General features: G+C 43.8%; 1 protein-coding gene across 1 annotated transcript; it reads left to right on the plus strand.

The window, feature by feature from the left end:
- The first annotated feature begins 9,743 nt into the window (after positions 1–9,743).
- MFSD2A (major facilitator superfamily domain containing 2A) lies at positions 9,744–41,097 on the plus strand. Its single transcript, XM_044286377.1, has 14 exons — positions 9,744–9,978; positions 13,142–13,270; positions 13,355–13,479; positions 21,986–22,109; positions 22,437–22,515; positions 22,601–22,755; positions 24,904–24,994; positions 25,086–25,207; positions 29,911–29,994; positions 30,332–30,415; positions 30,617–30,729; positions 32,180–32,323; positions 36,546–36,722; positions 38,384–41,097. Exons 1-14 carry the CDS (start codon positions 9,907–9,909, stop codon positions 38,436–38,438), a joined length of 1,554 nt encoding a protein of 517 aa, XP_044142312.1. The 5' UTR covers positions 9,744–9,906; the 3' UTR covers positions 38,439–41,097.
- The last annotated feature ends 30,992 nt before the right edge of the window (positions 41,098–72,089 follow it).

A 72,089-nucleotide genomic window follows, 5' to 3' on the forward strand; every position in this document is an offset into this window, starting at 1 on the left:
TAGGACATGTTCTATCTTTTCACGGCACGGAAATACTGAAATACTGAAACGGAATGCACACGGAGACACCAACTTTTTTTGCTAATCCATTGAAATGAATGGTTCAGTATATGTTCCGCATACTGAACTAAAAAATCGGCCAGTATACTGAACGCAAAATACTGTCGTGTGCATGAGCCCTTATAGCTCATTCAGACGGCCGTATGCTCTCCCTGCAAAAATGCGGATCTGTTTTTTTGCGGAATAGATGCGAACCAATTCACTTGTGGGGATCTTTTCTTCAGTTCTATGGCTCTGCAAAACAAATAAAACATGTCCTATACTTGTCAGTGAAAATCAGGACGTGGCCCTATTAAAGTCTATGGGTCCACAAAAATGCAGAATGCAATCCATTTTTTGCGGACATGCTGAACTGTCTGCAAAAAAAGGGATCCGCATTTCTGCAGACAGTATACGGCCATCTGAATGAGCTCTTAGAATTACCCATTCCCTTTCGTCCTAACCAGCAGCACAAGTGGGGTATTTGCCCCTGTGAAGCTGGTCAGGACAGGCGGAATTTTAATGAACAAAAATTTCTGCCTAAGTATCCTAATTAGCAATTAGCTAATTAAGCCCCTACCCCATATAACCCGGCCCCAACTGGACGGGGTTGCTTTTTTAGTGTCCTGTGGACTCCAGGACAGGCTAGACTCCTTACTGGAGTCTCCCAGTATTAACCATAAAGTTATAAAGTGGTTATTATATTCTTTAACTCTGCCTTTTTTTCTTTTCCTAGGTATCCTGAACCTGTCTCCGCCTACCTTGGGTGCCTCCGGTGGATCTCCATCTGTGTTAGATGTCCTGGCTGCCGCAGGGATCTGAAGGCTGTGCCAGTTGCAGGGGGGAGATGGCGCCGGTTTTGGCTCCCTGCCTCCCTCCTCGTGTGCCGCTGAAGCAGTCGCTTCGCTCCGCCGGCATCGCGCGTGTACCGGAAGTGCGTCACTGTCATCACTTCCGGTCCGCGGCTCCGGCTCCAGCGCTGTGTTCAGCGCTTTCAGCAAAACAATGTCTACTTTAAGTTCGTGCCCCGGTTGCTGGGGCACCAAAAGGAGGAAAGATTGGGGAGATTAGTGTATAATTATTAAAATTTATACCTTTTAACCGGGATTCCACCCCCTGGGTGGGGGAGTGACGGTAAGCTCCTCCCCCTTGTTCTATTTAAGGCACCTGTGTGAGGCAGGTCAATGTTGCTCTCAGTTCTCTGAGCTCAACTGACTTCTGCTGTTGATTACTCCTGCGTCCAGGAAGTTTTCCTTGTAGTCACCTTGCTTGCTTCTAAGATGGCATCGCCACCTCACGGTAAGGTACTGCTTCCCTTTTTTGTACCAATTTGGGTCCAAATTCTTATTCTGTGCTCTGTGTCCTAGGCAAATCTACCCAGAAGCAGAAACATCTCGCCTGCTCCACCTGCAGCACCCCATTGCCGGATTCATACGAATTCCATCGATGTCCAGGCTGCCGTCCCAGAGCGGACCCAGAACCAACGATGGTGGATATGTTTTCATGGATGAAACAGTTCATGGATACGTCTATTGACGAAATTAAGGGAGCAGTCTCCAACAAGAGGCCCAGACAGGCTTCTCCTGGTCCTGTTCCCATGTCTGAAGACGTCGTCTCCACTGAAGACAATTCTTCCTCTGAGGAAGAGAGTTCGGCCTTCCTCTTTCCGGCCGAAAAAACTCAAAGACTATTGCGCTCCATCAGGTCGAGGGACCATGATGTTGAGCAAGGGGAAGCTCCACAGTCCACCTCTAGGGGGCCAAGGGCCTTTAAAGTGGACGAGTCTTTAAAGAAGTTAATGGCAACCGAGTGGAAACACCCGGAGAAGGGGCCAGTGTTAACAAAAAGATTTAAACTAATGTTCCCTCTACAGGATGCGGACTCCTTAGTTTGGGTTCCACCTCAAAAAGTGGATATGACCATATCAAAGCTCTCCAAGAGAACCCTAGTGCCTTCAGACGACGGCAGCAACCTAAAGGACCCCTTAGATAGACGAGCAGAGTGCACGCTTAGACGCAACTACTCGGCTGCCTCCGCTTCTGCCTCGGTTGCTATAGCGTGCTCTGAGGTATCGGAATTCATCCGTGCACGCACTCTCAGGATCCAATCAGACTTGGATTCTGGGGTTGCCCGGGACGACATCTTGGACCAATTCAAGACCCTCTTACTGGGGATCGATTTCTTAACAGACTCCTCCCAACAACAGTTAAAATTAGTGGCCAAGTCGATGGCGCTTTCCTCAGCCAGTAGGCGCACACTCTGGTTAAAACCATGGGCGGCGGACAACACGTCCAAATTTAACCTTTGCTCCCTTCCCTACGAACCTGGTAGATTGTTCGGTTCCGAGTTAGATGCTCTCATGGAGAACCTAGCGGACAAGAAGGGTAAATCCCTTCCCCAGCAGTCCTTTCGGGGTCGAGGAAGGGGTAGAGGAGGAGGAAGATTTCAGGGGGGAGACAGAACCCAGAGGCGTTCTGAAAATAATAAGAGAGGTAGGGGTCGCGGTCGTGGAAACCGCAAGCCTGATCTATGACTCTCCACAGGCCGTCAACCCCCCTCCCCTCCCCCCTGTTGTCCCAGTGGAAGGAACAGTTTTCAGTCCCCCAGTCGGTGGACGTTTGAGTCTATTCAAAAAATTTTGGGTGCAAAAAATTCCAGACCCTTGGGTGCTACAGGTGATAGCGTCAGGGTACATAATAGATTTTATTTCCCCTCCTCGGGACAAATTCGTCCTAACAAGGACCTTAGCACCCGACAAACAGTTAATCCTGGAAGACTCGGTCCTCCAGTATATACAGAAAGGAGCATTAGAGGAGGTTCCTCCTCGCGAATGGCGGCAGGGGGTTTATTCCCCCATCTTTCTGGTGCCAAAACCGTCAGGAGACTGGCGGATGATCATCGATTTACGTTATTTAAATCGCTTCATCAGGAAGAAGCGTTTCCGGATGGAAACCATTCGCTCTGTATTAAACATCCTGAACCCAGGAGATATGATGGTAACCATAGACCTGAAGGATGCTTACCTTCATGTTCCCATCTGCCCAGCACACAGGAAATATCTCAGAGTTGCTGTGGCCTTGCAAGGGGTAGTGAAGCACTACCAGTTTGCTGTATTGCCCTTCGGCATATCCTCAGCTCCGCACACCTTTACAAAGGTAGTGGCTCCTGTGGTCGCCCATTTAAGGCTCCTTGGGCTAGAGGTCGTACCGTACCTGGACGATTGGCTTTTAAAAGCCGCAAACGCAGACGTCCTGCAGAGTCAGCTTCAACAAGCTCTCCAGATTCTCCAGGGTCTGGGTTGGTTGATAAATTGGGACAAGTCGCACTTAGTCCCGTCAACCACGAGAACGTTCTTGGGCTTTGTGATCAATTCACAACTGATGACCCTATACCTGTCCCCTCAAAGGAGGGACAAAGTAATAAAAGCCGCACAGTCTCTTATACCACCCAGACGGGTCTCCATAAGGGTTCTTATGAGGATGTTAGGCCACATGTCAGCATCTGCAGAGGCAGTTCCGTGGGCCTTATGGCACTTACGCCCTCTTCAGGAGGAGGTCTTAGCAGCTTGGACTCGCAAGCCCAAGGACCTAGACAGAATGCACTCCCTGTCGGTAGAAGTCCGTTCTTCGCTCAAGTGGTGGAAGAACCTAAAGGATGGGAGGTCTCTGATCCAACCTCGTTGGATCACCTTGACCACGGACGCTTCTCTGCTGGGCTGGGGGGCCCATCTGGAGGACAATCCAGTACAAGGTACTTGGAATCCCCAGGAGAAAATCCTCTCATCCAACTGGAGAGAGCTGAGAGCGGTCAAACTAGCCCTCCTTCATTTTGCTCCTCTCATCCGCGGTCAGGCGGTGAGAGTCTGAACAGACAACACTACTGTGGTCGCTTACCTAAACAGACAGGGAGGGACGAAGTCCCTAACCCTCCTGAGGGAGGCGGGTTCTATTCTCTCTTGGGCAGAGATCAATCTATCCCACCTAATGGCAGTCCATATCAGAGGGGATCTCAATGTACTGGCAGATCGCCTGAGTCGGGGTCTACCAGTTCCAGGGGAGTGGTCCCTGAACGAGAACATCTTCTCTATGATTGTCCAGCGGTGGGGCATGCCGGAAATCGACCTGATGGCTACCCGATTGAACGCCAAGGTGAGCAGGTTCTGTTCCCTTTTACAGGGAGGACAACCCGGTAGCGATAGACGCTCTGTCCATAACATGGAGGTTCAGGCTGGCATATATCTTCCCTCCAATTTCCATGATACCGAGGGTATTGATGAAGATCAAGCAAGACCAGACCTCGGTGATTGCCATCATGCCATTCTGGCCAAAGAGGTCTTGGTTCACCCAGCTCATGAAGATGAGTCAGGGCAATTATTGGAGACTTCCCCTAATACAGGACCTTGTGTATCAGGACACAGGTCCCTGTCTAGATCTGAGGAGACTCAATCTGACAGCCTGGAGATTGACAGGTCCCTTCTAGAAGCTAGAAGGTTATCTGTGGAGGTCCTGAGAACAATCTCTCACTCCAGAGCGGAATCTACAAGCAAGAAGTATTTTAGAATCTACAGAATATTCATGCATTGGTGTAATAACAGAGAGGTAGTTGCCTCAGACCCTCCTCTCTCCGCTATTCTACAATTCCTCCAGGATGGTCTAGACAAGGGTCTAAGCCCATCTACTCTCAGAGCTCACGTCTCTGCCTTATCGGCATGCCTTAGCAGACCGATTTCTCAGGACCCCCTAATCAAGAGGTTCCTGAAGGGAGCCGAAAGACTTAAACCCAGAGTCCTGAGACCAATCCCACAGTGGGACTTATCGGTGGTTCTAAAAGGGTTATGTGTTCCCCCTTTTGAGCCTTTGAATGAAGTGGACTTGAGGTTCCTATCCCTAAAGATCACATTCTTACTAGCTATCACATCAGCTAAGAGAGTTGGGGAACTTCAGGCTCTGGGGGCTTCTGAGCCCTATTTAAAAATCCTTCAGGACAAGGTCCTGTTATGGTTTTTACAAACCTTTTTACCAAAGGTTCCTACTTTTTCTAATATGTCTGCCCACCTTTTCACCGGCTGCAACTTCTCCCGAGGAGGAAAGGCTCCGTACATTGGACATTTCAAGAGGTCTTAGAATATATTTGGACAGAACAAGCGAATTTAGAAGATCGGAAAACCTCCTTCTGACCTATGCAGGGAAAAACAGGGGTCTGAAGGCCTCAAAACCCACTCTGAGCAGGTGGATTAAAGAGGCAATCCGTCTGGCCTTTCTGTCCCAAGATTTGACGCCTCCTTCTTTCGTCTCCGCCCATTCTACCAGGGCTGTATCCACCTCTTATGCGGAGAAGAAACTGATCCCCCTGGATCAGATTTGTGCAGCCGCCTCTTGGAGTTCTCTGAACACCTTCATTTCGCATTACCGTCTAGAGTCTAGACAGACGGAGGGAATGGCCTTTGGACAATCCGTTTTAAGTGCCCCCCTCTCCTGAGAGGGGAGTAGGGAGCCCTCCCAATTTGGGTGAGGTTCTTGCTACTTCCCCACTTGTGCTGCTGGTTAGGACGAAAGGGAAGCGTCAATTTTGACGTAAATTTGTTTTCCCTTAGTCCTAACAGCAGCACACAAATTTCCCTCCCCTTGTATGATTTATTGTCATTTACTTGTTATAAAGCAACCCCGTCCAGTTGGGGCCGGGTTATATGGGGTAGGGGCTTAATTAGCTAATTGCTAATTAGGATACTTAGGCAGAAATTTTTGTTCATTAAAATTCCGCCTGTCCTGACCAGCTTCACAGGGGCAAATACCCCACTTGTGCTGCTGTTAGGACTAAGGGAAAACAAATTTACGTCAAAATTGACGCTTCTTTCCAAATGTTTATGAAGGCAGACTACTGGGCAAGGTGCTGGATTTTATACACCTGTGGTAATAGGGCTGTGGCTGAAACATCTAGATTCAAGGATTAAAGGTACTGTCTCACTTCAGCAAATGGCATTTATCATGTAGAGGAAGTTAATATGAGGCACTTAAAGCTTTACATGGTCCTTCCCGACAGTCGGCTGCTTGTTCACTGTAGGAGACCACTACAGAATCATGGTTTCTGAACAGAAGATCGCTGTTTAGACCACACAATCTGCTGCCCTGAAGCCATGATCGGTGGTACCTGTATGAACAACAGGATCACCCAATGAATGAGCGGTCGCTTGTTCATGCGGCGATCAGCGGAACATTTACATGGCTAGATTGTCAGGAATGACCGTGCCCGTGCTCTGGTCCGCAATGCACGGGCACTGTCCGTGGGCCAGGTGCATGGGGATCGCAGACCCATTCGCTTGAATGGGTCAGCTATCCTTCCGTTCCGCAAAAAGATAGAGCAAGTTCTATCTTTTTGCGGTGCGGAATCACGGTACGGAACCCCAGAAAGCACTCTGTAGTGCTTCCGCAGTGTTCAGTTCCGTTCCGCATCTCCGGATTTGCGGACCCATTGAAATGAATGGGTCCGCATTCGTGATGCGGAATGGCCACGGAATAGTGCCTGTGTATTGCGGATCCACAAATGCGGTCCGCAATACGGCAACGGGCATCACATGTTCGTGTGAATGAGCCCTAAGCCTGTATTAGACAGCCAGATCAGGCAAGCGATTGTCAGGAGGGAAGCGTTCCTTCCTGGAAATCGCCTGCTCGCTAGAGGAGGAGAACGCAGCAATCACATGCAGCGATCTCCTCTACAACATTGGTAGGAGCGATCATTATGCCACCCGTCCCCATGCTGTTCAGTTGTTTGCCGTCAGCAGATTGTGATTACACAGCCGGCAAATGATGATTTTTATGCAAGTTTAAAGGGAACCTGTCATCACCTTTATGCTGCCCATACTAACGGTAATATAAAGTAGAGACAGGTGAGTGGATTTCAGCGGTCTTTCATTTATAAGTTAAAGGGAGTCTGTCACCTCCATATGGCCATATCCAGTGCTTCCATGGCTCTGTAGCACACCTATACAGGATTGTAACGGTACCTTTGTCTTATCTTTACCCTAAGTTCAGACCTGAGCGTTTTACAGCGCGTTCCTACGCGCTGTAAAACGCTCAACACGGAGAAACCAATGATTCCCTATGGGAATGGTTCTCACCTGGGCATTTTACAGCGCGTATGATCGCACTGTAAAACGCCCGACGCTCAAACAAGTTCTTGAGCTTTTTTTTGGGCGTTTGTCGCGCGTTCCCGCACATAGATATTTGGGAACGCGCGACAATGTGTGCACGCCTGTCTCTGTATGCGCGATTGTAAACACCCGTACAATCGCGCATACAGAGCGCTCGTTTCAGAACGCTCAGGTCTGAACCCCCTGTTAGACTTGTACAAGCAGGAAAAACAAAGTTTAATTCATATGCAAATGAGCGCTCTCAAGTGCCCAGGGGAGGAGTTCAGTGTGTAGGTGCCCAGGCTGCGCTGCCTTCTTTTCACTTTACTCCTCCCCAGCCTCTTCCTTTGCCCGCCCTCCAAGTCCGGACCTATCGATGAGCCAAGAGACTTGAAGGGCGGGCAAAGGCAGAGACTGGGGAGGAGTAAAGTGAAAAGAAGGCAGAGCAGCCTGGGCTCCTACACACTGAACGTTGCCCCTGGGCACCTACACACTGAACGCCGCCCCTGGGCACTTGCGAGTGCTAATTTGCATATGAATTAAACTTAGTTTTTCCTGCTTGTACAAGTCTAAAGAAAAGAACAAAGGTACTGTTGCAATCCTGTATAGGTGTGCTACAGAGCCATGTAAGCACTGGATATGGCCATATGGAGGTGACAGACTCCCTTTAAAGAGGACCTTTCACTACAATAAAAAATGTAAACTAAGCATACAGACATGGAGAGCGGCGCCCAGGGATCTCCCTGCACTTACTGTTATACCTGGGCGCCGCTCCGTTCTCCCGGTATAGGCTCCGGTATCTTCATATGTTCGGCTCAACTAGGAGGAGCCTGCTCTTGTTCTCCTGGGCGTCTCCTTCTCCCAGGCTGAAGCACTGGCCAATCGCAGCGCTCAGCTCATAACCTGAGAGGTTTTTTTTTCTCTCAGGCTATGAGCTGAGCGCTGCGATTGGCCAGTGCTACAGCCTGGGAGAAGGAGACGCCGGCAGGCTCCACCCAGTCGAGCTGAACATATGAAGATACCGGAGCCTATCCCGGGAGAACGGAGCGGCGTCCAGGTATAATAGTGCAGGGAGATCCCTGGGCGCCGCTCTCCATGTCTGTATGCTTAGTTTACATTTTTTATTGTAGTGAAAGGTCCTCTTTAAAAATAACCGGTTGCAGAGAACCAACATCACAATCATTGCAGACTGGGCCTGGAAAAAAGTCCCGGCCACTTGAGAAGAGTCACGGTTAGACCTCTTTCACACGACCGTATAGCTTTTTCAGTGTTTTGTGGTCCGTTTTTCATGGATCCGTTGTTCCATTTTTTGTTTCCGTTGTTTTCCGTTCCGTTTTTCCGTATGGCATATACAGTATACAGTAATTACATGGAAAAAATTGGGTTGAGCATAACATTTTCAATAGATGGTTCCGCAAAAACGGAACGGATACGGAAGACATGCGGACTCGTTGACTTTAATGGAGCCACGTGATTTGCGGGCAATAATAGGACATGTTCTATCTTTCAACATAACGGAAAAACGGAAACGGAATGCATACGGAGTACATTCAGTTTTCTTTTGCGGAACCATTAAATGGTTGTCTGACGCTGCGTTCACACCTGAGCGTACGGGATGGAGCGCTCTGTATGCGCGATTGTATATGTGTTTACAATCGCGGCTGCCTTATACATGACTTCCTGCTCTCCTGCCACCTGCTGATGACTGACAGTCTTCTACCTAGTTTTCTCTCTTTCTCTAGGAGAGAACTGCCAATCATCAGCAGATGGTGAGAGGGCAGGAGATGATGTATATCCAGGACTCTTCTCAGGTAGATTTGACTCTTCTCAAGGCATGGGCTGCAATGATTATGATGCTGGTTCTCGGCAACCACTTACTTTTAGCTCATGAGTGACACACCGCTGACATCAGCATTTCTGTCACTAGTTTATGTTGCCCTCAGTGAGATTAGCATAACGTTGATGACAGGTTCCCTTTAAAAATGTGGATTGTCCTGCGAATGCTCGTTAACGATGAACCATTGGCCAGTGTAATACAGGCTTTACTAATATATTGTGTTTGTCCATGTTGCCTCCTTTGCTGGCTGGGTTCATTTTTCCATCACGTTATGCACTGATCGTTTCCATGGTTACAACCCCCTGCAATCCAGCAGCGGTGGCCGTGCTTGCACACTATAGGAAGGGGCACACTGCCGTGGTCCTGGCCACTAGAGACGTTTTTTTCCTATAGTGAGGTGTTTTTTTCCTATAGTGTGCAAGCACGACCACCGCTGCTGGATTGCAGGGTGGTATGTAACCATGGAAATGGGCAGTGTATAATGTGATGGAAAAATGAATCCAGCCAGCACAGGAGGCAATATGGACAATCACAATACATTAGTAAGTGGCTTGTATTAACTTTCTCTATAGTACTGAAGTGAGACAGCCCCTATGAGTGCTGTGTCTAGTCCATATGGCCTATGTTCCTTTCTCCTCTGTATAAATCAGTGTAATGTCTCGCGATAGAAGCACTGTAGGCTGCGGCTGACATATACAGTAGGGGTGTGGTATCAGGGGAGGGTTGGTAGGGGGGGGGGCGTGCCTCCTCAGCTGCCGGTGTGCAGTTCATTCATCTGCCAGAATCAGTTAGTGAGGACTGCGGGCGGGAGCGTGCACCGAGCCCCGAGCCGAGGAGCCGCAGACACCGTCCAGCTACACCGGAGTATCATCTGCATACGTCGCCGGTGCGCGCCTCTCTGGGGATGGACAAGCAGTCCGAAAACGCCTCATGTGCCGGCTTATTGGGGCAGGAGGAGCCCAAGTCCCTGGAGAAGGTGCTTTCCATGTGATTATTATTACTAGTATTAATGGCTATGTGGTTATTACTATTAATGGCTGTGTGTGTTGGGGGGGGGGGGGGGGGGGGTCATGACGTGCCGCATAGCCCGCACTACATGTGACTGGTCCTCTCTTGTCATTGAGGCAGGTCAAGTTCTTTCCTACGGCTCCCTGCCTGAGTCATGGACACTGTGTACTTTCCGAGGATGCACGAAGTTTCCTCCGTGGCTGGCACCATGTGTCTGACGTGGACAGCAGGGCATGGAATGGGCACAGCATTCCTGTCTATTGTTCATCATAACAGCCTGGCAGAACGATAATGCCCTATTATTTAGAGCGTAGCCTGGGCAGTCACTATAGGAACCCGCTCAGGAATTGTTCACAGGAGGCTATTCCAGTACCCTTCAAAATCATATATAGATAGAACGTGGACCTATATCGCTAGCGTCTCGTAAAATGTGGTGGCTATGGGCAACTGCTGCGCTGCTCTATGAGACTGATGTATAAAGCTAGCCAGATATGTTCTAACCTCAGACCGCATTTTCGAAATACTCAGTAATTTCCATTATTGGAAGCAACCCAGACACAGAATCCAGAATTAGTCCGTATTCCCGTCCCCTCATTTTCTCCCATAGCCCCGCTACAAATCTAGATTAAATCCAGAAGCGGATGATGGACAGACTAGAGAGCTAATGTAGATGTGAATGAGCCCTATTCCTATATATGAACCGGATGAAGAACGGTGAACTGTATTACGGGTGAATTTCCTAGTAAATGATCCCTCCCTTAAAGGTTACTACAGTGCACAGCCATCCTTCTGTATACTGTACAGTGTGGTATAAGGATGACTCATGTGAGTAGTCTTGACACCTCAAGGGCCGCCCCGCCAAATCTTTCAATGAAAATGGCTGAAATTGTGTTCAGATTGTAGGCCTCTTTCACGCGTCCATATGTGACAAGATGATCAGTGGTTCATCCGTGATGCGTCCGTTGGCCCATGTGTCCGTTTCTTACCCTGCGTGTCATCCGTATTCTACGTACACTGGTAGGCTGAAAACTAACTTCTTCCAATGGTCCGTAAAAAGCACTGACCAAATACGGACACCATGGTTTTCACGGACCCATGGGCATGTTTGAGCTGCGTGTCTCTGTGGTTTTCCTCCTGATCCATGGTCAGTGGAAAATCACTGATGTATGATTAAACACATTAAAATCAGTGGGTACATGGCGAACACAGACAGCATGCGTCCACGATTTACTGTAGTGTGAACGAGGCCTGAGAGTAACGATCATTCCTGGGGGGTCAGCTTTGACTGCTGCTGGGATGTCTGCATTTTTTTTCCTTGTTGAGTTGCACTAAAGTGAATTGGTAAATAAATGCCACACAATACTTACCTTTTCCACAGTTGCACATAAGTGTATCGCCCTCAGTCTTTATGTGACCTGGGGTAGTAACCGCATACAGGTAGTCAGCTACCGCCCTCTTTCTAGTGGCGGCTCCTTTGACAGCTGATTACCAGGTCTTAAAGAGTTAAAGACCCCCTGAGTGATCACGTTCATGTATGGCAATGCGGAGGGGGTCTGTGACAACCATGGAAAATATGGTTCCCCAAGGTGACAGACTCTTTGTAGCGGCCCCCTACTTTGATTAGGCTACGTTCACACTTGAGGCAGTGTGATCCGGCGGGCAGTTCCGTCGTCGGAACCGTCCGCCGGATCCGCTGATCTGGATGTGACTGAAAGCATTTGTGAGACTCATCCGGATGCGGGTCCGTCTTACAAATGCATTGTGAGAACGGATCCGTCTCTCCGCTTGTCATGCAGACAGACAGATCCAGCTTGTATCTTTTTTTTTACCACATTTACCGGTCTGCGCATGCGCAGACCCGAAGGACGGATCCGGCATTCCGGTATTTTGAATGCCAGATCCGGCACTAATACATTCCTATGGGGAAAAATGCTGGATCCGGCATTCGGGCAAGTCTTCATTTTTTTCGCCGGAGATAAAACCGTAGTATGCTACGGTTTTCTCTTTTGCCTGATCAGTCAAAACGACTGAACTGATGCATCCTGAACGGATTACTCTCCATTCAGACTGCATGGGGATAAAACTGATCAGTTATTTTCCGGTATAGAGCCGCTAGGACGGAACTCAGTGCTGGAAAAGAAAAACGCTAGTGTGAACGTACCCTAAATTGGGGGTCCCGAGCAGACAAACGGTCTGTATTAGACGATGTCCACACGTGACTGAAATGTCACAGATTTTTGGGGTCACATCTGCCGTGTTGTACAGTACCGAAAAAGTGGATGAGAATTTTAAGAAATCTCATCTACACGAAGTGTACAAAAAAAGCGCAGTGTGCGATTTTAATTTCACCCTTTCCAATGGGCTGTTAGTACGGCGGCAGGCAGACTAGAATTCGCAGCGCTATAAATCATGATGATGCCGTGAGTTCATGCTCAGCCCGGATAACACAGATTATGTTTTCCGGACTGATTAAACCGCTCTCACAGATCCAATTCTGGTTCTCCTTGTAGAACCACAGAGGTCCGGATGTTGTGTCCGTAACTTGGATGCTCAATTGCGGCCTGCCCTTGTGAGGTATTTGAAATGCACCTAGGTGGTCGTTTCTGGAGGAAATATAACAAGAAACGATTTGGGTTGGACTTTCCGGATTGTTGTCCGCACAGCGGGGGACTGCCATAGTCTGCAGGTTCCTTTATGACTCTGACATCAGTAAGACGTGTAGACCTTCATTGTCTGTCGTCTGGGTTTTCCGCCGTGGTACATCTGCTACCTGCACCGTAACGGAAGTTTTCACCACAGGCTATGTAACTTCCTTTGGTACATGTCTGCACGCCAGGCACTACCTATGCCAAGCCTGCATTTACGAAAATGTAAATTTGTATCTAGTAATACAGTGGATCCATCTCCTTGCGTTCAGTGCAGTTTTCTCTGTATACAGTATTTTCTGTCCCATGCAGGCCGGTATGTGACTTTTCTAATCTGTTCTTGGCATGTGCTGTTGGCGTCGCCGGAGAGGAGAGTATTAACATTCCTGCGAGCTGAGGGCTCATTCTTCCCTCTTTGATTTGTAGGTTCTATATTTTACAGTAAGTTGTGCGCAGAAAATCCATGACTCCCTTTCTGTATTACAGGGTCGACAAGGGAAGCACAAGCTGTCCGTCTGCAATAAAATATGTTATGCCATTGGTGGGGCGCCATACCAAATCACTGGTTGTGCCCTGGGATTCTTCCTGCAAATCTACCTCTTGGATGTAGTACAGGTAACTATGATGTGGCATAAAAGTGAAGTCCTACATTTAGGACCCTTGCAGTCATTTCAAGCCCACTTTTTCCTTTCATTCTAGATGAGCCCTTTCCATGCCTCCATCATTCTTTTTACTGGAAGGATTTGGGATGCCATCACAGATCCTCTGGTTGGATTCTTCGTCAGTAAAAGCTCTTGGACATGGTTTGGCCGACTGATGCCTTGGTAAGTGAAATAACCTCTACGGACAGAGTTTCAGAGGTATCTACAGCAGCTTTGCTGGTTGCCAATGGAATTAGATTGTGGACCTCAGCTCCTGCAATGTTCTCCGCATTGGGAGGTGACTACAGATTAACCTCACAATCAAGATAAGGGAAGCAAACTGTTTGCAATCTACTCTACTGTATGTAGATTTCAAGTGTCCACTGAAGTTTTTCCCACAGGGTAGGTTCACATATATGCATTGAGAACTCTGGTAGTATGCCCTCGGCAGAGGAAGAGACTACCAGAGTTCACCGTATCCGGCATAACTGGCCGGTAGCGCGCACCACCGCTGACTATCCGACAGGGATGTGGCTGGTTTGATGTCTTTCAGACAGAGAAAAGATACTGGGCCAGATTTATCATGACTCTGACAGCTCACTCCACTTTAACATATGGCTAAAGTCAGTTTTAGCCAAGTCAGATTTATGATCGGCCCTCTAAGACTGTAATAAATGTGGTTTGGCGGTAGCAGTTTATCCGTCAGTAAGCAGCTTTACAAAAGTCGCACGTTTTTATGAAAAAGTCGCATGTTCTATTAAAAAGTCTCATAAGATAAGCATGGTCCTCACTGGAGTGAAATTGCAACTTTTTTGCGACTTTTTAAATAGTCACAATAGTAAATCTGTCTAGAGATTCATTTACATAAGAAAACACGCCTACTTTCAGAAAACTGGCGAGCATAGTGCAAGGCAGAAAAAATTCGCAAATTTTTGCGCAGTTTAAGCAATTGCGCAAAAATTTGCGACTTTTTCACTCCATTATTCTGACTTGAGCTAATGATAAATCTGGCCCACAGAATTCAGCTTTATTTGTCTGGCCGAAAACTGGCATTTATAGTAGAAGGCAGCTGGATCCCTATAGGATACCATTATATGTGGCTCTAGCGGTGAGTGGTAGCTTCACGTGGATCTGCGGTCCGTTTTTTGCGTTCCGTATACGGAACCAATCATTTCAATGGTTACGCAAAAAAAAACTGAATGTGTTCCGTATGCATTCCGTCTCCGTATTTCCGTTTTTCCATTCCGTTGAAAGATAGAACATGTCCTATTATTGCCCGCAAATCACGGTCCGTGGCTCCATTCAAGTCAATGAGTCCGCCAAAAAAACGGAACACATACGGAAATGCATCCGTATGTCTTCCGTTTCCGTTCCGTTTTTTCTGACCCATCTATTGAAAATGTTATGCCCAGCCCAATTTTTTCTATGTAATTACTGTATACTGTATATGCCATACGGAAAAACGGAACGGAAACGGAACCACAACGGATCCGTGAAAAACGGACCGCAAAACACTGAAATGGACATACTGTAGTGTGAAAGAGGCCTTAGTCTGTTCACAACGCTAGCTTGTCAAGGGTAAAACAATTAAGGGCCCTATTACGCTGCCCGATTTTCAGATAGGATGAGCGGCAATGGATGATAAACACGTGCCTTGGCACTTGTTTGTACCGGCCTATAAAAAAGTGAATGTGGGGGGAGTTAACGCTACCACGGTCGTTCCTACCCCATTCAGTTGTAATGACTGCCAGCAGCATAGGGCGATGTGCCGCCGACAGCTGACTAACAAGCCTTTGCTAATCCTTTACAACAGCTGGAGGGCCGCAGTTTGAGGATGCCTGAGCTAAATGATTGTATGAGCCAATTATTGGGAGCAAGGTACCTTCTGAGACCGTCTCTTATTATGGGGGTCTCCCGACTGTACTCGGGCAGCAGATCAAATAAAAAGCTACTATCTACACTTCATTATGTATAGGATTTTTGCGAGTGTGGCATGTGTCCTTTTTAAATGGCAGATTTGTACTGGAGACATTGATAGGTGACCTGCCAACTGCTCGACCTACAAATATCCATGTGTTTATTTGAGCCATAGCTGCTGGTAGTGTACTGATAACAGGAAGGTATTCAGGCGGGGCAGTACGAGGTGGTGTAGTAGTAAAGGCACAGGAGCCGACTGCTCGTTATTGGTTAACTGTGTTTTGGCTCTTTATCTGCAGAAGGATATTATGGGAGGACGGGTCATACACTATATTTACACCGCCACTATACCATTACACTACAGTTCATTCACCGCTTGTTTAATAATAACAGCTCTATAGGGGTTCTGCACACATCAGCAGTGACTCTCTGTGTTCTCCTCTCAAATACTAAATGTATGTATAGATTAAATTATGTATAAATGTGAAGAACCCCCTCTTCCGCCTCATGAACTTGTGTAACTTATTATTATACAGACACACGGGAGCGGAGCATTGAATGAGCTCCGTACGGGTTCTGTATGCCTTTTTAGACACCACAGAGCATGTACTTTCAATGGAATGTCAGGCACTCCCCAGCACACCGCGCACATGTCTATGGATCTGTATATACCCATCCAAACCAAATCTCTATTGACTTGTATGGGGAAAAAAAACTATTGCTTGCTTACAGTATCCAACATTGTGATATAGCTTTTATTTCACATGTACTGACCCATAAGCATTAGCTGATCATTAGGCAGACGTACAGATCTTTCACTTTTTCGTTTTCTGGTACGGACCAATATGTGCCGTTCTTAATTGTTTTCCATCTGAAAAGAATTCATTCAAATGAATGAATCGGGAGAAAGGAAAAATAAAAAAAGGACACACCCGGATGCTATACAGACATCCAGATACGTCAGGCGTTTTGACATCTCTTCTATAAAGGCCTCATGCACACGACCGTTGATTTGGTCCGCATCTGAGCCGCAGTTTTGGCGGCTTGGATGCGGACCCATTCCCTTCAATGGGGCTGCAAAAGATGCGGACAGCATCCGTTGTTCCTTTACTGTGGCCCTGCAAAAAAAATATAACCTGTCCTATTCTTGTCCGTTTTGCGGACAAGAATAGGCAGTTATATTAATGGCTGTCCGTGCCGTTACGCAAATTGCGGAACGCCCATGGACGCCATCAATGTTTTGCGGGCCGCAAAACACACAGCGGTGGTGTGCATGAAGCCAAATAGCAAACGCTAGTAGTAAGACACACTGGGGGTCACTTATCTTTGATGGAGTCTGCACTGCCGGACGAAAACGGGCATAAAGACTAAGGCTAGTTTCACATCTCTGGCATTGTCGTCTGGCAGAGAATGCTGGGAATTGGCTGGACACAAACCGCAGTATGCAGCAGTTTCTGTCTGACTGATTCTTGGCATATTTACCAGATTATTGCGTTATAGTTAACGGGGCCGGCGGCCATTCCATTTGCATTCAGCAGTTCCGGATCCAGAGAATTGTTGCCGGAGAGGTGAAACTAGCCTTAGTAAATGACCCCCACTGTGTGGCAATAGACACAGGTGGCCAAAAAAAAGCATGCATTTTATCTGGCCGTTTTTAGCAGTAGAAAAAAACTGCCACTTAAAATTCATGTGCTTAAGGACCCTAAAGGAAGTATTTTATATCCATTTCAAAATGCTGAAATCTACTGATTGTGTCTTTCTTGGTTTATGCAGTTAAAAATGCTAAAGTCAAAAGAATTTGGTCATTTCCCTGCTGAGGAGAAGGGAGAGCGGGCAGACAAAGGGTTAAGCTTAGAACAGACGTGGTGCTGTGTGACTCCTCCAGCAGAACAGGCGGTTTTTGCCTGTGACGTGGCCCTCGCCTGATCAGATAGAAAGGCATGGCTGAGGAATGAGTTAACGTATAAAAATGGAAGGGGCGGTAACTTTATTAAAAGCACAACACACCACCTGTTTTGGCCAATGGAAAACTTGGGTGTGTGCAGCCGGGGCTCAGGCCACCCAATCAGAGGCCGGGAAGTGTTTAAGCTATTCACTGACAGCTGAGGTTACTACAGGGCACAGGATATACTAGCTGCTCCATACAGCAGATGTAGGCTGATCACATTTACTGCTGGAGCACACTAATTACCCGGTGTCTCCTATTAGGCACTTCATTAGTGTTACAGTATATAAGCTTGATTCCTGCCTTCAGACATGGTAGATTTGTTCCAAATTTTCAGTTTTAACTTCACACCAAAAATCTGCACTTCATGTTACAATACAGGTTGGTGAGGTTTTCAAAACCTCATACACGAAGAGGATAAAATATGTGCGGGATGCCACACCAAATCTACACGCGTTAGAGAATATTTACACATAGCAGATGAGGCGGGGTTAAAACTGCACCAGAGGGAAAAAAAAATCAATATGTGTAAAATATATAATATATTTAAAAACTAAAGGTGTTTAGGATACGTCGATGTGTCTGAAAACTCAGCGGAAAATTTTGCTGTGATACCACGGCAACAACCGCACATATTAGTGATCATGCACATGGACGTATTTTCTTTTTTAGTATCCGTTCTCTGTGTGCATTCTGTTTCGGTATTCGGACAATGATAGTGCTGTTCTATAAGAGGCCAGCTCTTCCGTTCTGCAAAATACGGAATGCACACGGACTTCATCCGTATTATTTGCGGATCCGTGTTTTGCGGACCGTAAACTACATACGGTCGTGTGCAGGAGTCCTAACTTGCAGTTTTTGTAGCGGAATTTTGTAGCAGTGGATTGGACAGACTCCATTCCAAAAGCTGAAATCTGCGGCATAAATTTACATGCTGCAGATTTCGAATCCGCACCATGTGGATGCGATTTTTTTATATTATTTTTTTATTATTATTATTATAATTATTATTATAATCATTATATTTTTTTTTTTTTTTGTAGGTACTGTACAACACTGCGGATTAGCCGCATAAAAATGACGCATTGGCCTTAGGGTGCGTTCACACAACTGTAATTTAATGTAGATTGCGGGTGACATCCGTGTGCCGTCGGCATTTTTAGTGGCCCCGTAGAAATGAATGGGTCCACGTGCGATCCACAATAAGGGTCCATTCACACGTCCGTAATTTGGGTCCGTATTCGTTGGGCAATTTGTGGACCCATTCACTTTCAATTGGGGTTGGAACAGATGCAAATCCACATTTTCAGGATCCGTTTTTTCGGGATCCGCAATTTCGTTCCTGAAAAAAAATAGAACATGTCCTATTCTTGTCCGCAATTGTGGACCAGAAAAGGCATTTTCTATTATAGTGTCTGTGATGTGCGGTCCGCAAATTGCGGATCGCACATTGCAGGTGTCCGTGTTCGGATCCGCAAAACACTTACGGACGTGTGAATGGACCCTTATACAGACATGTGAATGCCCCCTTAACCTGTAAAAACCTCAACCACATGCATCCACTCTGTATGATTATATTGTTACAGATATGTGGAGAATTAAACATTTCCATTATGTGTGAACTCATCCTTATGATATCATGTTGTGTACATTGCTGGAAAACAAACTATATATACCTGTAAATGTATATCGGGGGAGAAAATGAACTATGTGAGCCATTGAAAAGTGAAAAGACGTACATTAATATGACAAGGCGTGTGCGCGGAGCCTTACAGCACAAAGCAGTGACGTTCTTAGGGCTTCCTTTCAATATATACATTTGACTTTCTTTTTGTTCTATAAGTCTAGACTATTAGGGTATGTTCACACAGTGCAGCACAAAATAGGATTTCTCCGCATCATGTGAATGCTGTCTTGGAGCTACCCCTCCCAAGTAAAACTGTATTTACTAGGTGTGGTTGATGGTATAGGGATTTTCATGGCTTTGTACTGTAAGACAAACAATTATGTATCAGCCCTTACCACTTACGTACGGTACTTGAGGCCAAATTAAAAAGATTTATGAAAGCTGTTTCTGTTTTCTTAGGAACGGTCTTTGTTGGCCTGCTGCCATCATGGAAATCCTGTATGATCTCACTGTGTGACTGTGACATAACAGGATTTCCTGTCTATAACGGGAACAGCACAACAGCGGGTAATGCCAAGAGCCGGATGGTCCCAGCACGCTGTCTGAAGCCTCAACTGTCACTCTCAGTTGGGTCTAATCATATCTGAACTTTAAGAGTACGAGAGTGTCCAGTGCGGAAGACGAGCTCGTTGTGGGAGCGTGATTTCCCGTTAAGGAAACGTTTCCTTTCATAGTATTGCATAACGTTATAATGATTTATAATGCTGTGTCCCTCTGCATGATCTTGCATGTACTGAATTATCATAAGTGCATTATGTCAGTATGATTCTGTAGAAGCAAGGTCAGGCAGAGACACACAGCATTATAAATCATTATAATGCCATGCAGTCCTGTGAAAGGAGCGGTGTCCAAAACGGTAAGTCACCCTCCCACATGGAGCATGTATTCTGCACTGGACACGCTCATCTGAAATTACTCTATTGGGGTTTTCCCTGCTATTGATGAATTATCCTCAGGAAGGGTCATCAATATCTGATCAGTGAGGGTGCAACACCCCACAGTCCCACCAATCAGCTGTTCCCTGCACCCTCTGATGCTGGAACTAGCACTCTCAATGGAACAGAAAGCAGACGGCTCCATTCAAAGTGTAGTGGCCATGCAGAGTTGCTGCAGATTAGCGCTCATTCACTTCAATTGAAGCTGAGCGGCAGTAATCCAGCATCGCCACTACACTTGTGAATGGAGCAGGAAGCATAGCTCCATTCAAATGCTAGTTCCAGCACCAAAGGCTGCAAGGAACACCTGATTGGTGAAGGGTGCAGGGTATTGGACCCTCAATAGGATATTAAAGGGGTTGTTTCACTTCAGCAAATAGAATTTATCATGTAGAAAAAGTTAATACAAGGCACTTACTAATGTATTGTGATTGTCCCTATTGCCTCCTTTGCTGACTTGATTCATTTTTTTCCATTACATTATACATTGTTTGTTCCCATGGTTACAACCATCCTGCAATCCAGCAGCGGTAGCCGTGCTTGAATACAGTAGTAAAAAGCCTATGTGCACTCCCAAGGCTCTGGCCACCAGAGAGCCGATGCTTTTTTTTCTGTAGTGTGAGTGCAAGCACGACCACTGCTGCTGGACAGCAGGGTGGTATACTGGGATGGAAAAATGAATCCAGCCAGCAAAGGAGGCTATATGGATAATAACAATACATTAGTGGCTTGTAATAACTTTCTCTACATGATAAATGCCATTTGCTGAAATGAGACAACCCCTTTTAATGAATGAATTCCTAGCAGTCTGCAGTAAGGGTACAGAGGGGCAGTAACCAGTTGGGGGTGTGTACCTGCACAGACTCACTCTATCCAATCAGTGCTGCAATTTTTAGTCTGTGCAGGTACACCCCCCCCCCCCCCCCAACTGGTTACCGCCCCTCTGTACCCTTACTGCAGACTGCTAGGAATTCATTCATAACTTCTAGTACAAATAATAAAGGAATGGCACAACATGGAGCCATAAGAATGGATGTTCCAGAGTTATTACATGGGGAATAAAGGTAGCTATTAAAACAGGCGTGTCAGGAGTGGTGACAGGTCCTCTTTAATTGTGCTTTTTAGCGCATCAAAAATGCATTGTGTGAAACCAGCCTCAGGACTGTTGGGTGAGCACACAGCTTGCTTCATTGGTGTCAATCACTTGTATCTGGTGCTACTAGGCTCTTTCACATCTGCGTTCTTTTCTTCCGGCATAGAGTTCCGTCATCGGGGCTCTATGCCGGAAGAATCCTGATCAGGATTATCCCCATGCATTCTGAATGGAGTGAAATCCGTTCAGGATGTCTTCAGTTCCGGACCGGAACGTTTTTTGGCCGGAGAAAATACCGCAGCATGCTGCGCTCTTTGCTCCGGCCAAAAATCCTGAAGACTTGCCGCAAGGCCGGATCCGGAATTAATGCCCATTGAAAGGCATTGATCCGGATCCGGCCTTAAGCTAAACGGCGCTTTGCCGGATCCGACGTTTAGCTTTTTCTGAATAGCGTCCCGGCAGCCATGGTAAAGTGTAGTGGGGAGCGGGGGAGCAGCATACTTACCGTCCGTGCGGCTCCCGGGGCGCTCCAGAGTGACGTCAGGGCGCCCCAGGCGCATGGATGACGTGTTCGCATGGCACGTCATCCATGCGCATGGGACGCTCTGACGTCACTCTGGAGCGCCCCGGGAGCCGCACGGACTGTAAGTATGCCGCTCCCCCGCTCCTACTATGGCAACCAGGACTTTAATAGCGTCCTGGCTGCCATAGTAACACTGAAAGCATTTTGAAGACGGATCCGTCTTCAAATGCTTTCAGTACACTTGCGTTTTTCCGGATCCGGCGTGTAATTCCGGCAAGTGGAGTACACGCCGGATCCGGACAACGCAAGTGTAAAAGAGGCCTAAACTCTGTGGCTCCAATTCTGCTAGAGTGATTACTGATGGTTCAGTATCTAGAAAAATAATACAGTTAAATATAATAGCCAAAGATTGTTATGTGCAGTGATTCCAGAGGCAGAAGGACATGCGAACCTCCTCCAGTTAGTCTCCTGTAGTTTGTGGAGACACACATGGGTGGTGGTTCAGTCTACTACACTGTGTAATCATGTGAATATTATTGTAGGTATAAAATATCATCCCTTTCTCATGTTCCTCTTTCTCCACAAACAGGATTATATTGTCCACACCTTTTGCGGTGACATCTTACTTCCTCATCTGGTTTGTGCCTGGATTCACCAATGGTCAGCTCCTGTGGTACCTAACCTTCTACTGCCTCTTCCAGACGCTTGTAACGGTGAGGATCATGGTGGAATTCAAAATGTCCGTTCTCTGAATATCTGTGCCAAAGAATATTGGAAAAGTGGCAGAGTGGTGCTTATGGGCTCAATGCATTCCCGTGGTAGTATGCTTCTACTCTGGTACAAACACCCCAGAAACAAAACTAGACCCCACTCCTCTAGCAGAACGTGCGAAAATCTTCCCTCTTACGGGATGCTATGCATTTAACAGAAAATCTACCAATAGTATATGGCTTTTACTCTTCAACAAGATACCTCAGCTGATTATCACTGTCGCAGAGCATAGTTTTTGTCTCTTCACACCGATAATTTTTGTTTTTCAGTGTTTCCATGTGCCTTATTCAGCTCTTACAATGTTTATCAGTAAAGAACAGAGTGACCGGGACTCCGCTACCGGATACCGTACGTAACGGCAACTGATGTTCTTACAAATCTGCTCCTGGAAAGGCCTGCATTCTCTTTAATATTACTATTCCGTTTCTTTCAGGTATGACGGTTGAGGTATTGGGTACTGTCCTTGGTACAGCAATTCAAGGACAGATTGTGGGTAAGGTGGAGGAATCATGTGTGCCGAACTCCTTCCAAAACCAGTCACTGGAAAGTATTAATGGTTCTCAGGATCCAGAACCTCTTACCAACATGGTGAGTCTCATCAATCTCCATGAATCCAAAACACTCATTGCTCCTCAAGCTTCTGCAAATATGTTTCTTGTGCTCCTTTATGTGTAGAGATTATTTTCTCGTGGCACTTTGCATTGTGTTTAGATTTTATTAGTAGGTTCCTTGTAACTGGTTGTATGTATTAATATAATTTGCATTATTTATATGGTAAAAAACATATATGAAGAGAAGACATATGCCAGTAAGATGCACTTGTCACAACCCCCATTCATCAACATGATATACTTGAATAGACTACTAACCAGTGCATATATACAGTGATCACAATCTTTTTAAAACTAGAAATCTAGGAGTAAATTTATCAATATTGTCATAAAATACACAATTCGGTAATGATTTCACTTGTTAGACATGCTGGACACTTTTTTACACTATTTCATCGCTGCTGTAATTTACACTAGCACAGAATATTCTTTGCAATTTAAAGGTAATTTTATTTAGTGATTTTCACAATAAGAGGTTCATGATCCAGGTTACAGAAAATTAAAGAGAACCTTTCATGGTTTTGTATTAATTGCGATAAATACCTTTTTTACTTGCGGGGTACCAGCCAGGGAGGGAAAAAAAAGCTCACCTTCTCCCTGGCTGTGACGCTCTCCCCTGTGATTGGATCGCGGCACAGCCAGGGAGAAGGAGACGCCCGTTGAGGAACCCTGGCGTCTCCTCCTCCCTGTACCGATCCATACTGGGCGGGAAAACTGCAGGGGGCACAGCGGGGCGTTCGAGCGATATTTTCAAAAATCTGGCAGGGTGGCAGCATCAGCGGGGGAGGGGGAGGAGCACCCCCAAGTAAAGGTATTTATCGCAATTAATACAAAACCATGAACGGTTCTCTTTAAATGCTGCTTAACCACTATCCATATGCTGTATGAGCCAGACGTTTCGGTCCATAGGGACCACCTTCAGCGGCTTGGCGTTTCTGTGGTCAGAGAGAAAGAGATATCTGGATTGGCGATCCAGATATCCCTTTATCTCTGAAACTCCAAGCCGCTGAAGAAGGCCCCTATGGACCGAAACGTCTGGCTCATACAGTATATGGATAGTGGTTAAGCAGCATTTAATTTCCTATAAACTGGATTTTCACAATAAGAAGATCATGAACTTCTTATTGTGAAAATCACTAAATTAAAATTACAATCACAGAAAATAATGCACTATAATAATAGATGCAAGCATAACCTATGGACTAAGCCCTCACTCTATTGATAATATCTGAGACACTTGGTCAATACATTTTGATCAAAACACATCTAAGCCCCCCTACCAAGTGACAAGGTGGTCTCAGTTCAGGCGGGTCCTACGCTAAACCTGCCTATGCTGTTATGCATCTATGTTCAGGAGCGCAGGCCCCCCCCACATATAGTGTGTTGCTCCTAGTTACCTCCATGTGCAGCAGCAACCGGTGGGAGGAGGAGCACACACACCTATATGATGGGTACCACCTTAATCAGCGCTCCTGAACATAGATGCATAATGGCATAGGCAGGTTTAGCGTAGGACCCGCCTGAACTGAGACCACCTTGTCGCTTGGTAGGTGGGCTTAGATGTGTTTTGATCAAAATGTATTGACCAAGTGTCTCAGAGTTTATCAATAGAGTGAGGGCTTAGTCCTTATGTTATGCTTGCATCTATTATTATAGTGTATTTTCTGTGACTGTATAAATGTAGCCATGCACATCTGCAACATTCATTATCATATCGTGCAGGATTGTTTTATATATTTTTTTTTCCGTGATTTGTTTCACAAAATAAAATTACCTTATAATTGCAAAGAATATTGTGTGCCGCATATTTATACTATTACAGCATCCCATTTGATATGCGTATAAGTGGGCAAGGATAAAATATTCAGTATAACATAACCAGCAATCTTAGCATCAGGAGAACAGAACAATGTGTAGATTCTGATGGGGGCACTGCCAGTTCTTTTGTGGGTCTGCATGTTACCGGAGCAGTGTCATGATGTAGGGTTGAAGATTAAGAAAACATTCACAGACTGGGTGTTGGATTTTGAAAACCTCATGATTGCCAAATATTAGTTTGACTAAAGCTTCTAAACTGTATTACCGTGTATGAGATTGCCAATTTACCATGTGTCTGTATTCGCAGAGACAAGCCTACATGATTGCTGCAGGGGTCATCTGTGCCATTTACGTCTTATGCGCTATAGTCCTTTCATTGGGAGTGCATGAGAAGAGAGGTGAGTACACGTTAGTCACATATCCTACATGAGTATATATGTATGTATTTCCACTTCTTGTATCACATTGGCCTCTTTGCTTCTCCTGCAGATTCCTGTGAGCTCTTGTCTGACCAACCCATATCCTTCTGGCAGGGCCTGAAACTAGTAATGAGTCATGGGCCCTACATTAAACTCATCACCGGCTTTCTTTTCACTTCATTGGCCTTTATGGTAAGTCTATTCATAGTCATGTTCTTGTATACATTACATTGTATTTCCAGGCTTGTTTCATCTTGATGTCAGTCATTCTGTCTCGCTCCTTTCCCAGTAAAAAACAAACAAACCTTGGTTTATTAGATCATAAATTAAAATGGTTTCCCGGGAGTATAATATTGGTGACCTGTCTGCAGGATAGGTCATCAGTATCTGATCGGTTGGGGTCCTTCTCCTGGCACCCCCGCCGATCAGCTGTTTGAAACGACCCCGGCGATGTGCTTTATAAACTGAAGAGGCAACAGCGCATGGCGGCCTCTCTAAATGGCTGACTGGCAGCATGTCGGTCCCCAGCGATCAGATATGGATGACCTATCCTGAGGAAAATCCATAAAATAGAACCCATGCAGTTGGTGGTTTCAGGCTGGTATCCTTATAGCTGTAGTTACTCATGTATGCTTTTTAAACGCGTTTTACAGGAAACGTGGTTTTAAAAAGTTTTGGATGGCTTCCCTCTGCCCGTCTTGGCTTGAATGACAGGTCTCTCCCTATAGGAATAGGGAGAGACCTGGAAAGACCAGGAGATAAGTGGTGTCTGGCAGTTGCTTATCTCCAGTTGGGGCAGAAAGCTGATGGCAGAACTAGATAAAAGACCACCTGGAAGACCAAAGTGGTGGTGCTGGAATGGAGTAGGATTGAGCAGGCGAGTAATTGCTTTAGTATATTAAATTGCATTATGGCTTTCTATACTATACTTCTTTTCCCTTCACTTTCAAATGACCTAACAGGAGCCCCAGTTACAAGGGAAATAGCTGTGTTCTAGCATTGTGTCCCGTCTAGAACATTTTTTTTTTTCATGCTGTGTGGGTAAAATGTATCAGCCTCGAGTCCTTGCTGTATCGCTTACAGAAAATTGCCTAGACTGGATACAATTTCTTCAGCAGATCAGTCACATGTGAACAATACCCATCTGTCTGTCAAGGTTTTCACTGTGCAAAGAAGGTTAACAACAATTCACAGCAAGTTGAGATAAGCAATTGAAACACAAAGTACAGGTCCTTCTCAAAAAATTAGCATATTGTGATAAAGTTCATTATTTTCTGTAATGTACTGATAAACATTAGACTTTCATATATTTTAGATTCATTACACACCAACTGAAGTAGTTCAAGCCTTTTATTGTTTTAATATTGATGATTTTGGCATACAGCTCATGAAAACCCAAATTTCCTATCTCAAAAAATTAGCATATTTCATCCGACCAATAAAAGAAAAGTGTTTTTAATACAAAAAAAAGTCAACCTTCAAATAATTATGTTCAGTTCTGCACTCAATACTTGGTGGGGAATCCTTTTGCAGAAATGACTGCTTCAATGCGGCGTGGCATGGAGGCAATCAGCCTGTGGCACTGCTGAGGTGTTATGGAGGCCCAGGATGCTTCGATAGCGGCCTTAAGCTCATCCAGAGTGTTGGGTCTTGCGTCTCTCAACTTTCTCTTCCCAATATCCTACAGATTCTCTATGGGGTTCAGGTCAGGAGAGTTGGCAGACCAATTGAGCACAGTAATACCATGGTCAGTAAACCATTTACCAGTGGTTTTGGCACTGTGAGCAGGTGCCAGGTCGTGCTGAAAAATGACATCTTCATCTCCATAAAGCTTTTCAGCAGATGGAAGCATGAAGTGCTCCAAAATCTCCTGATAGCTAGCTGCATTGACCCTGCCCTTGATAAAACACAGTGGACCAACACCAGCAGCTGACATCACTGACTGTGGGTACTTGACACTGGACTTCAGGCATTTTGGCATTTCCCTCTCCCCAGTCTTCCTCCAGACTCTGGCACCTTGATTTCCGAATGACATGCAACAGTCCAGTGCTGCTTCTCTGTAGCCCAGGTCAGGCGCTTCTGCCGCTGTTTCTGGTTCAAAAGTGGCTTGACCTGGGGAATGCGGCACCTGTAGCCCATTTCCTGCACACGCCTGTACACGGTGGCTCTGGATGTTTCTACTCCAGACTCAGTCCACTGCTTCCGCAGGTCCCCCAAGGTCTGGAATCGGTCCTTCTCCACAATCTTCCTCAGGGTCCGGTCACCTCTTCTCGTTGTGCAGCGTTTTCTGCCACACTTTTTCCTTCCCACAGACTTCCCACTGAGGTGCCTTGATACAGCACTCTGGGAACAGCCTATTCCTTCAGAAATTTCTTTCTGTGTCTTGCCCTCTTGCTTGAGGGTGTCAATGATGGCCTTCTGGACAGCAGTCAGGTCGACAGTCTTACCCATGATTGCGGTTTTCAGTAATGAACCAGGCTGGGAGTTTTTAAAAGCCTCAGGAATCTTTTGCAGGTGTTTAGAGTTAATTAGTTGATTCAGATGATTAGGTTAATAGCTCGTTTAGAGAACCTTTTCATGATATGCTAATTTTTCGAGATAGGAATTTTGGGTTTTCATGAGCTGTATGTCAAAATCATCAATATTAAAACAATAAAAGGCTTGAACTACTTCAGTTGTGTGTAATGAATCTAAAATATATGAAAGTCTAATGTTTATCAGTACATTACAGAAAATAATGAACTTTATCACAATATGCTAATTTTTTTAGAAGGACCTGTATATTAAAAAGTTACATGAGGTACTTTCACACTTGCGGCAGAGGATTCCGGCAGGCAGTTCCGTCGCCGGATCCGTCAAAACGTATACAAACTGATGGCAGGATCCTGATCCATATGACAAATGCATTGAAATGCTGGATCCGTCGTTCCGGTGTCATCCTGAAAAACTGGTCCAGCATCTAGTCGTGTTTTTTTTTTTTTTTTTTTTTTTTTTTTTTTTTTTTTTTTTTTTTCGGTCGGAGCATGCGCAGACCGCAATGCTCGATCCGTTTTGCCAGAACACTCTGGGCATTAATGCATTTCAATGGGGAAAAATCCGGCATTCCGGCAAGTGTTCTGGAATTTTGGACGGAGATAAAACCTCAGCATGCTGAACTGAAGACATCCAGATGCATCCTGAACGGATTGTTCTCCATTCAGAATGCATGGGGATAAAACAGATCAGTTCTTTTCCGGTATTGAGCCCCTAGGATGGAACTAGATGCCGGAAAAGAATAATGCTAGTGTGAAAGTACCCTGACTATTCATAATACATCAAATGGGCTGTCCAGGATTGGGGGGAAAAAGGTTTTCCTTTTTAATAAAACCAGAAACTGCAGTGTCTGGTAATTCAGTTGAATGTGGCAGTAATATGTGCTCTTTTGGAGATCACATTCTTTTAGGATTTCCTGCATAGCCAAGGACAGTGTTCATTATTCACGACCTTAGTAGACTAAAAACCATTAAAGGGTCACACCTATCTAGATATTTATGACCTATCCACAGGATACGCAATAAATTTCCGATAGGCACGGCTCCAGCGCGCCTATCTCAAGTGGGTTCCCATCACACTGCAGTGAATGGAGAGGTGGCCACACATGCGATGCCTTCTCCATTCACTGCTATGGGACTTCAGAAAATAGCCGATCACTCTTAGAAGTGAATAGACAGAGCCAGGCACGTGACAATCCCACATCTTTCGTTGTGTCAGTCCACATATATTTCTCAAAATTTTAATTTTACAGTGGTGTGACCCTATATCAAATATACACTTACATTTATAGTTATCTGCATATTGAAGATGACATTTCTTTTTTAGTCACGTTAAAAAACGGGTCAATTATGAAATGTTTTATATGGTACCGAGAATAATTAGTAATTTTACTAAAAATGACTTTTCCTGGCGTTCTATATGATAACATAAAGGGTTGATTCTTGGTTGCTGATGTTATATAATATAAACCTTGTTCAAACTCTGTCCCCAAGTGCTGATCTCAGGACCTTGGCTGCAACAGACCAGTGTCCGTTTACATAGCGCCTGCCACTGCAGATAACTGTGTACATACTGTCTCCTCACAACTGCCAGCACTGACTGTAAAAATGTGTCCTCCGCTATGTCCTAGCACCACTTTAAGTTATTGCAGAGAACCACGTTAGGGTGGGTTCACATCACGTTTTATGCTACCGTTTGACGTATAAGTTACAAAAAAAATCTCACCGTGTTCTTGTATCCTGCACAGTGCAGTAAAAAAAAAGTAAAAAGAAGCTTTGTTTTCTTTATTTTTTATTTTTTGTTTTTTACAATGGAACTCTTTGGTGAAATGATGCCACTGTATGTAATCTCTATTTTTGTATACGTTAAACGGATGAGAAAAACTCGATGTCAACTCAGCCTTAGGGCTCGTTCACATGACCGTTGCCCGTGCTGTGGGCCGCAAATTGCGGTCTGCAATGCACGGGCACCGACCTTGGGCCACCCGCATGCGGATCGCGGACCCATTCACTCGAATGGGTCCTCGATACGTCCGTTCCGCAAAAAGATAGTGCAAGTTCTATCTTTTTGTGGTGCGGAGGCACGGAATGGAACCCCAGGAAGCACTCCGTAGTGCTTCCATGGGGTTCCGATCCGCACCGCATCTCTGGATTGGTGGACCCGTTCAAGTGAATGGGTCCGCATCCGTGATGCGGTATGCACACGGCTGGTGCCCCGTGTATTGCGGACCCGCCGTATGCTGGCCGCAATACGGCAACGGAAGGGCAGCAGTCGTGTGAACGAGCCCTTACATGTATAGTGCTTGTGAAGAGTGTGTGACGTGCAACCAAGGTAACCCTTCCATTTTACCTTCTCTTTTCAAGCTTCTAGAAGGAAACTTTGCCCTATTTCTGAAGTATACCCTGCAACACCGCAAGCACTTTCAGAATATCCTGCTTGTTATAATGGTGAGTATATGTAAGGATCCCTGCAGAATCCAGACTTGGGTTAATGTCTACTCTAGACTCATAAATACCTTTTTTGCATGTTACATTTTAGCAATAGTTTTTAATGCTGATTGAGATTCAAAGCCAGGCACACAGCTTCTTTTATTCTGCCAAGGCCAGGACAGAAAGGCATTGTAAGCTGGCGAGCATAATATTTATGCCCGTGCCCCTCCTCCATTCTCTCTCTGACAGATGGGCGGCACTGTCACTTTGTGAAACGGATATTACTTTTTAATCTGTCCCTCTCAAACACTATTTCATTCATGTATTCGTTATTTAATTCATTCCTTGCCCCTAGATTTCTGCTACACTGACGGTGCCATTCTGGCAGTGGTTCCTGACTCGGTTTGGAAAGAAAACTGCTGTCTATTTTGGGATATCGGTGAGCAAAAGTAAAGTAATATAATCTACCCGGCAGAAGTCTGGAAAGAATGAGAGCATGCTTGGCAGAGACTTGTAATGATGGGAAGTCTTTTTGATGCTGCCATCTGCTGGTCATTTAGAGAAAAAGCAAACCTGACTGTTTTGTTTTCTGTGTATCTTTAGTGTTAAATTCAGTTTTGTTTTGTTTTTTAAATTACAGTCTGTGGTCCCCTTCCTCATTGTTGCTGCTGTGGTGCAGATCAATCTGATAGTAACCTACGTTGTCGCTGTAGCTGCTGGCCTCAGTGTAGCTGCCGCATTTCTTCTTCCATGGTGAGGACCGTTTTACAGTTGCCTTGTTTTTACATAACCTAAATGTGTCCTTGCTCAAAGCTCACACAATTGTAATGAAATCTAGTATAGAAACATAACAAGTGCTTTAAGTGCCTTAGACGTGCTCCCCAAGTGGAGTCCCTGGAATCGCTAGCTGACGCTAGCTTCCATCATATTCACAGCCTGCCGTACTGTTCGTCTAATGGGCCTGTCCAGTTCTGCATATTTGCAATCTGTAACAGAACTTATGCATTAATGTAAAAACGCTTGACTCGCTGGTCAGGTGCAATACCAGTGTTCAGAACGAACTTCAACGCGCTCAGTATCCATCAAAGTAAAGGAAAAATATATCCAGCACTTGGGTAGGCCCTAAAAAACGTAGCCCTTATTCCAGGAGCATCTAAGACTTTAGCTTGCTTACGCGTTTCTATCTTATGTTTGCTGTGTATTTCAGCAACTCTATGCATTTCGACATCTACATTGTCATGTAACCATTAGTAAGGACTTAGTAACTTGCATATCTCTGAAAATGGGATGAAAATTACAATGTGTTACTGCAAGAGGCCATGCTTGCTGATAAAAGGGCAGGGTAAAGCCTCACTTTAGCCACAATGCTAAATGCACACAGCATTTTTTGTCTGGCTGAATCCTGGCATATTTGCCTTGAAGCAGCTGGATCTCCGCCAGATCCCATTATAGTCAATGAGGATCCGGTGGTACATGGTGATACTTCCTCACAGCACTGTAGGGTTCCCCATTTCAGGTGTGTTGTACACTGTGGCTCACCTGATATGGCGAATCCTACAGTGCTACGACGAGGTATCCCCTGCAGTTCTTTAGCGTGTTCACCAAGACTGGATTAAACGTTTAACCATGTGGACACACGGAACAGGTCATGTAAAGCACTTTAGGAAACTTTGACCTCACTTAACTGCTAAACAAGTAAAGATGGGTATAACGGACACATCTAGCCAAGACTGATGTATAACATGATCCCTTTCTATTGGGAAAAAAAAAAAAGCTACATTTATTATGGCTGACTTCAAAAACGTTTCCTCCACAAAATAATGCAGCCCCCTAATTAGTTTAATTTTCTACAAATCACACTAGTTAATATGGCGCGTCCAGTCTTTTGCCTCACCTTGCAAAATGTATCATTCGGCTGACAACTATTGAAGGTGTATAGGCACATTTATGGAAGGTTCTGCGATATACTGCAGTCACTAGATAAAGCGATTTTTAGAATCCGAACACATAGGGAGAGATTTATCAAACTGTAAAGGAGCTCTGAAAAATGAAAGGTGGAATCTGATTGGTTGCTGTGGGCAGCAAAGCCAGTTCTACTTTCCACCAGTTTTGATAAATCTGCCCCATAATGTAAAGTGAAGATAGTGCTGCAGCTCATCTGTTTACTGGATACCTAAGAGAATTTGTGTCCTCTGTCTATCAGGTCCATGCTTCCAGATGTAATTGATGACTTTGTTTTGAAGAACCCGGATTCTCCTGGACATGAAGCCATTTTCTTCTCTTTTTATGTTTTCTTTACCAAATTTGCCTCTGGAGTATCACTGGGGATTTCCACACTAAGCTTGGAGTAAGTATGCGCAGTCTACGGTGTGACACAATGAAGGGTTGTTGGAATAGGTATATGGTAAACTAGGCACTCGGCAATGGAGAAACTTGTTGGTGCAGCAACCAACCAACCAACCAACATTGATTTACTGTGCCAGTTACCAGTACCTTACTTGGTTCGTAGCAAAGAACTGATTTAAAATTTGCTTTAATTATATAAAGGAGTTCTCCGGGAAAGATAAGAATGAAAATACTGAAAAAAAACATATTACAAAAAAAAACTCTTAAATGCTTTTTAATTATTTAGAATGGCTCTCTTTTAGGGCTCATTCAGACGGCCGTATGCTATCCGCAAAAACGCGGATCCGTTTTTTTGCGGATTAGATGCTGACCTATTCACTTCTATGGGGCCCTTTTCTATTCCAAGGTTCCGCAAAATAAATGAAACATGTCCTATACTTGTCCGTGAAAATCAGGACATGGCCCTATTGAAGTCTATGGGTCAGCAAAAATACTGAATGCTATCCGTTTTTTTGCGGATCCGCATAAAAACGGATAGCATTCAGTATTTTTGCGGACAGCATACGGCCGTCTGAATGAGCCCTAAGTCAAGGGGACAATTTAGTGGAGGAGCTAAAATGGCGGCTCTTATATTTATGATCATAAAATCTGTCCTTCTAATGACACTGCAGGACGGCTGGTGTGAGAAAGCAGAGCACAGAGCCCTATATAAAGTCTGCCGGTCTCTGCACTGGGAAGCTGTATATTATGTGCAGATGACAGCTTATCCCATACTCGCTGGCTGAAGTGTTTTCTAATGACTCTCCTCCCCCACAGCAGCACGTCTGGTCCTCATTCTTACCCTTCAGTCTCCGAATATGGGATAAGGAAACTCCTTTCTGAAGCACAGCAGTTATCTCAGCTGTCATCTGCACATAATATACGTACAGTGCTTAGACCGGCAGACTTTACATAGGGCTCTGTGCTTTGCTTTCTCACACCAGCCGTCCTGCAGTGTCACGTGAAGGACGGATTTTATGATCATAAATATAAGGCCTCATGCAAAAAATACGGATGACATCCGTGTGCATTCCGTATTTTGCGGAACAGAGCAGCTGGCCTCTAATAGAACAGTACTATTCTTGTCCGTAATGCGGACAATAATAGGACATGTTATATTTTTTTGCAGAACGGACACACTGAAACGGAATGCACACGGAGTACTTTACGTTTTTTTTTGTTTTTTTTTGCGGACCCATTGAAATAAATGGTTCCGCATACTGTCCGCCAAAAAAAAGGAACTGACGCGGAAAGAAGATACGTTCGTGTGCATGAGGCCTAAGAGCCGTCATTTTAGCTCCTTCACAGATTGTCCCCTAGACTAAAGGAGGCATTTAAGAGTTTGTCACCAGGAACAGTACTTTGTAGGACTAGCTTAGCTGATAGCATTCACTTTTCAGTGTGGCCTTTTTAATCCATTAAGTGTGAAAAGGGTGGGCCCAAGCCACTCTGTGCCCCTAGCTCCTTCTGCTTCCTCTGCCAGCCCCTCCCTCCCCTTATATATTGGCAGGGCAGAACAGTCAATCAAGTACCTTTCATTTTCCCCTACATGTTCAAGGTCTTTCTGAAGCCATTAAAGCTTGACTTTGTTCTTGTAGAAGTACACATGGAAAGCTAATATTTGAGCGATTTCAATTGACAGGTTCCCTTTAAGCCTGGATGATCAAGGAGGAGAGAGAATGCCTTAAATGGTACCTGTCACTATAAAAAATGCAATGTAATGTGCAGGCAGCATGTTAGAGAGCAGGAGGAGCTGAGCAGATTAATATATATATATTTAAAGAAATGGATTCAGTATAACTTGTAATTTATACATTTAAATTCCTGCTCATCTGGGCTTTGAAGTGAAGGAGGTGGTCCTATCAGTGATTGACAGGTATCTCTGTATACACAGTCATAGAGGGAAGGCTGTCAGTCATTGATCCTCCTCTACTTCAAAGCCCAGAATGAGCAGAGATTTAAATTAACAAGATACACAGAATCTCTTTCCACAAAACTATACCTCAATCTGCTCAGCTCCTGCTGCTCTGATATTCTGTCTGCAGCTCAGACATCATGTTGTGTGACAGGTTCCTTTTTAAAGCATTTTTCCATAAAACGTACATAGAAAAAGCAAGACCATATTATAGAAAGTTGCGTCTCCATGTATATACAAAAATCACATTCATTTGAAAAATCCTTACAGCACATGTCACACACAGCAGAAAAAAATATCTGAAAAATAAATAGATTTAACTACTTAACACTATTAAAGGGGAAGTATGGCGCAGGCTCATGTGCTGAGTTCACTTCATGCAGGGCGTGTGCCGGGTGCAAAATCAGCTGATACCCATTGGCAGTGACCAGGAATGGAGATGACTCAGATCCTGGTCGTTTAATCCCTCAGATGCCACTGTCAATAGCGACCGCAGCATATGTAGAATTGGAGTTTGGGGCTCCCTCTTTCCTCTGATCGGAGCCCCTGCAGTGAAATTGCAGAACTCTGATTAGTTGGTATGACAGCCTGGGGCATCTGTGGCCTTGTGAAAGCTCCCAAGTCTGTCCTAGCAATCTTCCTGCGAAGCTGAGCCTGAGGCACGGCTTCACAGGCAGCAAGTGAATAGTATTCTATTGCAGTCTAAGGGACAAGTGATCAGACGATCACATGTTCAAGTCTCCTAAGGGGACAAAAAATTGCAGTAAAATGTAAGTGGGGGAAATTTTTTTTATTTTTTATAACTTCAATTCACCCCCTCACCTCCCCTAGGTATACAAATAAACAATACACATCATTGGTATCTCCATGTCTGTAAACTTGCTGTTTTTTGGCCATGCCCCCGGAAAAAAAAAATGTAATAAAAAATTGTATGTACCCAATATGGTACCAGTAAAAAAAATAATTCATTGAATTCACATTATGGCTGTCAGAATATGGTAATGCAAAGAAAAAAATATATGGTACACAGTGAATACTGTGAAAGTTTTAGATTTTTGTGTGCTGCCTGGTTAAAAGGTTTTTCTGGGACTTCTTATTGTTGACTTTTAGAATAGTTCATCATTCAGTTGTTTTCGGAAGCTCCAGAACTACACAGCACCATTCTCTGTGTAGTGGCTGGGCCTGGTTACCGCAGCTCTAGTCCCATTCAATTGAATATGCATTACAAGGGGAAACAATCTTTCCAGATATACTTTTGCTTCATTTCCTTGGGCAGACTAAGGCTGGGTTCACACGGGCGAGATTTCCACGCAGGTGCAATGCGTGAGGTGAACGCATTGCACCCGCACTGAATCCGGACCCATTCATTTCTATGGGGCTGTGCATATGAGCAGTGATTTTCACGCATCACTTGTGCGTTGCGTGAAAATCGCAGCATGCGCTATATAGTGCGCGTTTTTCATCCAACGCAGGCCCCATGGAAGTGAATGGGGCTGTGTGAAAATCACAAGCAAGTGCGGATGCGGTGCGATTTTTCACACACGGTTGCTAAGATAAAAGTCTTTTCACTGTATTATTTTCCCTTATAACATGGTTATAAGGGAAAATAATAGCATTCTTTAATACAGAATGCTTAGTATCAGGACAATTGAGGGTTAAAAAAATAAATAAAAAATTAACTCTCCTCCAATTGATCGCGTAGCTGCCGGTCTCCTGTTCTTTCTTCAGGACCTGTCAAACGACCTGTGGTGACATCACTGTGCTAATCACATGATCCATCACCATGGTGATGGACCATGTGATGAGGTCAGTGACGTCACCACGGGTCCTTTGACAAGTCCTGAAGAAAGAACAGGAGACCAGCAGCTACGCGATCAATTGGAGGAGGCGAGTTAATTATTTATTTTTTTTATTTATTTTTTTTAACCCTCAATTGACCTGATACTAAGCATTCTGTATTAAAGAATGATATTTTCCCTTTACAACCATGTTATAAGGGAAAATAATTACATCTACACAACACCGAACCCAAACCTGAACTTCAGTGAAGAAGTCTTGGTTCGGGTCTGGGTACCAAATTCAGTTTTTTAATCATGCACATCCTGAGCCAAAACGTCACACCCGTGTAAACCCAGCCTAATAGATTCACAGCTCTTGCAGTAAAGAAGCCTTTTTCCTCCAGGGATAAGATAAGGTACTGGAGTGAGCTGAGAGTCAGCCTGTTCTAGCTTTAATGAAGTATTTTTACTCAATCCATTCTTTTCTCCAGTTTTGCAGGTTATCAGACTGGTAGTTGTGTTCAGCCAGAATCGGTGAATGTAACCCTGAAGTTGCTGGTGTGTGCTGCCCCCATATTAATGATATTAATTGGGCTCTTGCTGTTTAAACTATATCCTATTGATGAAGAAAAGAGAAAAGAAAACAAGAAGGCTCTACAGCTACAACGGTAAGATCTTATATGTGTACCTAGAATTCTACGTGTGTATATATGTCTAATAGAGCAGTGTAAACCAGAACTATAAGTATGTGAACCTCATCCACCCAGAGGGTGTGCTACATCTATCGCCTATCCACAGTATGGGTGATAAATGTATGATCACTGGGGTCCTACTTTTGGGTCTCCCACCACTCACAATAATGCCCCCCCCCCCCCCTCCCTCCCCAAGTCCCCTCTGTTAATGAAACAGTAGTGTGCAAGCATGGCCACGCAGTTGCTGTCTTTGGGATTGACGATGATGGCTGACTAGTGACTACACTATCCTATAGATGGCGAATAGAGTGCGCATTCATGACCACCGCTGCTTTCACACAGGAATTTTAGACCCCCATTCTTGTGATTTGTGGGGGTCACAAAGGTCAGAACCCCCAGTGGTCATACATTTATCTCCTACACTGTAGATAAGTAGTAAAGGATGTGGGCCAACCCCTTTTAAAATTTTGAAGGGCTACATTGGAGCTACTAAAAACAAATAGCAGTATCATTGAAGGGGTTGTCCAGGTTTGGTGATTATTTGTTAATAGGATACATTTCCCTAATAGCATACTTCCATGTGGGTTTTACCTTTTATTGCTTTGCCTTTGATGCCCACATTCCTCATGCTGCAATCAAGGACCAGAAGTGAGTTTTTTTCGCCTGGCAAGTGACGTACGGGGCTCCTGGTGTGTTAAGCCTCTTCCACTTAGCAAGGAGCACGGTGATGTCACCAGCACACAGGGGCATTCTGGAGCTAGCAAGGAGGCTCTCAGTAGGAGGGAAATAACACGGGTGGACAGCACTCCTAAGAAAAAATGCTGCGGGTGCTCGTCTCCAACGGAGATGGTAAAAGGCCCCCCAATGTTAACAGCTTGTAGATGTCCAAAAAGGTGAGTTTTAATTCCGGATGCAACGTTTCGGCTTGGTGATAGCCTTTGTCAAGCATTTTTTATTTTTTTATTTTTTGGACATCTACAGTAGGAGGGAAATGTCGGAGCTAAACCACGCCCCTCTGTGACATCACTGGGCACAGAGGGCGTTAGAGCTCGTTCACACGAACGTGTGAAGCCCGTGCTTTTTGCGAAACGGAAGTGCGGAAGCATGGAACGGAACCCCAGAAAGCAATCCGTAGTGTTCGTTTCCGCACCGTTCTGCATCTCCGGATTTTCGGACCCATTTAAATTTAATGGGTCCGCATCCGTGATGCGGAATGGCCACGGAACGGTTCCCGGGTATTGCGGATCCGCAAATGTGGTCCGCAATTCGGCAATGGGCATCACACGTTCGTGTGAACGAGCCCTTAGTCTGAGAAGGAGGCAGTATTTGGAGGAGGGAACTCGCCTCACTAAGGAACGCCCCTCTCTGCTTATTACGTCACCGGCCATAGAGGAGCATTATTTGGTGTAAAAGGAGGTTGTATTGGAGGCAGCTATTTAGCATAGTGCACTCCTCCCATGGTCAGACATTATACAATGTTGTGATGCTTGGAAAAGAACAGGTTTGCTGGGAAGGGATGATGTGAATTAAAAAAATGTAAAATGTTCTTGCACATAGGTATCAGTTGCGTTTGGTTCTTTTTTCAGATGTGCTTTTTTGTTCACAACCACTGACATATCTTTCTTTATGGCCTACAGAGATGCCGACCGGGACTCTGATTCTGACTCCATAGAGCTTGCAAGCAACGTATGACCCTGGTCAAAGTGCCTTGATGAAGTTTATGCACAGGAGCTTGAGACATTCAGTTTACCCCTATGGAGGGTAGCTACCAGCCTGTGAATAACTTTTGTGCACAGTGGAGATGAGAACCATGTCATCCTTTGGAGGCACGTCCCTGCTTTCCTGGTGCTATTTGTGCTTGGCACACACTGAATGCTGCAATCCTACTGAAATTTGCACTAACATAGGGTAAATTTATTAACTGTAAATTTGCAAATGGTTTTTGTATATAAAGGCTTACGTGTGGGGAACAGATGAAGTAATTATTTGTTATATTATATTGTACATGTGACCCCCTCCCCCCTAAATTATAATAGCTGAGTGGGTAGTGGATGCCTACTAAACGCCAGACCTTGAGATTCAGTCTTGTATGTACAGAAATCTGGGCGTTTTGTTTTTTTTTTGGTTCCTAATAAATGTATATAATGCAGTGTATGTTCTATGTTTCTGTTGCTATGTACAAAGATATGAGTAATGTATATGCAACCAAAATGTGCTGTCTACTTTTTATAAATACTTGCATTTATTTAAATGTGTAAGAAAAAAATGCCAAAATTATCGTTTGGCCACAAAACTCACAGTTACCCCATGAATGGCCAAATAGTCACAAGTGTGAGAATGTGTGTGTGTTGCAAAAGGTTTACTTTACTTTGGTACTTGAGTAACATAAAAGGCTGTGTGGCCTTAAGGCAACTTTCACATTTACGGCAGTCTGTTCCAACACTGAATGCCAGCAATCGGCTGGACAAAAACTGTTGCGTTTGTCCAGCCGAATACCGCCATATTTGCCTGGTAGCAGCTGGATCTCTGCTTTACCCCATTATCGTCAATGGGGCCGGCGGACATTCTAGTGACATTCTGCCATGGCAGAGCCCGAGAACTCCAGCAGGCAGTTCTCTACCAGAGAGCTGTGCTGCAAATGTGAAAGTAGTCTAACTTGGTTATGGAGGGAATGGTTATTGCAATATATAATCCCATCCGCGGCATTGAATGTGCATACCATACCTCCTGCTGCTCGTCTGCCTTATTAATAGGGAGTGCTGCCAAGAGTATGTATGAGAGCACAACTGAGAAACCTCCATATCTAAATAGGGAACTTTTACATACAGTATTCACAGCACTGGTGTTTGATCAAGTAGGAGATTTTTACCTATGAGCATGGCCATCCGTCTTCCCACCATCCTTATTGTAGTACATTGTATAGAACCATTCTCAGCTGAAAGTGGTTGATAACAGAGCAGTAGTAGCTTGTTGGGTCAAATCACATTCTCTTTTGTAGTCAAGCCATGTTCCTAACATTGTATTCCAGGTCAAAGAGTAAGCTGGATCTGTATTATGTACAATGTTCTTAACCGTCTCTAGTACAAGAAGCAAAGGGCACAAGGAAGAAGCTGTTATCATTTTGTAATTTTTTGGAAAATTAAAGCACTACATCAGAAAGCTAAACCTACCTTATTGTATAAAAATAAATTGGAAATGTTCCATTAAATATGTTGGTACAGATGTGCATTGTGTGTTTGTATTACTGCAGTCTCATTGTAAAACGTGTAGTGATTTTTATATTCCAGTATTTCAGAAGCCACAACGACGTGCTTCGTATTGAAGTGTCCATAGCTGCTTGCAGATTGTGACCATGACATTCACCTCGAATGTGAAAATCATGCAGGAGGAGAGTTAGAGCACAAATCTGATTATTTATGCACAATAGGTTAGTCCTGTTTAATAAAAACGTGCTTAGAAATTCAAAAGAACGAGGTTTATTTAACATGTGTGGCAGATGACACAATAGCAGCTAGATATTATATCTGGAATGGGGAACCGCAGAATGCTCTGCCCCTTCTGCTGTTCAATGGAAAAGACACGTAAATCTCGTGTATTTTACAATACATTTATTTTCAAAGGGGTTTTCCCTCAATACCATCTCGCCATATCAATAGATCTCCAGTTTAAAATCCTACGTGTCCATTAGTGGCAGAGAAGAACAGGCTATGGACCTTTTGAGGATGTTAATTTCTATTATGTCTAATGTTTTTTATTTTATTTATTCCCTTACTGAACAGAAGCATTAAAATAATAGACGAGTTAAAGGCCTTGGGTATAACTTTGAGTGTCTCTCCAATGGTCTCCTGCACTTGATAATTTGGATGACCATTACTGTGACCTTGTATGAAATACTAAAGAACCAGTAGATGCTGTAGCATGCAGTTAAGTTTTGTATGCGTAGTAGTCATCTTGTAATATTTAACTAGTTCTCAGGTATGGAAGAAACCAAGGTTTTTAACTTTACAAAGGGCTATTGGAACAACTTTTCCATGACTATCATCTGACAAGTGACCCTTTTTATTGGGTGTATATTCTCCTACTTGTCCCTGAAACTGTAAATTTTATTTATAAGAGTGCCCATCTTGAATATTATTTTCAGCTTTTTTTTTATTCTTGTAACTTATGCTTTTTGTCTGTCAAAGTGAATGTGTTACGTGCATGAATACATTTTGTATTATACATATGTCCCACCTCTTTAAAGAATGGATAATAAACGGTGTCTCTGACAACAAGTCTCACAGGCCATGACACTGTTAACCTGAAATTGTTCTTTAATTTTGAAATAAATCTTTACTGTATTTGAAAAACAGAATGTTTCAGATTTTTTTTTCTATATCTACTGTATTAATACATAATGATAAATGGGGTGACTGAATCCAAACCTTTAATGGTTACCTGTTACCATGAAAATGCAATGTAAGCTAAAGCAACCATGTTATAGAGCAGGAGGAATTGAGCAGATTGACATAGTATTTTTTGCCCTATAAGACGCACCTAGGTTTTAGAGGAGGAGAATAAGAAGAAAAAAATCGGACCTCGGCTCAGACCCCCAATGTTAATCGGACCTCAACTCGCAGCCCCAGTCAGACCTCCAATGTTAATCAGACCCCCAATGTTAAGTCCCTCAGATCAGAACATGTGAATGATCCCCAGTCAGATCTATGTGAATCACGCCCATATGATCAGATCAGCTAAAAAAGAAAAAAAAGTTGCCTCTCCAGACACCGCTGCCCCTGTCATCCAGTTTTCTTCTTCCTGCTGTGCTGTGACCGATACGCACAGAGTGAGGTCACAGATAGCTGATGTCCTCATGCTATGCGCAGTCACCGTACAGCAAACGGCCGAGGAAGACCAGGAAGTGGTGAGTACAGAGCCCGGGAAGCACTGCATTCAGAGCTTCCTGGTCCTTCTGTATGAATGAGCACTTCCATAATAATGGAGCACTAATTAGTATTCACACCATAAGATGCACTGAAAAAAAGGGCGTCTTTATATGGTATATCGTTTTATGGGAAAAGATTCAGTAAAACTTGTATGTCATTCACTCAAATTCCTGTTCATTCTGGACTTTGAAGTCAAGTAGGTGCAGTCAATCACTGATGGGACTGCCGCCTTGACGTCAAAGCCCCGAATGAAACGGAATTTGTATGAAAAGTTTTACTGAATCTTTTACCACAAAACTATATATCCATCTGCTCAGCTCCTCCTGCTCTATAACCTGCTGCCTTCAGCTCAGGTGACAGGTTCCATTTGATGTAAAAAAGAGTGACCACTCTATTAACCCCTTCCTGACCAGCGGCGTATATGTACGGTACAGTGTTCTGATCGAGCAGGTGCTGCGCCTGCACGAGCAGGGGCCCAGCTGTTCCTGACAGCTGGACCTCTGCTGTATCTGCCAAAATCAGTAAATACACAGATACTGGCATACTAACCCTTTGTGTGTCAACGCTGTGCCTGTACAAGGTTTCCGACTGCATCTGGTCCCTGCGGGGCGGCTATGGGAGTCTGATGGCTGCTATGGCAGCCTAATGCCATATATCAGTGATGGCTAGCCTCCGGCACTCCAGCTGTGGTGAAACTAGGACTTCCAGTTTGCTCCATTCTATTCTATAGAGCTCTGAGAACAGCCAAGCAATTGTGCATCTTGGGAGTTGTAGTTTTACCACAGCTGGCGTGCCAGAGGTTAGCCATCACAGCCTTATATAGTAATCGGAGCCTGCTAGTAGAGATGAGCGAATTTCATATTTTGAAATTCATTCTTGCTTCGTTTACTGGTAAATGGTGAATTGCGTTATGGATTCCATTACCACGGACCATAACCTAATTCTATGACTGCATTCTGTTATGCATTACGTCATAGAATTGCATTATGGTCCATGTAACGGAATCTATAATGCAATTCACCTTTTACCAGTAAACAAAGTGTGAATGAATTTCAAAATATTAAATTTGCTCATCTCCACTTGCTAGCTATGGAGGCCTGTGAGACCCACCCCCAGGCTTGGTCTTATAGGCAATATGTCAGTGTATATTACATTATTATTTAAACTTCATCTTTGTATTAAAGTTTCAAGCAAAAAAAGCACCTCTTTCTCATAATTATGTCATATAAAAAAATATTTGAAAAACAAGAGAAACAGACATGTTGGGTCATCCTCTCTCATAAAAAGTGTAATACCAAGGGATTAAAAAGTTGATGAACTATCAACTCATCCCACAAAAAACAAGCTCTCAAACAAGACCATTGCCAGAAAAATATAAATAAAAATGGCAGAAAATGGAAACCTAAAATGACTTTTCTTTACAAAAATGCTTTTTGTAAAACGTAAAAAATGGCAGAATTGATGCATTTCTTTATTCTGCTTTCCAAAAAGCAAAATCATATGCTTGTCATAAAATAGCTGTACTGGTACCCCAGATACCAGGGGCGTAGCTTAAGGCTCCTGGGCCCTGGTGCAAGAGTTCAGCTCCCCCCTGTGCTTTGTGGCCAGGGGCAGGGAAGCACAAAGCCTTTGTGCTGCCTGAGGCAAAAATTGAAATTGCACCCTCCATGCCAAATTTTTGACCTAACCCCTTCCCTCCAGCAGAGGTATAACTTAACCAGCATGCACTTTCTACAATATCAGTGTCTTCTTATGTGGCACAATGGTCTTTGGGCCTCCTCATGTTCCTGGGTCCTGGGCGACTGCTACCTCTGCACCCCCTATAGCTATGCCCCTGCCAGAGACTGTTCAATACCCCTTGTGAAAATGAAAAAATTGGGGCTAAAGTAACATTATTTTGGAAGAAATTAAATTTTTATTTTCATAGCCAAGTGTTTCTAAATTCTGTAAAAACGCCTGTGGGGTCAAAGTGCTCAGTACACCTCCTAAATTCCATGAGGGGTGTTGTTTCCAAAATGGTGTCCCTTTTTGTGGGTTTCCACTGTAGGGGTAACTCGGGGTATGTTCTCTTTTTGTTTTCCACACAGAGGTCCTGTGCATAAAATGTCTATTGATGGAGGGTCATGTGACCAGGCAAATCACACCGTCTCCTCCTTTCAAATACACTGTACTTGCACTGTTGAAGTTTAATGCAGGTGCAGTGTGTTTGAATGGAGGAGGCTGAGTAATGTCTGGTCACATGATCCTCCATCAGAAGCCATCTTATGGACAGGGCCGGTATGTGGACCACACAGAAGATTTGCCTAACAAGGGGCATGGCTTATTAAATATAGCAAACGACAGAATCAACCAAGGCTATATTAGTAAGTGCCATATACACATTGGTCAACCATAGCCACAAAGTGTCCAACCCCTTTAACCTTACAGGAAAGCAGTTTGGAATTGATTGCAAAAGGAATATCCCTTTAAATTGTTTATACAGGATTATAAAAGCATGGCTGCTTTCTTCTATTAACAGCCATGTTTTTTATAATTCAGTACAACCTTGTGTTGTGGAAATTTTATTAGGATGTGTATTTAATATATTGTGAATTGTCATCATGTCTCTGTGTCAGGGTAAACCATTGGCGTGGATATCTTCCCGTGTATGTCCTGTCACAGCTGCTGGGCGCAGAGGTTCCTCTGTGGCGAATAGGTCCATGTGCTAAGCACTGGGCTGTGGGCCGGGGGAAGACTGATGTGTTCAGCAGAGCAGTGTTTTGTTGGCTGATGTATGGACGCCGGCTAGGGCCCCCGCGCAAGATGCGGATTTATTGGCTTGGCGTAGATGCATTTGTTAAGAGAACAATATAATTAAAGGAACGTGAGTTTATTGTCTCTAGTGCGCCTGATCAGCCGCTGGAGATAATGACGTTGTCCTGTAAATAAACATGCATGAGGATCATAGTAATTTTATCTGGCATTGATCACTGAGCAAGGCTGGATAAAATTAGCTCCAGTGGTAATGTTAGGTTGTAGTATATATGTGTTTGTTAGCTGGCTAGGTTATTCTAAATGATGGTGTCTTGTCTTCCTGTGTCATCACTTCCTGTGTGTCATCACTTCCTGTATGTCATCACTTCCTGCATCCTTGTTATGGGCCAGCCCCTTTTACACCATTTGTGAGTAAATAAAGGAAACAGACTGAGCAGGGCGGGGCAGTTGCTCAGCAGAACTTAACATGAAAACACCTTTGGCTGACTGCAGTTGAGATTTTTACCTTTCCTTACACAAAGCCTGATGAGAGCGGATTTCTAATATTAATATTTCTACAACACTTGGGTATGGAAACCAAAATCACACAAAATATAACGTGTTAATTAGATACATATGATATATAAAACTTGATGCAAGCAGATTACAGCTATTAATTTTTCTACAACAGCATAAAACTTGGAGGTGTGCATCACATGATTTTTTTCACATATCAGGGACTGTATCAAAGAAGATTAACATTTAAAAGGGTTGTACATGGAGCCCTACATTTTGGACATGGAATGGACATACGGATGCGGACAAGAAATGTGGCTCGGATGCGGACCAAAACAACGGTCGTGTGCATGAGGCCTAAAGAACAGGAAGCGTCAATTGACGCAAATTTGTTTTCCCTTAGTCCTAACAGCAGCACAAGTGGGGTATTTGCCCCTGTGAAGCTGGTCAGGACAGGCGGAATTTTTATTGAACAAAAAATTTCTGCCTAAGTATTCTAATTAGTAATTAACCAATTAAGCCCCTACCCCATATAACCCGTCCCCTAACTGGACGGGGTTGCTTTATACACAAGGGAGGGAAATTTGTGTGCTGCTGTTAGGACTAAGGGAAAACAAATTTACGTCAAAATTGACGCTTCCCTTTCGTCCTAACAGCAGCACAAGTGGGGAAGTAGCAAGAAACCTCACCCAAATTGGGAGGGCTCCCTACTCCCCTCTTAGGAGAGGGCGGCACTTAAAACGGATTGTCCAAAGGCCATTCCCTCCGCTCGTCTGGCCTCTAGACGATAATGTGAGATGAAGGTGTTCTGGGAACTCCAAGAAGCGGCTGCACAAATCTGGCCCAAAGGGATCAGTTACTTTTCAGCATAAGAGGTGGATACAGCCCTGGTAGAATGGGTGGAGACAAAGGAAGGAGGAGTCAAGTATTGGGACAGAAAAGCCAGACGGATTGCGTCTTTAATCCACCTGCTCAGAGTGGGTTTGGAGGCCTTCAGACCCCTGTTCTTCCCTGAATAGGTCAGAAGGAGGTTTTCCAATCTTCTAAAATCGCTTGTTCTGTCCAAATACACCCTAAGACCTCTTGAGATGTCCAATGTACGGAGCCTTTCTTCCTCGGGAGAAGACGCAGCCGGTAAAAAAGTGGGTAGACATATCGTCTGATTGATATTGGAAAAGGTAGGAACCTTTGGCAAAAAGGTTGGCAAGAACCTTAACAGGACCTTGTCCTGAAGGAAATTTAAATAGGGCTCGGAAGCCCCCAGAGCCTGAAGTTCCCCAACTCTCTTAGCTGATGTGATAGCCAGTAAGAAGGTGACCTTTAGAGATAAGAACCTCAAGTCTACCTCATTCAAAGGCTCAAAAGGGGGAACACATAACCCTTTTAGAACTACTGTTAAATCCCACTGCGGGATTGGTCTCAAGATTCTGGGTTTAAGCCTCTCAGCTCCCTTCAGGAACCTCTTGATTAGGTGGTCCTGAGAAATCGGTCTGCTAAGGCATGCCGATAAGGCAGAGACGTGAGCTCTGAGTGTAGATGGGCTTAGACCCTTGTCTAGACCATCCTGGAGGAATTGTAGAATAGCGGAGAGAGGAGGGTCTGAGGCAACTACCTCTCTGTCATTACACCATTGCAGGAATATTCTGTAGATTCTAGAATACTTTTTGCTTGTAGATTCCGCTCTTGAGTGAGAGATTGTTCTCAAGACCTCCACAGATAACCCTCTAGCTTCTAGAAGGGACCTGTCAATCTCCAGGCTGTCAGATTGAGCCTCCTCAGATCTAGACAGGGACCTGTGTCCTGATACACAAGGTCCTGTATTAGGGGAAGTCTCCAATAAATGCCCTGACTCATCTGCATGAGCTGGGTGAACCAAGACCTCTTCGGCCAGAATGGCATGATGAAAATCACTGAGGTCTGGTCTTGCTTGATCTTCATCAATACCCTCGGTATCATGGAAATTGGAGGGAAGATATATGCCAGCCTGAACCTCCAAGTTATGGACAGAGTGTCTATCGCTACCGGGTTGTCCTCCCTGTAAAGGGAACAGAACTTGCTCACCTTGGCGTTCAATCGGGTAGCCATCAGGTCGATTTCCGGGGTACCCCACCACTGGATTATCATGATAAGAGAAGGCAGAATTAAACATTATAATATTATAATACTACAAGTAAAACAAATGGGAGACTCCAGTAAGGAGTCTAGCCTGTCCCGGAGTCCACAGGACAAAAGAAAAGCAACCCCGTCCAGTTAGGGGACAGGTTATATGGGGTAGGGGTTTAATTGGTTAATTACTAATTAGGATACTTAGGCAGAAATTTTTTGTTCAATAAAAATTCTGCCTGTCCTGACCAGCTTCACAGGGGCAAATACCCCACTTGTGCTGCTGTTAGGACGAAAGGGAATTAGCTGGGGTGGTGTGGGTTGCTGGAACCTATGCCCAGATGGTCATTTTCAGAACAACTTGTTGTTCATGGTTGGTCTGTGAGCGTGGTTGTTTCAGACAACTTACCCATAAGTTAAACTAACAAATCACTGATCGGTCTCTACCATGATCTGTGGCCTGGTAGGGGCTTGCATTAATGAGATGCAGACCAGATGCTTGACATGAACAACTTTCCAGCTAATGCATACTACCATGACTGAAGAAACAACAACATAAAGGTCACATTCTCTACTCCTATACACCTTCGGTAGGGGTCTGTCATACTCATTCATGTTATAAAGGCCTCATGCACACAAACGTATTTTCTGTCTGTTCCGGGTTTTTTTGCGGACCGTATATGGAACTATTCATTTCGATGGGTCCGCAAAAAAAACGGAAATTACTCCATGTGCATTCCATTTCTGCATTTCCGTTCTGCAAAAAAATAAAACTTATCCTATTATTGTCTGCATTACGGACAAGTATAGGACTGTTCTATTAGGGGCCAGCTGTTCCGTTCCGCAAAATACGGAATGCACATCAACGTCATCTGTGTTTTGCTGGCCGCAAAATAAATACGGTTGTGTGCATAAGGCCAAAGAAGCATCAACAGTTGGCAAAAAATGGTCTAAGGTGCTTTTTTTTCAGCTATCCATAATCTCTACTGAATAGCCAGTTTGTGTCACTAATTATACAGTAGCTGTATAGTTGCTAAAAATGGCTTCTGTGACTTTTCCACTTCCTGGACTGGAAGATATGGTCAGAATAATAACCCACAGGCTTAAGGGTACATTCACAGGACAGTGAAAAAAACTGTAAAAAAACTGATAAAGTGCTCATGCACATGGCCGTGTTTTGCGGTTCACAAATTGCGGATCCGCAAAACACAAATACCAGCCAAGTGCATGCTGCCTTTTTTTTATCCTGCGGAAATGTCCAACCCTTGTCTGCAAAACGGACAACAATAGTGCATGTGCGGACATCACATGGGTGTGCTGTCTGCATCTTTTGTGGCCACATTAAGATGAATGGGTTCACATCTCAGCTGCAAAAAACGCAGATCAGATGCGGACCAAAATTACAGCCGTGTATATGAGCCCAAACTCCATTTTTCATGGCTATTTTGCATCAGTGTGTGCATCCATTTTCTCTCCATCCATTTATAACAACAGTTTTTCATCCATTTTAATCTAATTCATTTTTTAAACTGTTAAATTTCATTGGCTTTTTTTTTTTACCCCCAACCCCTGCATTTTGCTTAGGGTACTTTCACACTAGCGTTTTTCTTTTCCGGCACTGAGTTCCGTCCTAGGGGCTCTATACGAGAAAATAACTGATCAGTTTTACCCCCATGCATTCTGAATGGAGAGCAATCGGTTCAGGATGTCTTCAGTTCAGTCTTTTTGACTTTTCAGGATGCTACGGTTTTATCTCCGTCCAAAATTCCGGAACACTTGCCGGAATGCCGAATCCGGCCTTAATTTACATTGAAATGTATTAGTGCCGGATCCGACATTAAAAAAAAACCACAATGCCGGATTCGTCCTTCTGGTCTGTACATGCGCAGATCCGTTCTTGCAATGCATTTGTGAGATGGATCCTCCAACAAATGCTGTTCGTTTGCATGAAAATTGCTGGATCCGGCAGGCAGTTCTGGCGAAGGAACTGCTTGCCGGCTCACTCTGCCGCAAGTGTGAAAGTAGCCTTAGTATATATTAATGGAGCAGGACCTGATGATGCCAGCATCGTGATGTCACATGATCATGCTGGGAACATCAGGTCCTGCTGCTTTCAGTTCGGAGCGAGGATTCCCGGCCTACCTATGGTAAGTTTTTTTTTTTTTCTCATAGTGTACCCATTTTTAATGGCCGTTAGATGGGCGGACTTCAGTCTAAATGGCCGTTAAAAACTGACCCACTAATTTTTTTTCTACTGTCGTGTAAAAAGAGAGAAAAGTTTTTAGACAGTTACCTTAGGTATGCCCTAACACAGAGATCAGCAATCTTTGGCACTCCAGGGTCCAGCTGCTGTGAAACTAGAAGTGAAAGGAGGATTCTGGGAGTTGTAGTTTCAGAACAGCTGGAGTGCTGGAGATTGCTGATCCCCGCCCTAACAAATGCCTTTTGTTTTTTACATGTAGGGACTGTAATGTAATGTAATATGACTTTACTTTACAGTTCAAAAACACTTTTACAGTAAAAGTCCCCTAATAGGGCTGGAAGAAGTCATGTGACGCATGGGGGACACGTCACAGCTGCCGCTAGTCATTGGCTGCAGCAGCCAAATGACCCCCGTCAAACAGGAATTTTTGAGCAGGGACTGACGGAGCCGGAACCCAGCAGCAGGAAGCAAGTAAGTACGGCGACGTAAGGGGCTCTGCCTGAAAAGCAAAATCAAAAAACACAATTTTTTCTAATCATTTTTTTGTTGAATAAAATTATTTCAGGGTAACATATACGTAGTGGAATTCTCGTTTAAAAACTATAGACACCTTTGGAACAGTTTTTTGATTGCATGTATTTTGGCTAAAAATAATTTTTGCAATCGTTTTTTCTTAACAATTTTGGACTCTTTGGTTTCTGCATCCTGTATGTACTTCATTACGTAGTAGGCCGTAGAATGCCATTTACTAGAATAGCTCAGTCACATCCTCTCTCCTGAACAAGCTGATTTCTGACTTAATCAAAGTATATAAAGGATGAATGTCTGTAATATTCATTCAGTGGTGTTTTTATAGTTTATCGGCTGTTTAGATGATCTGTGGTGATTGTTTTTCGTACCAAAGTAGGTATCGGGATAAACAACTAATCTGCTCCCATTGCTGGCAAATAAAACGTGTATATTACATGTACCATAAATACAGATTTGCAACCACTTCTTTAGACCAGTTTCCACCATAATATATTTGCTTGACGGAGACCCCTGTGGTTCTACTCAACCGAATCCTATGAAGAGCTAGGTTTGAGTTCATTATAAAGTGAATCATGTAAGCATTCACTTCAGATTACACCCATTTAGGAACCATCATATTACAACCATCATAACCCATAGATTACCCTGTAAACACGATGGCAGCCAGGGGCAGACTGGCCATAGACCCCACAGGGTAATCTGGTGGGCCGATGCTCAGGGGGCCACTCAAACCCTGCTCACGGTCGCTGTCCAGGTATTTAACGATCTGGTGCTCTCAGCATTAATTAATGCTAGCGGTGAATTCAATTGTATTATCATCCTCAGTATGGTGATAGGGTAGTATTTTATGCTGCACTGTGGTATTTGGTTTTTCCTGGGGCGGTATTATGTGCTGCACAACGGTATTGCTGACTCCGCCTACTTCTGTTGTCCCTGCCTGTTTGTGGCTTGTGTTGGCCCTGCCTACTTGTGTTGCCCTGCCTGCTGTCAATTTGGACTCGCCTACAACATGGGGCCAGGTTTTTTCCAAGGCCACTATAAGCTCCCAGTTCACTCCTAGAGGCAGCATACACCATAATCCTCGCAGCATAGGGTATAATCTGTGGCGGTTCGGGGCAGTAAATTGGATAAATCTCTGCTGATCTAGAGTGGTGAAGTGGTTAGTGTGATTTTTTTTATTTTTATTATATGATATAATGCATCCAATTGAAACAAAAACTACACTGTGTGAACATGACCCAAACACATAATTGCCCAATAAAACCAAAAAAATACTTCCCAGCAGTAAAGTCAAATCCATCATAAAACCAGTTCTCCATCCTGCCAAAGTGGACATTGACCGATCCACTGAGCAAAACACTATCTGGCAATCTGATAGGAACTAGGGAACAGAACTATCATTTCTTTTACCAGCTATTGCCAGCAGAGGGCAGCACAGTTTTCCTGCACAGTGCATGTGTGTCAGAATTTGCCAGCCACTTTCCCCCTTACATTTATCTAGGGTGTGTTTCTTTTAAAAACTCTGAGCTCTTAATTCACACACTTGCCATAACTGTGCATATCACCTAAGTATATCAATTATGTTGCAGATTTAACCCTTTTCAACTCAGGAGGTGAAATCTGCAACAACTCCAGATGTAATTTTGCCGCAGATTGGTCATGGATTTTCCACACCAAACTATATATTGTGTGGACATACCCTTAAAGGTTCTCTTTATAATGAAAAGTTTGCTTTCCGAGAATGCTGTCTGTATCAACCAAGGTGTTGATACAGAAGGGTTACTACAAAATTGTATAATTTCTCATTACAGAAAGAATTATATGTATTTTACTGAAACCAGAATACTCCTTTAACCCCTTCAAGACCAAGCTAGTTTTCACCTTAATGACCAGGTCATTTTTAGCAAATCTGACAAGTGTCACTTTATGTGGCAATAACTTTAAAACGCTTTTACTTATCCAGGCTATTCTGAGATTGATTTCACGTCACATATTGTACTTCATGACAGTGGTAAAATTGAGTAAAAAAAAATTCATTTTTATTTATAAATCTACGTTTATAATAGACAGTAATATCTGCAAAAATAGTTTTTACTTTACATTCCCCATATGTCTACTTCATGTTTGGCTCATTTTGTGAATGCCATTTTATTTTTTGGGGACGTTAGAAGGCTTAGAAGTTTAGAAGCAAATCTTGAAATTTTTCAGAAAATTTCCAAAACCCACTTTTTAAGGACCAGATCAGGTCTGAAGTCACTTTGTGAGGCTTATATAATAGAAACCACACAAAATTGACCCCATTTCAGAAACGACACCCCTCAAGGTATTCAAAACTGATTTTACAAACTTTGTTAACCCTTTAGGTGTTGGACAAAAATTAAAGGAAAATGATTTTCCATTTTAATCATTTTTTTTCCAGTAACAAAGCAAGGGATAACAGCCAAACAAAACTCAATATTTATTACCCTGATTCTGTAGATTACAGAAACACCCCATTTGTGATCGTAAACTGTTGTACGGGCACACGGCATGGCGCAGAAGGAAAGGAATGCCATATGTTTTTTGGAGGGCCATGTCACATTTGAAGACCCCCTGATGCACCCCATGAGTATAAACTCCAAAAAATTACCCCATTTTGGAAACTACAAGATAAGTTGGCAGTTTTGTTGGTACTATTTTAGGGTACATATGATTTTGGGTTGCTCTATATTACACTTTTTTCAGACAAGGTAACAAAAAAATTGCTGTTTTAGCACCATTTTTTTTTTGTTATTTACAATGTTCATCTGACAGGTTAGATAATGTGGTATTTTTATAAAGCAGGTTGTTACGGATGCGGCAATACCAAATATTGTATGTTTCAGTTTTACATAATAAAGCATTTTTGAAAAAAATGATTTTTTTGTGTCTTATTACACATATTACATTTTTTGTGATGCAAGTTAACAAAAAATGCCTTTTTTACACCATTTTTACTATTTATTTTACAGTGTTCACCTGAGGGGTTAGGTCGTGTGATATTTTTATACAGCAGGTTATTACGGATGCGGCGATAACTAATATGTATAGTTTTTTTTATTTATTAAAGTTTTACACAATAATAACAATACATTTTTTAAACAAAAAAAAATTATGTTTTAGTGTCTCCATATTCTGAGAGCCATAGTATTTATTTTTTATTTTTTTGGGCGATTGTTTTAAGTAAGGTCTCAAAGTAAGGTCTCTTGTTTTAAGTAAGGTGACAAAAAATTGAATTTTTTACACCGTTTTTATTTTTTACGGTGTTCACCTGAGGGGTTAAATCATGTGATATTTTTATAGAGCAGGTCGTTACGGACGCGGCGATAGGTAATATGTGTAATATGTGGCATAGGACGCTGGCAGTTGCCTAGGAGACCCAACGTTCAGGCTAGATCTCCTGGGCTTCCGTAGGCTGGCAAGTCTGATGCCATGGCAACCATAAACCCCCCTGTCAGCGCAGTGCGGGTGGGTGATGAAGTCAGAGAGAGCCCCCTCCCTCTGTATACCCCGCACGTGCCGCGGTCAGCACTGACCGCTGCACGTGAAAGGGTTATCAGTACCAGCCGGGCCCGTGCTGCGGATCGGGCGGGTGCAGCTCCTGCACTCGCCCGATCCCATCAAGTACATGCAGGCTGCTTGCATAATGTCAGACCGTGCAGGGACACCCATAACTGGTTACACACATCTGTACCTTCACAGCAAATCACTAGTAATTCATTAATAATTTATAGCAGGAATAATAAAGGAATGGCACATTGTAAAGTCAAAAGAATAGATTCTCCAGTATTGCTATTACATGGGGAATGCAAGTGGTGGAGCGCTGCTAAGGCCCAAAATGGGCCACTTTAGAGCTATTTTTCTAATGAAATGTATGATTTCAGTAATTAAAGTATATTACAAAAATGGTCAGTATCACTGCCCCTATACATTACACAAGTGAGAATGGAATGACAGTTACACTTTAAAGGGATTCTGTCATGAGATTTGAGCCCTATAAGCTAAACATATGGCCATGTCTGTACTAATAACATGAATCCTAAATTGCCCTTATTAAACCTGCGATCTCAGCGATCCCACCAAACCCTGTCAATTAACCCCTCAGGTGCAGGTGCAGCAGTTTGGCAGCACCCTGTCATGGAACCATGAACCAGACGTACAACAAGAGATAAGTGGGAATAAGAAGGCTTTATTGAAAATCAAGCTGTAAGCAAAGTCCAAACGGATGGCTAAACCGAAGCAGGGTCTTGCGTAGCCAGAGGTCAGGAACCAGAAGGGTAGTCAGACGAAGCCAGGATCAGGAACCAGCGGGGTAGTCAGACGAGGCCAGGATCAGGAACCAGAAGCAGCAGCAGTCTTAGAAGCATGTGAACACAGGAGGACCAAGCAAGGAACTGAAGCCACAGACCTCCTATATATATGAGCTAGGCATCCAGCTCCTCCCAGTGGGAAGGAGAAGCCGCAGGGTGGGAGGCTACAAGAAACCCAGAAACCAAGATGGCCGCCAGCACATGTCAAACGAAGGAGAACAGCAAGAAGGTAAGACCATGACACACCCGCAGCCTACATTTGTATTTAAGGGTTAAATATATGCATTTGTGGCACATATAACAGTCCCCCCTCATCAGTATTAGGGACGGGAGGATTGCAGAGGCGGCGCTGAGGAAGGCGGCTCTGGGCACCAGACGGCGAGGGGTGCGGGCGGGCATTAACGTAAAACCCCAAGGGCACCTTAGGTAGGTGCGTGACAGCTTATAAAAACTTGTTTTTGGGGCTAATAGAGCCACAAGCAGGTTTAATAAGGGCAGTTTAGGATTCATGTTATTAGTACGGACATGGCCATATGTTTAGCTTATATGGCTCAAATCTCATGACAGAATCCCTTTAAAGTGCTGCTGCCAACGCCACAAATAACAGGATTAGGGGGAGGGGCTGTGAAGCTTCCACTGCCACCAATGAAGATAATACTGATGAGGGGGGACTGTTATATGTGCCACCAATGCATATATTTAACCCTTAAATACAAATGTAGGCTGCGGGTGCCGCCAAACTGCTGCACCTGAGGGGTTAATTGACTGGGTTCGGTGGGATCGCTGAGACAGTGTGCCGGCTGTGTGATACAGTCAGCACCTGCAACCTACATTTGTATTTAAGGGTTAATTATATGCATTGGTGGCACAGGGTTGACAGCCCCCCTCCTCAGTATTATAATAATGTTAATTATATTCATTGGTGGTGCAGTGGCCACAGGGTCCCCTTTCCTCCTCCTCAGTATATTCATTGGTGGCAGCTTTCGATCGGAGCCCCAGCAGTGAAATCTTGGGGTTCCGATTGGTTGCCATGGCAGCCAGGACGCTACTAAAGCCTTCCATGGCTGCCATGGTAAGCTCCCTGCTGCGGTGTGCACAAAGCACAGGGCAGCAGGGACAGTGTAAAGTCCTATTATCCCTAATAGATCTCTGTTAGGGTGAATAGGACAAGGGATTAAAAAATTACAAGTTCTAGCCCCTTTAAGGGGGCTAATAGTTGTTAAATAAAAAGTAAAAAAGAATTAAAAAATATATATACATATTAACATTTTTAAATGCCCCCTTTCCCAATTTTGCATAAAAAAATTATATAAACAATAAAAAAAAACATTAGGTATCATCATGTCCGAAAAAGTCCAAATTATTAAAAAATACACTTCTCATATACTGCAGACCTTCTTATGAGAAGGACGAGGCCTTATCCAAGCAATCAACGGTGGACAGGAATCTCTTCCTTACTTTTCAGAAAAGAAGTTATGCAGCATCTGCATCTCAAATTCTGTAATTTTATTTGAAGGGTTACAGTGTTTCATATAATATAAATATCTGACCCCTAAATTTTGGAACTATACAGATTTAAAAAAAAATCAGCAACCAAATCAAACTGAAATGTGAAGCAGAAAATGTACTGTAAAGGTAAAAATCTATGTATCCTCAAAAAACTGAAAATCTACATCAATAAAAAAAAAAAATCCATATATCTTAGTTCATTAACATACTAGATGCTCTAGCCATTAAGTGGTTAAAATAGTCTGGCCTTCATCCTGGCAGAGTATTGTGATGTCACCACAATTGCATAGAATCTCCTAGGACACTGGGCCTACAGCTGTTATGTCACTGGATGATATCACAATGATGAATTTGTAAAGGTGTGACTCTATGTTGGATGCACACAACTTCAGAAAGAAGATTGGACGCCATCATGAGGATTCATAGGCTTCGTCGCTATGTTGATCGGCGGCTGCTGGTCAACTCTTTCTTATCCTGCATGTCGATTGGCTCATTCCTTCTGACCCAATTCAAGAAATGGAATAACAAATGGAGAACTCTGATTAGGAACTCCATCTTCCTGGCCAAGAAATCAATCATCATGACACAGGCCAGGAGCTTCTTCAGGTCAGTTGCTTTAAGGCGTAAAAACCACATAATTCGCCATGACACAGCTAAAAAGACACCAACCAACTATATTGCTGATCCAAAAGTTGCACATGAAGGACCCCTAATACCACAAGGCAAGTCCCTGGGAGAAAAAAAACAGAAAGTGGAGAAGCCCCACAAAAAAGACCCCGGGATGCTGCTGCTGTGGAGCCATTCCTTGTCAACAAATCACCACCTGCTAAAAAAAACACCAAAGAGCTGTAAGCAACGATGTAATAGAAAGACTCGGCAAAAACAAGACACAGCAGTGAAGGATAACGTCTCTTTAAATACTGAAAACATTGGACAAGAAAATGGTTGAGTCTGCTGAAGACCTTTTGAAGGCATCTCATGAAGCTTCCAAAGCCAGTCTTAAAACAAAAGCACCAACCTCCAATTTCCGTCAGTCTGGAACATTTCCACCATCCAAAAGAGCTGCAGCAGAAAACATGTCCGCTCCATCTACCAAATATGTAGGAAGCCCAGAGCTGAGAACACCACAAGTGGAGATGGCCTATACCCGGAGAGCACAGAACAACTTGTCTCCAAAGCACTTATCCATCCTGAAGAGCAGCGGACAGGAATTCATGCTGGACAATGACATCATTAACAAGTAGTCACGGCGTGGTGTGGGAGGATAACTCCACACTGGCCACAAGAGGGAAGGGAAGAGGTACTAGGCCTGGAAACTAGGTAAAGGGAGAAAGGTCATCACCTAGTGAATCCCTAACCAGAGCCCTGACTACTATAAGCATGAACAAACCTTGATGGTAGGAATATTCGTAAGCTGGAACCTAGGACCCTATCTGACCCTAAAGGGCCCTGGAAATAGTGTCAGGACAAGAAATGACCTGTTCCTTCCCAGCTGATGGTAGGAATGTTCGGATCACCATGGGTCTGAGACAAAATGAAGCGCAGAATAAACCATCTCCTGATCTTCACCAGTGACCACATGCCCATTGAAGTCAACGGGTCCACAAAAAATGTAACATGGACCACATCTATCTTTTTTGTGGATCTGTAATTTGCAAACCGCAAAACGGATATGGTTGTGTCAATCGGGCCTTGTACAGATTCTACTGGAAAAAAATTGTTGAGAGGTACAGTCAGCGGAGTACCTCTAACAAAACGCAGCCCACACAGCTGCTATGGGGCCCCTGGAGGAAAGGGGTCCGGTCTTGGAAAAAAGGCCCAGCCTTCGAATTGCACTTAATTCTCGCTCCTGTCTTGAGTCACTGTCCGGGGCTCAGGCTTGGCTTTCCAGCTCCCTGCTTCCTCGGCCCCCCCCCCCCCTTTACTCAGCACATCATCAGTAGCTAGCGCTGCACCCACTAAAGTCGAAACTACAGCTCTATGTTGTCTCGCTGCTGGGCACTGGGTATGAAGTGAACCCCTCATTTCCAGTGCTGAACCCCCAGTTCTGATGCAGAGTTCTACTGTCTCAGCTCTGCAGATGAACCTGAATCTTCACCCTCTCAGTTACCGACACAGTGTAATGCTGCCATGCCCTGCTTTTTGCACATAGGTGTCTCTGTGTCAGTTTTATGCAGTGATCTAGAGACACATTGTTTCTCCTGCTTTACACTGCAGCTTAGCTCCGTAAGGGCATTACTATGATCAGTGTGGGACTGGGGTGCCTAGGGCCCACCAGTCCAATTTTTTTTGGGGAGCCCATCATATGGATTCATTCAGATATTACCTGATCACACAGCAGCAAGATGCTACCAGATGATTGGGGGTCCCTGCAGCAACTTTTAGAAGGTAGGTCCTGGGGAAAATAGGACACTGGCTAGCTTTCCTCTATACCTAGAAGTCATCTCAGCTCTGGTTGTGTCTATACTAATAAACTGGGGAGTTTCTTTAATAATATATCCAGTTCTTTTTATATGAATATAGGCTGGTTGAGGTGCTGTACATTGAATATACTGTACATGAACAAGACTAGTCCTAAGCAGTCTTTATGCCCTGACAACCCAATACTTTCAAGCTGTCGTCTTCTATGGGATGATGTACATCCTTAGAGATAGCATTTCATTTACTGCAGTATTCTTTCATGAAAAAAATGTTCATGGAGAAACTGTGGAAGCTGTCCTTATTCAAACGTATGATTTTCATATTGGTGTGCTGTCTGAGTGTAGAATGGACAGCACGAAGACTGAACACAGACCCATTATAGCCAATGGGCCAATTCATGTCTGATATTTCTCACAGACCCTCAGTTATTTTGGTCTGACTTTAATGCTAGACACACACATTCAAATCAACTGTTCCGTAAAAAAAATGACAGCACACAGGCACCATCCGGTTGTAGTCTATTTCTCAATTTCTGGATGTTTGCTAGGAGATGCAAGATGTACTGCTTTTTTAACTAATGTGAAAAACAGACTAAAATAATGCTGTCTGAGACAGTACTGATTCCACACAGATGGAAAATTAGCAGTTTTTAGCAGATGAAACACAAATGAGTTTTAGAACGCTCATCTACAATACCTGAAACTACAAAGCTTTACAACAGTAATGTCAGAAGTTTTGATTTCTATTGTTATTCTGTTTTCCCTTAGTCTCAACAACGAATAGGGGAGAGGGGTATTTCTGCCATTGTGAACTGGTAGACAGATGGAACTTTTAATAATTAACTCACTACGTCCCCTACATTAAAAATGTTGCTACTCCTCCACTTTTGTTATGTTTAATTATGAAAAGCAAAACATAAAGATATTTCTACTGCTGTTAGGACTAAGGGAAAACAGATTAAGTTTAGATCAAAACCTTCCTCACATCCTACTAGCATAACAAGTAATGGGTTACTTTAATAAGTAACCCTATTAGGAAGGCCCTCTTATACCACATAATTCAATATTGACTTCCAAAGGCCATCCTTTCTGAATTCCAAAAGTCTTACCAAACATTGTTGATGAAGGAAAAATACAATCGTGCCATGTGTTTAGAGGGACCTGCAAACAGCTGACATCACTGCTTCCCATGTGACCACAGCTAAGAACTCATCACAACCCAAAGGACTTCTAAACCTGGTAAACTGACTTTTGTTCTGCTTAACCCTGTTTGTACCACGCCATCTGTATTTACCACTCAGACCACTGTATAGATTTTCTGTGTATATTGTGTTACGTCTAGTGCACCCTTAAGGCAATTAAATATATAATTGAATCTTGTGCTGTCCTTGTATCTTGATCACAAATCCCCTTGTCCATGTTTCGGCCTAGTAATACGCTACCGCGGGTTGGTTTCTTACCAAGAGGCTGCAATACATATCTGACTAAAAGGAATCAAACTTTTCTCTGCCTAAGAAATAAGAACTGCATGAGTTGAATGCATTTTTTACAAAGGCAGAAAGGCAGCTTTTAATGGCCTCTTTAATCCCCTACCTGCTTTTAAGGCCTTAATGCCTTTTTGAGCCAGAAAAGACAATTAAACTGGTTGGACCTGATTTTGGACCTGCTTTTGAGGCTGGTTGGACCTGATTTTGGACCTGCTTTTGAGGCCTTGATGCCTTTTTCAGACAGAAAAGAGAATTAAACTGGTTGGACCTGAAGATACATTTTCAAACTTCCAAAGAATATGGTTCAGAAATACAAGACTCCATTTGTCCTTGAACCAGAGATAAACACAGTGTAGGTAGGGTTGTAACATACTTTCTAGTGTATGGGAGGATAGTTAATTATTTAATTGTTAAATGTTCAATCTGTGTTACCAGTTCCAAGGGGATGAAATACCACATCCTCCATTTGTTGTACAGCCGGTAGGATATAAGAGAAGTAAAAATTCACAGAACCTCTCTGTCACGGACGTTCCCGTGACAGGTGCCAGGAGATCAGTAAGACTGGCAACACGTGGTTTGATCTCACAGGTTCCTTGTGGATCAATTTGTGTCTGCGTTGTTTCTGGTAATGGCCACACCCCTTGCCTCAGGTGTTGCTTATGTGGTCATTTAACCTTCCTGATTTATTGTGGCTTCTCCCACCATGCTATGCGGTTTATAGCTTCAGTCTTGTAGTGGATTGCTGGTGATTGGATCTCGGCGGAGTTCCTGTGCTTCCATAGCCATTTGAAGTTAAGTGTCTCCTTCCCCTTTTGGGGTTATCTTCTCTTGTTCTTTTCCCTGCCATTAGTGTTTAGGCCTGAGGGAGACTCCTGTTCATCCTACCTTTTGGAGGATCAGGTTGTCTCTTGTCCTGACATTATTACCACTGTACTACAGGGTAAGTTAGGACTTTAGGTTCCTGTGTATGAACTCACCTACCTCTGGGGTCAGTTCATACTTGCAGTCAGTCAGAATTTTGATTAGGGTTTCTCTAGGAGGTGTCCTGATCCTTTACCTAGTTACCAGGCCTTTTTCCCTCCTCCGTTCGGTGTGGGTTTCCCTCCCACACCGAAGCGTGACACTCTTATTTGAGAACTTCCTATAATTTTTATATGATGGTTTTCAGATTGGACTTCTCATTACTGAAGTTCATAAATGTCCTAAAATAGCACACAAATAGACTAGAGAGACTCTGAGACTTAGAGTAATGTGTGCACACTTTTTGACAACCAGGAGTGATGGAAATCCTTACACATTTCAAGGCAGTATTCATAGTGATGATTACATAATTTACAAGAAATATCAAGATACAAACAAAATAAACTTCTAGAGGTGTGTGTGGCAACAGTGAAATAAAACTAATATGTATTAAGCTTGTTCTGCCGTTTTTAGAAACGTGGTTCTAGTGTGCTACTTGACTGACGTGTTTTTCAGGCGCCATTTTATGTTTATGTACCAAACAGAGATGAGCGAATCGATTTCTGATGAAACATCCGAAGTCGATTCACATAAAACTTTGATCTAATACTGTACGGAGTGAGGAGCTCCGCACAGTATTAGAATGTATTGGCTCCGATGAGCCGAAGTTATTACTTTGCAAACTTTTGCGAGACTTTGCATAATAACTTCATAAATCAATTTCTACTGTAAAAAATGATTTCTCAAACCCGGGTTCTGTTCCAAGGTACCACTCCCCAAAAAGATCACATTTTGAACACTACGCCCTTTAAGGCAGGGGTGCACAATGTGGGGCCTGCATGCAAGCTGCACTGCTGTGATTTGTGGCTCCTGTCCTGCTGGACATGAACATAACTGATCAAATGCCCTAGCTGTGTTTTATCTGCAAATCCAACGCAGATACAGACTGTCTCTGTGACCAGAGCTGTATTAACCAATTAGTGCTTTCCACACACTTGGTACAGGGCTTTAATCCAGAGCGCCATACATGTATGGCATGGGATTAAAGCTACTGCAGGAGCAGGTAAGGTCCCCAAGGACAGAAGCGGTATCATATCACTTCTGTCATCTCTTTTCCTTGGTGCGTAGCGCTCAGAGCACTATGCAGTGAACAGGAGAGGCTATGCCACATCCTCTATTTGACCCCGCGAGCACGGGATCGCGGGTGTCTCAGGCATAGCAGAGCTGTAGGATCTAAGCAGATCCCGATCAGCTCTCCATGTGTAAAATGGGAGGCTGCATTACCCTGTAACTGGGTCCCCTTTGGATGTCCCAGTTACAGAGGAAAACTGGTATTTTGGCAAACTCCTCATGAGAAAACTGGTTTGAAGGGTGCCTTCTCCAGACTGCATGTGAGGAATATGAATTATTATTTTATATCAGTCATGTTCCCACACCAGCCATCAGCTGTCAGATAGCAGAGGTAGTGAACTCCACAGGGGGGCCCTGCTTCAAAGCATAGCCAACTGGCAGACAACCTAAAGCAGGCCACCGTTGTTTACCATTTCTCATCTCCATTCAGCCAGCCAGTAACCCAGCTAATGGAACAGGAAAAACCTATCTGCAGGGGGTCTAGGCCATTCCCCAGTTCAATGAACATTATCAAACATCATGGAACTGGCGATTCATAAGGAATTATGAATCGCCCGTCCATCACAGATATAAACCAGATGCATATTTGTGTCCCTGTGGCCACGATGAACAAGCCCCTGGTTATAGTTTGATGGTGGGATGCCCGGGAATAGAGATATACATATCTCCCCACAGAAACCAAATAACGGTACCATGCTTGGACTCTACTGGTAGCTGAAACCCAGGAGGATCCATTGGTCCCAGAACCACCTCCCTGCGACATTCTGGTCTGGAGCCATGAGCCCTAATCGGTTTTGTGGCTCATGTAAAGGGGGGGGGGGTGGCCGGGAGGGGCCGGCTACAGGTTAAAAAGCTTGTGCCAGCAGGTGGGCGTGTCTTTCTCTGAAGGGAGGTCACATCGTGCCATGTGTTTAGAGGGACCTGCAAACAGCTGACATCACTGCTTCCCATGTGACCACAGCTAAGAACTCATCACAACCCAAAGGACTTCTAAACCTGGTAAACTGACTTTTGTTCTGCTTAACCCTGTTTGTACCACGCCATCTGTATTTACCACTCAGACCACTGTATAGATTTTCTGTGTATATTGTGTTACGTCTAGTGCACCCTTAAGGCAATTAAATATATAATTGAATCTTGTGCTGTCCTTGTATCTTGATCACAAATCCCCTTGTCCATGTTTCGGCCTAGTAATACGCTACCGCGGGTTGGTTTCTTACCCTATATAATCCTGTTAGCGGACCGGGCTTATATAAAACAAGGAACTGGTGGCAGTATACCCGGGCTGAGAATGCGCTGTTTCACTGGGGCAGTGAAAAGGCTCTCTCAGCTTGTTGCCTCTCTGTGCCCGTGTGGACAGGAGGAGTCTGTAAACACTGTACCAAGCTGACCTTACCTGCTTCTCAGGGACGGCGTCATGTCACGCCATGGTAACTAGTGACCATACCGTATCTCGCTGGCTCTACGTATTTGACGTCCAATGTCAGTCGGGGGACGGTATTCGTCACACTGCATCTTTCAGCTCCTTCCACAAATGTTCAATTTTGGATGTTTTTTGCTGTGTATTTTGGGTCATTATTCTGTTGGAGGACCCATGACCTGTGACTCAGACCAAGCTTTCTGACACTGGGCTGCACATTTCGCTCCAGAATGCCATGATTCGCTGCCAGATGCAGCAAAGCAGCCCCGAAACATAACCGAGCCTCCTCCAAATTTCACAGTAGGTACAATGTTTTTTTCTTTTTATGCTTCATTTTTGTGTCTGTGAACACACTGCTCATATGACTTGCCATAAAGCTCGAGTTTTGTCTCATTTGTCCAAAGGAGATTCTCCCAGAAGCTTTGTGGCTTATCAATATGCATTTTGGCAAATTCCAGTCTTGCTTTTTCTAGATTTGCTTTTAACAGTGGTTTCCTCCTTGGTTGTCTTGTATTAAGTCCACTTTGGGTAAGACAGCAATGGATGGTGTGATCTGACACTGATGTACCTTGACCTTGACCTTGGAGTTTACCTCTAATCTCTGTGGAAGTTGTTTTGGGCTTTTGGTTACCATTCCTATTATCCTTCTGTTCAATTTGTCATCAATTTTCCTCTTGGGACCACATCAAGGGAGGTTGGCTACAGTCTTGTAGACCTTAAAGGGGTTGTCTCATCATGTACAATGGGGGCATATCGCTAGGATATGCCCCCATTGTCTTATAGGTGCGGGTCTCACTGCTGTGACCTGCACCTATATCGAGAACGGAATCCTGCAAGGTGGTGGCTGGAGGACTCCGGTCCGGCCACCACCAAACCGGCTCCCCATAGAAGTGAATGGGAGTGTACCGTGCATGCTCGTCCCCTGCTCCCATTCATTTCTATGGGGCCGACGGAAAAAGCTGAACCAGCGTTCTGGCCCCATAGAAAATGAATGGAGTGCGGCTGCGGCGTTATCGATAAGACAATGGGGGCATATCCTAGCTATATGCCCCGATTGTCCATGATGAGACAACCCCTTTAAACTACTAGATAACATGTGAAACTGTAGTAAAAGGAACATCAAGCTATTTGGAGATGGTCTTATAGCCTTTATCTTTAACAGGTCTGTCTATAACTATTTTTCTAATCTCCTAGGACAGCTCTCTCCTTTCTTTCATCCATGTTCAGTGTGACTTTTTTTCGCCTTTGAAATAAGCAGAGTGACTGATTACAAGTTTGAAGACACTTGTGATTCTAATTACAGGACACAATGTATTTTTTTTTTAACGTGTCCTTTTTTTTTTTTTTAAGGCCTATATGCGGAACCATTCAATTCAACGGGCCTGCAAAAAAAACTGAAATTACTCAGTGTGCATTTCATGTCCGTTTCACAAAAAAATAGAACATCATTAGAACAACATAGTCCTAATATATTCCGCATTACGGACAAGAATAGGACTGTTCTATTAGGGGACGAAAAGGGACAAACAGGAGGGCTCACCACCAGAAGGGCGCCAAGCTAGATTTGATCCCTGGAAGAGGGACTGAAATGTTGTTAGGATCTAGGCAACTCTCAATATATATTTGGACAGTTTTGCAGCTCAATAAAAGCGTTTAAAGTTTGCACTGTATTAAAGCACACTGACACTCTCTCAGGCAAACAAGTGGGGCTTATTCTCATAAGGCAATGGCACACAGTTATATTGCAAGAATTGTGTTCGTAGTGACGCCAATTCATGCAGCATGCCGGGGCTCCCTATGGAGGATGCGTGCGTGAGCCTACTAGTGATAAGGTGCCGAGGATAGTAGTACTCACGGTTTAGTTGTCCCTTGGGGTCGGCAGTGCAGTGGATGGGAAGACAGCACGAAATCCTCCGGGGCACTCTCGGTTGCAGGGAACACCAGCCAGATGTTAGTTGAGGTGCCCTTGATGGTAATTGGTGTAAGGTGCTTTCGCGGCTGGGCCACTGGTTCGTGACGCCAGCCCCATTAGGTGCAAATGTTGGTGGTAGTAGTTGAAATTTTGATATAGAATAAGGGAGACTAGAGCTTTTAACAAACTCCCAGTACTTTACTGAAGCTGATCCGCAGATCATCAAGGTATGCAACAGTAATTTACATAAAGGCAGCTTTCACAGTGATTCACAATAGTTGCCAGAAGTTGCATAAGGAATCATCCTCTATAACAATCAGTCTTTCTCTCTCTTGTTTCTCCAGGCTGGAGGGATGAACTATCTCTGCTGTCCAGTATAATCCTATACTTCGGTATCCTCCTCTAGGAATACTATACTCTGACAAATAATTATGGTGGGTAGCTTGTAGCTTTGATACTCTTCACCTGATACAAAGGAGTCTGGAGTCTGATAAATGACAGTTACCTTCCTTTGTCAATATCCTCATTCCCTCTCTGGATTGTCTGGAGATACTGTAATCATTTCCCTTTTATGGGCTGGTGCATGGAACTAAGTATGGAACTTTTATATCTCTGCAAAATGGCTGCTGAGGTCAACAAGATGCTTATTACATATAGCTCGATTACCAAACATACAATAACTAAATGGTGTACACTGAATATGCTGCAGAAGTTGATACCAAATTATGCTTTATTAATGCAGGTAAGGGACGTCCTGTGCCAGTCGAATTTGTGTTTCTGGAACACGGTTAAAGAGAGCGAAAAGAACAATGGGACACCGATACTGTCCTTGTGCCAAAACGCTGATTTGCCACCATTGCAGAGTCACTCTGCTTTGAAACAATGCACTACGTTCCAAATTATACATTGTTACCATACATTTAAGAAATGAACTAGGGCATCAATATGGGGCACCGATCACACGATGTTTGAGAAGATGGCACTACAAAGGCAGGAACCCAAAAAGAAGATATCCCTACTTTATTCTGTGATTAATTCCTCCGGCGATCCAAGTAGATGCAAATTTATAGATAAGTGCGAAGAGGAACTAGACATTAAATTCGATAGCAGAGAATTGCCAAAATTACTAAAAAATCCAGGGAAGGTTTCTAGATGTGTAAAATTACAGGAGAATAGTTACAAAGTGCTTACCCACTGGTATTATACACCGCAATGATTACACATTATGTTCCCGGAGGTTAGCTCCGTCTGTTGGAGGTGTGAGAATACTTTAGGGATGCAGAGCCATATCTGGTGGTCATGTCCTAAAATACAACTGTATTGGCAAGGAATTTGTGAAATTCTATCCAAGGTATGTAAAGTAACCATTAAAGCATCACCAAAACTGTGCTTATTTGGTATGGTGGGAGAGTCAACTAATTTGAGATCGAAAGTATCTTCTACTTTATGTGGAATACTGTTAGTGGCGGCCCGCTTACTAGTAGCAGTATACTGGCGAAAAACAGACCACCCTCCTCTGCAGCACTGGTTTATGAAAAGTGATCAGATTTATAGATTGGAACAAATTGCACATTGGGACTCTAGGTCACCTCAGCGTTTCAATAATATTTGGGGACCGTGGAAATTGTTTAGAGGATTCGCTGAATGATCTAGCAGTCTTGTGAAGGAGACTGAGGCCTAAAACTTGATACGATAGAATGTAAGAGTATGGAACGATAGTACCCTTTACCCTCATCCCCTCAGACTTCCTCCCCCCTCCCCCATTGTTTCTATTTTTATTCTTTTCTCCACCTCTTTTTGGAGTTGTTCTGCAGACCAGGATTACCTCCAGTAACTGTAATCTACAGGTTGTATTTATATTTATGTCTCCAACATTTAGAATGCTGTAAAGGCTTGCCGAGGTATTTTTGCTTTGGAAATTGTTAACTTTGTTATGCCTATCGGTGTATACTCAAATTTCTATGAAACAATAAAAACATTTATTAAAATTAAATAAAAAATGGCTGCTGAGGTTTAGCTTGTCCTCAGACATCATCACACACTGACCTTCTTCTTCCTGCACTGTGCATACACACTGAGTGTAGGGTGGAGTTAGCCCTGGGAGGCTTGTTAGAACCTTCACCTCCCTATGCAACTTTATGCGGACAGATTTATAAGCACAGTTTAGGCTACTTTCACACTTGCGTTCAGAGCGGATCCATCTGAGACAGATCCGCTCATATAATGCAGACGATGAAAGTGTGAAAGTAGCTTCAGACGGATCCGTCCAGACATTACATTGAAAGTTTGAAAATTGAGCGATATAGTGTCAAATTCAAACGGATCCGTCCCCATTGACTTTCATTGTAAGTCTGGACGGATCCGTTTGCCTCCGCACGGCCAGGCGGACACCCGAACGCTGCAAGCAGCGTTCAGGTGTCCGCCTGCTGAGCGGAGAAGAGGCCAAACGCTGCCAGACTGATGCATTCTGAGCGGATCCGCATCCACTCAGAATGCATTAGGGCTGGACGGATGCGTTCGGGGCCGCTTGTGAGAGCCTTCAAACGGAGCTCATAAGCGGAGCCCCGAACGCTAGTGTGAAAGTAGCCTTACATGAAACACAATCACAACATTAACCCCTTAAGGACCGGGCTCATTTTCACCTTAAGGACCGGGCCATTTTTTGCAAATCTGACCAGTGTCACTTTAAGTGCTCATAACTTTAAAACGCTTTGACTTACCCAGGCCGTTCTGAGATTGTTTTTTCGTCACATATTGTACTTCATGACACTGCTAAAATTGGGTCAAAAAAGTTATTTTTTTTGCATAAAAAAATACATTTTTTACCAAAAATTTAGAAAAATTAGCAAATTTCAAAGTTTCAGTTTCTCTACTTCTGTAATACATAGTAATACCCCCAAAAATTGTGATGACTTTACATTCCCCATATGTCTACTTCATGTTTGTAGCATTTTGGGAATGATATTTTATTTTTTGGGGATGTTACAAGGCTTAGAAGTTTAGAAGCAAATTTTGAAATTTTTGAGAAATCTTCAAAATCCCACTTTTTATGGACCAGTTCAGGTTTGAAGTCATATTGTGAGGCTTAGATAATAGAAACCTCCCAAAAATGACCCCATTCTAGAAACTACACCCCTCAAGGTATTCAAAACTGTTTTTTCAAACTTTATTAACCCTTTAGGTCTTCCACAAGAGTTAATGGCAGATAGAGAAACAATTTTGAAATTTCTATTTTTTGGAAAATTTTCCAATATAATCAATTTTTTCCAGGAGTAAAACAAGGGTTAACTGCCAAACAACACTCAAAATGGGTTGCCCTGATTCTGTAGTTTGCAGAAACACCCCATATGTGGTCGTAAACTACTGTTTGGCCGAACGGTAGCACATAGAAGGAGGGGAACACCATATGGGTTTTGGAAGGCAGATTTTGCAGGACTGGTTTTGTTTATACCATGTCCCATTTGAAGCCCTCTGTTGCACCCCAAGAATAGAAATTTCAGAAAAGTGACTCCATCTAAGAAAGTACACCCCTCAAGGTATTCAAAACTGGGTTTACAAACTTTGTTAACCCTTTAGGTGTTCCACAAGAGTTAATGGCAGATGGAGAAACAATTTTGAAATTTCTATTTTTTGGAAAATTTTCCAATATAATCAATTTTTTCCAGGAGTAAAACAAGGGTTAACTGCCAAACACCACTCAAAATGGGTTGCCCTGATTCTGTAGTTTGCAGAAACACCCCATATGTGGTCGTAAACTACTGTTTGGCCGAACGGTAGCACATAGAAGGAGGGGAACACCATATGGGTTTTGGAAGGCAGATTTTGCAGGACTGGTTTTGTTTATACCATGTCCCATTTGAAGCCCCCTGTTGCACCCCTAGAATAGAAATTTCAGAAAAGTGACTCCATCTAAGAAAGTACACCCCTCAAGGTATTCAAAACTGGGTTTACAAACTTTGTTAACCCTTTAGGTGTTCCACAAGAGTTAATGGCAGATGGAGAAACAATTTAGAAATTTCTATTTTTGGGAAAATTTTACAATATAATCAATTTTTTCCAGGAGTAAAACAAGGGTTAACTGCCAAACAACACTCAAAATGGGTTGCCCTGATTCTGTAGTTTGCAGAAACACCCCATATGTGGTGGTAAACTACTGTTTGGCCGAACGGTAGCACATAGAAGGAGGGGAACACCATATGGGTTTTGGAAGGCAGATTTTGCAGGACTGGTTTTGTTTATACCATGTCCCATTTGAAGCCCCCTGTTGCACCCCTAGAATAGAAATTTCAGAAAAGTGACTCCATCTAAGAAAGTACACCCCTCAAGGTATTCAAAACTGGGTTTACAAACTTTGTTAACCCTTTAGGTGTTCCACAAGAGTTAATGGCAGATGGAGAAACAATTTAGAAATTTCTATTTTTTGGAAAATTTTCCAATATAATCAATTTTTTCCAGGAGTAAAACAAGGGTTAACTGCCAAACAACACTCAAAATGGGTTGCCCTGATTCTGTAGTTTGCAGAAACACCCCATATGTGGTCGTAAACTACTGTTTGGCCGAACGGTAGCACATAGAAGGAGGGGAACACCATATGGGTTTTGGAAGGCAGATTTTGCAGGACTGGTTTTGTTTATACCATGTCCCATTTGAAGCCCCCTGTTGCACCCCTAGAATAGAAATTTCAGAAAAGTGACTCCATCTAAGAAAGTACACCCCTCAAGGTATTCAAAACTGGGTTTACAAACTTTGTTAACCCTTTAGGTGTTCCACAAGAGTTAATGGCAGATGGAGAAACAATTTTGAAATTTCTATTTTTTGGAAAATTTTCCAATATAATCAATTTTTTCCAGGAGTAAAAGAAGGGTTAACTGCCAAACAACACTCAAAATGGGTTGCCCTGATTCTGTAGTTTGCAGAAACACCCCATATGTGGTGGTAAACTACTATTTGGCTAAACGGCAGGACATAGAAGAAGGGGAACGCCATATGGTTTTTGGAAGGCAGATTTTGCTGGACTGGTTTATTTACACCATGTACCCTTTCAAGCCCCCTGATGCACCCCTAGAGTAGAAACTCCATAAAAGTGACCCCATCTAGGAAACTACGGGATAAGGTGGTTGTTGTTTTGGGACTATTTTAGGGGTAAATATGATTTTTGGTTGCTCTATATTACTCTTTTTTGAGGCAATGTAACAAAAAAATTAAATTCTAAAATTGTTTCTACATTCGCTATTTAGTTTTGTGGAACACCTAAAGGGTTAACATAGTTTGTAAAGTAACTTTTGAATACCTTGAGGGGTGTAGTTTCTTAGATGGGGTCACTTTTTTGGAGTTTCTAGTCTAGGCTACATCAGGGGGGGCTTCTAATGGGACATGGTGTCAAAAAAAAAACTGTCCATCAAAATCTGCCTTCCAGAAACCGTATGGCGTTCCCTTCGTTCTATGCCCTGCCGTGCGGCTATATAGCCATTTACGACCACATATGGGGTGTTTCTGCAAACTACAGAATCAGGGCCATAAATATTGAGTTTTGTTTGGCTGTTAACCCTTGCTTTATTACCGGCAAAATGGATTTAAATTGAAATTTTGCCCAAAAATAGGTGTTTTGGCACAGTTTTTATTTTATATTTTTAACACCGTTCATCCGAGGCGTTTGGTCAAAAGTTATTTTTATAGCGACGACTTTTACGCACGCGACGATGCCCAATATGTATGGCTCTCAGACTTTGGACACACTAAGCAGGCATCCTAAAACTGCGGCCCTCCAGATGTTGTAAAACTACAATTCCCACTATGCCCTGATGATGGCTGTAGGTTGTCTGGGCATGCTGGGAGTTATAGTTTTACAACATCTGGAGGGCCGCAGTTTGAGGATGCCTGCACTAAAACTAATATTTTTTGGGGAAAGAAAAATAGTTTTCGTGTCTCCAAAGTCTGAGAGCCATAGTGTTTTATGTTCTCTAGTGAACTGTTGGGGATTATAAAAATTTAGTACTCCATGGAAGTGTGATACTCCCTGAAGCAATTGATAATGCAGAGGCCCGGATGATCGGGGCACGTGTCACACTGAGTTGTGGTGTCCTTCCGTATCCCCCTCTTGTGACACACTCTGCACTTTTTTTGGGTTCGTCCCTTCTTTCCAGTATGGGGGACCACACCTGGAAAGTGTTGGCCAGGGACGATCCGGGCGCCTCCAGTTCCCGAGGTACTCCGGCCTGCTCTTTCCCGGTCCGAAAAGATCAGGTCCTTGAGGACTGCCTCATAGAATTGGAGGAATGTCCCTGTGCTGCCAGCGCTTCGGGATAGTACAAAAGAGTTGTACATGGCAACCTGCACCAAGTAGACCGCAACTTTTTTGTACCATGCCCGGGTTTTGCGCATGGCGTTATATGGCGTGAGGACTTGATCAGAGAGATCAACTCCTCCCATATACCGATTGTAGTCGACGATACAATCGGGCTTGAGGACCGTTGCCGCGGTACCTCGCACAGGGACTGGGGTGGTGCCGTTACCGTGGATTGTGGACAGCATAAGGACATCCCTCTTGTCCTTATACCTGACCAGCAACAGGTTTCCACTGGTAAGTGCACGGGTCTCACCCCTGGGGATAGGTACCTGGAGGGGGTAGGCAGGGAGGCCGCGCTGATTTTTCCGCACGGTCCCACAAGCGAACGTGGATCTGGCGGCAAGGGACCTGAACAAGGGAATGCTGGTATAAAAGTTATCCACGTACAAGTGGTAACCACTATCCAGCAGTGGGTACATAAGGTCCCACACGAGTTTCCCGCTAACACCCAGAGTGGGGGGACATTCTGGGGGTTGAATACGGGAATCTCGCCCCTCGTACACACGAAATTTGTAAGTGTACCCTGAGGTACTCTCACAAATTTTGTATAGCTTCACGCCATACCTCGCCCGCTTTGTGGGAATATATTGGCGGAAACTGAGTCTCCCCTTGAACGCAATGAGCGACTCATCAACCGCGACCTCCCTTCCAGGTACGTAGGCCTGCTGAAATGTGGCCCCAAAGTGATCGATGACCGGCCGTATCTTATACAGCCGGTCATAGGCAGGATCACCTCGGGGTGGACATGCTGCATTATCGGAATAATGCAGACATTTCCGGATGGCCTCAAACCGGTGACGTGTCATGACCATACTGTAC

The sequence above is a fragment of the Bufo gargarizans genome, chromosome 3, assembly GCF_014858855.1.
Source record: "Bufo gargarizans isolate SCDJY-AF-19 chromosome 3, ASM1485885v1, whole genome shotgun sequence".
Taxonomy (NCBI): domain Eukaryota; kingdom Metazoa; phylum Chordata; class Amphibia; order Anura; family Bufonidae; genus Bufo; species Bufo gargarizans.

Bases quoted from the DNA above. Each gene is read 5' to 3' on its own strand.
- MFSD2A (XM_044286377.1), top strand. From the start codon at position 9,907: ATGGACAAGCAGTCCGAAAACGCCTCATGTGCCGGCTTATTGGGGCAG. The intron at 13,271-13,354 runs GTAACTATGATG...CTTTCATTCTAG, and splicing joins ACCTCTTGGATGTAGTACAG to ATGAGCCCTTTCCATGCCTC. The intron at 30,730-32,179 runs GTGAGGACCGTT...TCTGTCTATCAG, and splicing joins GCCGCATTTCTTCTTCCATG to GTCCATGCTTCCAGATGTAA.